Source organism: Erinaceus europaeus (assembly GCF_950295315.1).
Source record: "Erinaceus europaeus chromosome 6 unlocalized genomic scaffold, mEriEur2.1 SUPER_6_unloc_1, whole genome shotgun sequence".
In the NCBI taxonomy this organism is placed as follows: Eukaryota; Metazoa; Chordata; class Mammalia; order Eulipotyphla; family Erinaceidae; genus Erinaceus; species Erinaceus europaeus.
This window is the reverse complement of record NW_026647114.1, coordinates 2,282,386-2,354,474: the sequence shown is the minus strand read 5'-3', so window position 1 is coordinate 2,354,474 and position 72,089 is coordinate 2,282,386.

Sequence of the window (72,089 nt, the reverse complement as noted above, 5' to 3'; positions counted from 1 at the left end):
TCACAAACTCTCTATCCCTCCCTTCCCTCTCAATTCCTGTCTATTTATTCCAATAAATAATCAAGAAAACTGAAAGTAAAAAAAAGAAAAAGGAAAAGGAAATATTCCACTACTTCAATGGGGCTACTCAGGATAATGCTTTCCTTGTTAAGATACTCACAGCATACCATATGCAGAAAGGCAAAGACACCATGTATTTTTTAACCCAGTTTTTATATTTATTTATTTATTTATTTAGGTGCTTATTCATTATTGGTATTGATGAATTAATGTTTTACATGTCACATAGTCTCTGGCTCTGACACCAGCGGTCTCAAGTACCCCTAGATGGTACTCTGCCTCTACAAAACCAATCCATTGACCTGTCCATGCATCCATCCATCCATCCATCCATCCATCTACCACTCAACCAAGTACAAACGGAGATCTCTCCTTGAATGGTGAAGACAAACCAGGATGCATAGGTAGGTTGCAAAGGGGCGATTTCGGCTGAATAGGGCTGAGGGGCTGAACCAGGGAATGTGTTGGGGGGTGTGGGTGTGGGTGGGGTGAGCTGGAGACCTGTGAGTTGGGTCACCTCAGGGTCAGGGAGGGTGTGGAAGGGGTTGTGAACAGCTGTCACTGGAGAACCATCACAAGTGCTGGAGCTGTTGAGCAGGGCACACGCAAGAGAATACAAAGGAGAGAAGCAAAGTGCAGAGGAGAGGAGAGGGGAGAGGATGGTGAGGGCAGGAGAGGACAGGAGAGGACAGGAGTGGAGGGGACCTGAGAAACCTACCTGGACAAAGGCAGCATACAGACATCCAGGAAGGCAGGCAGGCATGCAGGCAGCTCTGGCCTGGGCTCCCTGGATCCCGGGCACACCTCCACCTGTCTTCTCTTGGCTGCCAGCCCTGAGGTCCCTTGTCGGTCAGCACTGGCTTCCCATTCTTCAGTTCCCTCTGTGCCAGGGCCCAGGCGTCTGGGCGCTGCTGGCTGACCTAGTGGCAGGGCAGTTGGGCTGCCCAGTGCCAGTGTGGCCAGCACAGAATGCCAGGGGCTAGGACATCACAGAGGGCTCCTGTGGTTGCTAGGCCACGGGGACCCCGCCCATCCAGTTGACCAGCAGCCATGACCACCACCCTGAACTTGACCTTGAGGGGTGGTGGCCAGCCACCAGAGCCAGAGACCCAGGCCAAAGCAGGTGCAGGTCGGCCGGGCCAAGGGGCTAGGGGCAGATTGGTGTGTGTCTGGACATGGGGCTGGCAACTGACAGCCCAGGGCTGGGGACCAAGTTCCGCCAGGCCCCTGTCCCACCATTTGCACTGACATACAGTCTTGCTGACTGACTGACAGTCCCTGCCCCAGAGATACCCACACCAGGTCCCTGGGAGTCCTGAGCTGCCCCTGAGGATTGGTGGGTGCCTGCCTGGACACATGCCTCCATAATGGAGGCCTCTATTAATCCCATTGCCTACTGATAGCTGCCCTCCTGCCCCTCCTCCTCCTCCTCCTCCTTCTCCTCCTTTTCTATCTCCTCCTCTTCTTCCTCCTCCTCCTCCTCCTCCTCCTCCTCCTCCACCTCCTCCTCCTTCTCTTCCTCATCCTCAGAGGGACTTACTCAGTGCCCTTGGCCTAGGCAAGCCAGGGCTGGTGCTCTGGCTGCTGCAGCCTCTATCCAGTGGGTGGGTGCAGGATTCTGTTTCTGTCAATCCCTGGTTCCTGGGACCTTCCATGCCTCCAGCTCCCCCCACTCTCTACTCCAGACCCCTCCTCAAGGATGCCCCCTTTCCCCTTGCCCTCTGTCCCCCAGCTCCCCAACTAACATCTACTGTGTGCCTCCATGCACTACTTTACTGCCACCCTGCTTCTGCGCTTCAGCCCTGGGGGCCCAGTGCCAGCCCAGCTGCCATTTCACCATCCAGCAGGGGGACCTTCCCTAACCCCCAGCCACCACACGCACACACACTGCCCTGCACACACTCACGGGCTCCCCTGCCTGCAGCCTGCCTCTCAAACAGTCTCCTTCTGCCCCTTAGCCCCCTTACAGCCTCTGCCACGGCCCCCACCGACACCTGGGCATGAGCAGCACAGACATGCAACAAGCTCCACTCGCCCCTACTCCATTTGCTCTATGGTTGGTCAAGAACCTTTTTTCATGCTGTAGGGGAGGGAGTTGAGAAAGTCCAACGTCCTGGGGAGCAAGAACTGCAAACAGCAAACAGTTTTATTAATTTTATCATTTGTTTATTTATTATTTTAAAAAATTTTATTATTTTAAAAAATTTTTATTATTTTAAAAAATTCCCTCAGTCCTGGCACCCTTGGATAGGGCCCACTTTCCCGTATGCATCTCCCAATCCAAACCAAATAATATTGCATCCGCCGATCACAACCTAACCAAAGCAACAATTGCCATCTCAACATGCTTCACCTCAGACTGTATCCAGAGACTTCACGTGTGGAATGACAACCCTTCAGCTTCATTACTCGGGTGAGACCTTTCCTTTAATAGTACACTCTAATTTCATCTCAGGTAGTTCACTTTCTAACAAAGTCCCATAACCTAGACATACAACAGTTTCTGTGAGAGAGAGCTTATGTTCACACGTATCCATAAACTACTGCAAAATATATACCTGAAAGCAGGATTACACTAGAGTTTGCAGTGAGTACCTCCCTAACACTTCCTCTCCACTATTCCAAACTTGGGATCCATGATTGCTCAACAAATTGTTTGGCTTTGTATGTTAACTCTCTTTTCAATCACCAGGTTCCAGATGCCACCAGGATGCTGACTAGGCTTCCCTGGATTGAAGACCCCACCAATGTGTCCTGGAGCTCAGATTCCCCAGAGACACACCTTACTAGGGAAAGAGAGAGGCAGACTGGGAGTATGGACCGACCAGTCAACGCCCATGTTCAGCGGGGAAGCAATTACAGAAGCCAGACCCTCTACCTTCTGCAACCCTCAACGACCCTGGGTCCATGCTCCCAGAGGGCTAGAGAATGGGAAGGCTATCATGGGAGAGGGTGGGTTATGGGGATTGGGTGGTGGGAATTGTGTGGAGTTGTACCCCTCCTACCTTATGCCTTTGTTCACTAATCCTTTCTTAAATAAAAAATTAAAAAAAAAAAAAAAAAGAACTGCAAACAGTCCATCTACAATGTAACATTTGTGTCTCAGGCCGCCCAATCCCAAGTGCGCTGTGCAGACTTTTGACTGGCAAAAATACCCCATCTGAGTGTGAGATCTGGCTGGGCTAGTGGCTCTTTCTGTGGACTAGGACACAGACAGACAGAGTTTTCAGGTTCAAAACCTGTACTTCCCAGAAGATGGTCATTCGCCACGGTTAAAAAAAAAAAAAAAAAAAAAAAAGGCTTTTTATTTATTTTTTTTTCCCCCTGCCTGGGTAACCTGTCTGCTACTTGTTTCTCAGTGAAAAAAGGGAAAGATCTTTTTTGGAGGGAAAAGGACCAAAATGCAGGCAGGTGGACTCCGTGGATGGTGGATGGGGAGTTGCTCCTGCCCTGGCACTAGAGCCCCAGCTGCTGTTCCAAGTGCTCTCTGATACCAGAGATCTCCGTGTGTCGTGTCATGACACTGTCTCCAGGACTGACCCTCAGGATAATGAGGTTCAAAACGAGGCAGGTCATATTGCCTTCAAAAGTAAATGCAGGGAGGTTTGGCGGTATGTCAGAGGGTTAAGGCCTTGTGGCGCTCACGAAAAGAGGGGACAGGTGGAAGGGTCTGGGGTCTGGCGCCCAGAAACCCACCTGCAGGGGAGTCGCTTTACAGGGGGTGAAGCAGGTCTTTAGGGGCTCTATCTTTCTCTTCCACTCTGTATTTCCCCTGCTCTCTCCTTTTCTCTCTGTCTGATGCAAGGTCAAAACAACAACAACAACCACAACAATAACCACCACAGTGACCAAGCAACAAGGGCAGCGAAAGGGGAACAAAAGGAGTGCAGGGGCTGTGGATTATTCGTGGCGCAGGCACTGAGCTGAGGCAATAACACCTTGAGGCAATCAATCAATCAATCAATCAATCAATCAACGAATAAGTAATACAGGTAACAGAGATGTATATGTCCCTGTGTGTTTCCAGAGTTCATGTAAATGCACTTTTGTTTATTTCATCATTTATTTATTACCTTGCCACGAGAATTTCTTTTCATTGCTAAAAAAAAGTGTCCCATCAAGGGTACCAGGGGGTGCCACACCCAGTTAAGCACTCATGTTACAATGCAGGGGGACTGGGCTTCAAGACCCTGGTCCCCACCTGCCAGGGGAAATGTTTACAAGTGGTGCAGAAGTGCTGCAGGTGACTGTCTCTGCGTCACAAACTCTCTATCCCTCCCTTCCCTCTCAATTCCTGTCTATTTATTCCAATAAATAATCAAGAAAACTGAAAGTAAAAAAAAGAAAAAGGAAAAGGAAATATTCCACTACTTCAATGGGGCTACTCAGGATAATGCTTTCCTTGTTAAGATACTCACAGCATACCATATGCAGAAAGGCAAAGACACCATGTATTTTTTAACCCAGTTTTTATATTTATTTATTTATTTATTTATTTATTTATTTAGGTGCTTATTCATTATTGGTATTGATGAATTAATGTTTTACATGTCACATAGTCTCTGGCTCTGACACCAGCGGTCTCAAGTACCCCTAGATGGTACTCTGCCTCTACAAAACCAATCCATTGACCTGTCCATGCATCCATCCATCCATCCATCCATCCATCCATCCATCCATCTACCACTCAACCAAGTACAAAAGGAGATCTCTCCTTGAATGGTGAAGACAAACCAGGATGCATAGGTAGGTTGCAAAGGGGCGATTTCGGCTGAATAGGGCTGAGGGGCTGAACCAGGGAATGTGTTGGGGGGTGTGGGTGTGGGTGGGGTGAGCTGGAGACCTGTGAGTTGGGTCACCTCAGGGTCAGGGAGGGTGTGGAAGGGGTTGTGAACAGCTGTCACTGGAGAACCATCACAAGTGCTGGAGCTGTTGAGCAGGGCACACGCAAGAGAATACAAAGGAGAGAAGCAAAGTGCAGAGGAGAGGAGAGGGGAGAGGATGGTGAGGGCAGGAGAGGACAGGAGAGGACAGGAGTGGAGGGGACCTGAGAAACCTACCTGGACAAAGGCAGCATACAGACATCCAGGAAGGCAGGCAGGCATGCAGGCAGCTCTGGCCTGGGCTCCCTGGATCCCGGGCACACCTCCACCTGTCTTCTCTTGGCTGCCAGCCCTGAGGTCCCTTGTCGGTCAGCACTGGCTTCCCATTCTTCAGTTCCCTCTGTGCCAGGGCCCAGGCGTCTGGGCGCTGCTGGCTGACCTAGTGGCAGGGCAGTTGGGCTGCCCAGTGCCAGTGTGGCCAGCACAGAATGCCAGGGCCTAGGACATCACAGAGGGCTCCTGTGGTTGCTAGGCCACGGGGACCCCGCCCATCCAGTTGACCAGCAGCCATGACCACCACCCTGAACTTGACCTTGAGGGGTGGTGGCCAGCCACCAGAGCCAGAGACCCAGGCCAAAGCAGGTGCAGGTCGGCCGGGCCAAGGGGCTAGGGGCAGATTGGTGTGTGTCTGGACATGGGGCTGGCAACTGACAGCCCAGGGCTGGGGACCAAGTTCCGCCAGGCCCCTGTCCCACCATTTGCACTGACATACAGTCTTGCTGACTGACTGACAGTCCCTGCCCCAGAGATACCCACACCAGGTCCCTGGGAGTCCTGAGCTGCCCCTGAGGATTGGTGGGTGCCTGCCTGGACACATGCCTCCATAATGGAGGCCTCTATTAATCCCATTGCCTACTGATAGCTGCCCTCCTGCCCCTCCTCCTCCTCCTCCTCCTTCTCCTCCTTTTCTATCTCCTCCTCTTCTTCCTCCTCCTCCTCCTCCTCCTCCTCCTCCTCCACCTCCTCCTCCTTCTCTTCCTCATCCTCAGAGGGACTCACTCAGTGCCCTTGGCCTAGGCAAGCCAGGGCTGGTGCTCTGGCTGCTGCAGCCTCTATCCAGTGGGTGGGTGCAGGATTCTGTTTCTGTCAATCCCTGGTTCCTGGGACCTTCCATGCCTCCAGCTCCCCCCACTCTCTACTCCAGACCCCTCCTCAAGGATGCCCCCTTTCCCCTTGCCCTCTGTCCCCCAGCTCCCCAACTAACATCTACTGTGTGCCTCCATGCACTACTTTACTGCCACCCTGCTTCTGCGCTTCAGCCCTGGGGGCCCAGTGCCAGCCCAGCTGCCATTTCACCATCCAGCAGGGGGACCTGCCCTAACCCCCAGCCACCACACGCACACACACTGCCCTGCACACACTCACGGGCTCCCCTGCCTGCAGCCTGCCTCTCAAACAGTCTCCTTCTGCCCCTTAGCCCCCTTACAGCCTCTGCCACGGCCCCCACCGACACCTGGGCATGAGCAGCACAGACATGCAACAAGCTCCACTCGCCCCTACTCCATTTGCTCTATGGTTGGTCAAGAACCTTTTTTCATGCTGTAGGGGAGGGAGTTGAGAAAGTCCAACGTCCTGGGGAGCAAGAACTGCAAACAGCAAACAGTTTTATTAATTTTATCATTTGTTTATTTATTATTTTAAAAAATTTTATTATTTTAAAAAATTTTTATTATTTTAAAAAATTCCCTCAGTCCTGGCACCCTTGGATAGGGCCCACTTTCCCGTATGCATCTCCCAATCCAAACCAAATAATATTGCATCCGCCGATCACAACCTAACCAAAGCAACGATTGCCATCTCAACATGCTTCACCTCAGACTGTATCCAGAGACTTCACGTGTGGAATGACAACCCTTCAGCTTCATTACTCGGGTGAGACCTTTCCTTTAATAGTACACTCTAATTTCATCTCAGGTAGTTCACTTTCTAACAAAGTCCCATAACCTAGACATACAACAGTTTCTGTGAGAGAGAGCTTATGTTCACACGTATCCATAAACTACTGCAAAATATATACCTGAAAGCAGGATTACACTAGAGTTTGCAGTGAGTACCTCCCTAACACTTCCTCTCCACTATTCCAAACTTGGGATCCATGATTGCTCAACAAATTGTTTGGCTTTGTATGTTAACTCTCTTTTCAATCACCAGGTTCCAGATGCCACCAGGATGCTGACTAGGCTTCCCTGGATTGAAGACCCCACCAATGTGTCCTGGAGCTCAGATTCCCCAGAGACACACCTTACTACGGAAAGAGAGAGGCAGACTGGGAGTATGGACCGACCAGTCAACGCCCATGTTCAGCGGGGAAGCAATTACAGAAGCCAGACCCTCTACCTTCTGCAACCCTCAACGACCCTGGGTCCATGCTCCCAGAGGGCTAGAGAATGGGAAGGCTATCATGGGAGAGGGTGGGTTATGGGGATTGGGTGGTGGGAATTGTGTGGAGTTGTACCCCTCCTACCTTATGCCTTTGTTCACTAATCCTTTCTTAAATAAAAAATTAAAAAAAAAAAAAAAAGAACTGCAAACAGTCCATCTACAATGTAACATTTGTGTCTCAGGCCGTCCAATCCCAAGTGCGCTGTGCAGACTTTTGACTGGCAAAAATACCCCATCTGAGTGTGAGATCTGGCTGGGCTAGTGGCTCTTTCTGTGGACTAGGACACAGACAGACAGAGTTTTCAGGTTCAAAACCTGTACTTCCCAGAAGATGGTCATTCGCCACGGTTAAAAAAAAAAAAAAAAAAAAAAAAGGCTTTTTATTTATTTTTTTTTCCCCCTGCCTGGGTAACCTGTCTGCTACTTGTTTCTCAGTGAAAAAAGGGAAAGATCTTTTTTGGAGGGAAAAGGACCAAAATGCAGGCAGGTGGACTCCGTGGATGGTGGATGGGGAGTTGCTCCTGCCCTGGCACTAGAGCCCCAGCTGCTGTTCCAAGTGCTCTCTGATACCAGAGATCTCCGTGTGTCGTGTCATGACACTGTCTCCAGGACTGACCCTCAGGATAATGAGGTTCAAAACGAGGCAGGTCATATTGCCTTCAAAAGTAAATGCAGGGAGGTTTGGCGGTATGTCAGAGGGTTAAGGCCTTGTGGCGCTCACGAAAAGAGGGGACAGGTGGAAGGGTCTGGGGTCTGGCGCCCAGAAACCCACCTGCAGGGGAGTCGCTTTACAGGGGGTGAAGCAGGTCTTTAGGGGCTCTATCTTTCTCTTCCACTCTGTATTTCCCCTGCTCTCTCCTTTTCTCTCTGTCTGATGCAAGGTCAAAACAACAACAACAACCACAACAATAACCACCACAGTGACCAAGCAACAAGGGCAGCGAAAGGGGAACAAAAGGAGTGCAGGGGCTGTGGATTATTCGTGGCGCAGGCACTGAGCTGAGGCAATAACACCTTGAGGCAATCAATCAATCAATCAATCAATCAATCAACGAATAAGTAATACAGGTAACAGAGATGTATATGTCCCTGTGTGTTTCCAGAGTTCATGTAAATGCACTTTTGTTTATTTCATCATTTATTTATTACCTTGCCACGAGAATTTCTTTTCATTGCTAAAAAAAAGTGTCCCATCAAGGGTACCAGGGGGTGCCACACCCAGTTAAGCACTCATGTTACAATGCAGGGGGACTGGGCTTCAAGACCCTGGTCCCCACCTGCCAGGGGAAATGTTTACAAGTGGTGCAGAAGTGCTGCAGGTGACTGTCTCTGCGTCACAAACTCTCTATCCCTCCCTTCCCTCTCAATTCCTGTCTATTTATTCCAATAAATAATCAAGAAAACTGAAAGTAAAAAAAAGAAAAAGGAAAAGGAAATATTCCACTACTTCAATGGGGCTACTCAGGATAATGCTTTCCTTGTTAAGATACTCACAGCATACCATATGCAGAAAGGCAAAGACACCATGTATTTTTTAACCCAGTTTTTATATTTATTTATTTATTTATTTAGGTGCTTATTCATTATTGGTATTGATGAATTAATGTTTTACATGTCACATAGTCTCTGGCTCTGACACCAGCGGTCTCAAGTACCCCTAGATGGTACTCTGCCTCTACAAAACCAATCCATTGACCTGTCCATGCATCCATCCATCCATCCATCCATCCATCTACCACTCAACCAAGTACAAACGGAGATCTCTCCTTGAATGGTGAAGACAAACCAGGATGCATAGGTAGGTTGCAAAGGGGCGATTTCGGCTGAATAGGGCTGAGGGGCTGAACCAGGGAATGTGTTGGGGGGTGTGGGTGTGGGTGGGGTGAGCTGGAGACCTGTGAGTTGGGTCACCTCAGGGTCAGGGAGGGTGTGGAAGGGGTTGTGAACAGCTGTCACTGGAGAACCATCACAAGTGCTGGAGCTGTTGAGCAGGGCACACGCAAGAGAATACAAAGGAGAGAAGCAAAGTGCAGAGGAGAGGAGAGGGGAGAGGATGGTGAGGGCAGGAGAGGACAGGAGAGGACAGGAGTGGAGGGGACCTGAGAAACCTACCTGGACAAAGGCAGCATACAGACATCCAGGAAGGCAGGCAGGCATGCAGGCAGCTCTGGCCTGGGCTCCCTGGATCCCGGGCACACCTCCACCTGTCTTCTCTTGGCTGCCAGCCCTGAGGTCCCTTGTCGGTCAGCACTGGCTTCCCATTCTTCAGTTCCCTCTGTGCCAGGGCCCAGGCGTCTGGGCGCTGCTGGCTGACCTAGTGGCAGGGCAGTTGGGCTGCCCAGTGCCAGTGTGGCCAGCACAGAATGCCAGGGGCTAGGACATCACAGAGGGCTCCTGTGGTTGCTAGGCCACGGGGACCCCGCCCATCCAGTTGACCAGCAGCCATGACCACCACCCTGAACTTGACCTTGAGGGGTGGTGGCCAGCCACCAGAGCCAGAGACCCAGGCCAAAGCAGGTGCAGGTCGGCCGGGCCAAGGGGCTAGGGGCAGATTGGTGTGTGTCTGGACATGGGGCTGGCAACTGACAGCCCAGGGCTGGGGACCAAGTTCCGCCAGGCCCCTGTCCCACCATTTGCACTGACATACAGTCTTGCTGACTGACTGACAGTCCCTGCCCCAGAGATACCCACACCAGGTCCCTGGGAGTCCTGAGCTGCCCCTGAGGATTGGTGGGTGCCTGCCTGGACACATGCCTCCATAATGGAGGCCTCTATTAATCCCATTGCCTACTGATAGCTGCCCTCCTGCCCCTCCTCCTCCTCCTCCTCCTTCTCCTCCTTTTCTATCTCCTCCTCTTCTTCCTCCTCCTCCTCCTCCTCCTCCTCCTCCACCTCCTCCTCCTTCTCTTCCTCATCCTCAGAGGGACTTACTCAGTGCCCTTGGCCTAGGCAAGCCAGGGCTGGTGCTCTGGCTGCTGCAGCCTCTATCCAGTGGGTGGGTGCAGGATTCTGTTTCTGTCAATCCCTGGTTCCTGGGACCTTCCATGCCTCCAGCTCCCCCCACTCTCTACTCCAGACCCCTCCTCAAGGATGCCCCCTTTCCCCTTGCCCTCTGTCCCCCAGCTCCCCAACTAACATCTACTGTGTGCCTCCATGCACTACTTTACTGCCACCCTGCTTCTGCGCTTCAGCCCTGGGGGCCCAGTGCCAGCCCAGCTGCCATTTCACCATCCAGCAGGGGGACCTTCCCTAACCCCCAGCCACCACACGCACACACACTGCCCTGCACACACTCACGGGCTCCCCTGCCTGCAGCCTGCCTCTCAAACAGTCTCCTTCTGCCCCTTAGCCCCCTTACAGCCTCTGCCACGGCCCCCACCGACACCTGGGCATGAGCAGCACAGACATGCAACAAGCTCCACTCGCCCCTACTCCATTTGCTCTATGGTTGGTCAAGAACCTTTTTTCATGCTGTAGGGGAGGGAGTTGAGAAAGTCCAACGTCCTGGGGAGCAAGAACTGCAAACAGCAAACAGTTTTATTAATTTTATCATTTGTTTATTTATTATTTTAAAAAATTTTATTATTTTAAAAAATTTTTATTATTTTAAAAAATTCCCTCAGTCCTGGCACCCTTGGATAGGGCCCACTTTCCCGTATGCATCTCCCAATCCAAACCAAATAATATTGCATCCGCCGATCACAACCTAACCAAAGCAACAATTGCCATCTCAACATGCTTCACCTCAGACTGTATCCAGAGACTTCACGTGTGGAATGACAACCCTTCAGCTTCATTACTCGGGTGAGACCTTTCCTTTAATAGTACACTCTAATTTCATCTCAGGTAGTTCACTTTCTAACAAAGTCCCATAACCTAGACATACAACAGTTTCTGTGAGAGAGAGCTTATGTTCACACGTATCCATAAACTACTGCAAAATATATACCTGAAAGCAGGATTACACTAGAGTTTGCAGTGAGTACCTCCCTAACACTTCCTCTCCACTATTCCAAACTTGGGATCCATGATTGCTCAACAAATTGTTTGGCTTTGTATGTTAACTCTCTTTTCAATCACCAGGTTCCAGATGCCACCAGGATGCTGACTAGGCTTCCCTGGATTGAAGACCCCACCAATGTGTCCTGGAGCTCAGATTCCCCAGAGACACACCTTACTAGGGAAAGAGAGAGGCAGACTGGGAGTATGGACCGACCAGTCAACGCCCATGTTCAGCGGGGAAGCAATTACAGAAGCCAGACCCTCTACCTTCTGCAACCCTCAACGACCCTGGGTCCATGCTCCCAGAGGGCTAGAGAATGGGAAGGCTATCATGGGAGAGGGTGGGTTATGGGGATTGGGTGGTGGGAATTGTGTGGAGTTGTACCCCTCCTACCTTATGCCTTTGTTCACTAATCCTTTCTTAAATAAAAAATTAAAAAAAAAAAAAAAAGAACTGCAAACAGTCCATCTACAATGTAACATTTGTGTCTCAGGCCGCCCAATCCCAAGTGCGCTGTGCAGACTTTTGACTGGCAAAAATACCCCATCTGAGTGTGAGATCTGGCTGGGCTAGTGGCTCTTTCTGTGGACTAGGACACAGACAGACAGAGTTTTCAGGTTCAAAACCTGTACTTCCCAGAAGATGGTCATTCGCCACGGTTAAAAAAAAAAAAAAAAAAAAAAAAAGGCTTTTTATTTATTTTTTTTTCCCCCTGCCTGGGTAACCTGTCTGCTACTTGTTTCTCAGTGAAAAAAGGGAAAGATCTTTTTTGGAGGGAAAAGGACCAAAATGCAGGCAGGTGGACTCCGTGGATGGTGGATGGGGAGTTGCTCCTGCCCTGGCACTAGAGCCCCAGCTGCTGTTCCAAGTGCTCTCTGATACCAGAGATCTCCGTGTGTCGTGTCATGACACTGTCTCCAGGACTGACCCTCAGGATAATGAGGTTCAAAACGAGGCAGGTCATATTGCCTTCAAAAGTAAATGCAGGGAGGTTTGGCGGTATGTCAGAGGGTTAAGGCCTTGTGGCGCTCACGAAAAGAGGGGACAGGTGGAAGGGTCTGGGGTCTGGCGCCCAGAAACCCACCTGCAGGGGAGTCGCTTTACAGGGGGTGAAGCAGGTCTTTAGGGGCTCTATCTTTCTCTTCCACTCTGTATTTCCCCTGCTCTCTCCTTTTCTCTCTGTCTGATGCAAGGTCAAAACAACAACAACAACCACAACAATAACCACCACAGTGACCAAGCAACAAGGGCAGCGAAAGGGGAACAAAAGGAGTGCAGGGGCTGTGGATTATTCGTGGCGCAGGCACTGAGCTGAGGCAATAACACCTTGAGGCAATCAATCAATCAATCAATCAATCAATCAACGAATAAGTAATACAGGTAACAGAGATGTATATGTCCCTGTGTGTTTCCAGAGTTCATGTAAATGCACTTTTGTTTATTTCATCATTTATTTATTACCTTGCCACGAGAATTTCTTTTCATTGCTAAAAAAAAGTGTCCCATCAAGGGTACCAGGGGGTGCCACACCCAGTTAAGCACTCATGTTACAATGCAGGGGGACTGGGCTTCAAGACCCTGGTCCCCACCTGCCAGGGGAAATGTTTACAAGTGGTGCAGAAGTGCTGCAGGTGACTGTCTCTGCGTCACAAACTCTCTATCCCTCCCTTCCCTCTCAATTCCTGTCTATTTATTCCAATAAATAATCAAGAAAACTGAAAGTAAAAAAAAGAAAAAGGAAAAGGAAATATTCCACTACTTCAATGGGGCTACTCAGGATAATGCTTTCCTTGTTAAGATACTCACAGCATACCATATGCAGAAAGGCAAAGACACCATGTATTTTTTAACCCAGTTTTTATATTTATTTATTTATTTATTTATTTATTTATTTAGGTGCTTATTCATTATTGGTATTGATGAATTAATGTTTTACATGTCACATAGTCTCTGGCTCTGACACCAGCGGTCTCAAGTACCCCTAGATGGTACTCTGCCTCTACAAAACCAATCCATTGACCTGTCCATGCATCCATCCATCCATCCATCCATCCATCCATCCATCCATCTACCACTCAACCAAGTACAAAAGGAGATCTCTCCTTGAATGGTGAAGACAAACCAGGATGCATAGGTAGGTTGCAAAGGGGCGATTTCGGCTGAATAGGGCTGAGGGGCTGAACCAGGGAATGTGTTGGGGGGTGTGGGTGTGGGTGGGGTGAGCTGGAGACCTGTGAGTTGGGTCACCTCAGGGTCAGGGAGGGTGTGGAAGGGGTTGTGAACAGCTGTCACTGGAGAACCATCACAAGTGCTGGAGCTGTTGAGCAGGGCACACGCAAGAGAATACAAAGGAGAGAAGCAAAGTGCAGAGGAGAGGAGAGGGGAGAGGATGGTGAGGGCAGGAGAGGACAGGAGAGGACAGGAGTGGAGGGGACCTGAGAAACCTACCTGGACAAAGGCAGCATACAGACATCCAGGAAGGCAGGCAGGCATGCAGGCAGCTCTGGCCTGGGCTCCCTGGATCCCGGGCACACCTCCACCTGTCTTCTCTTGGCTGCCAGCCCTGAGGTCCCTTGTCGGTCAGCACTGGCTTCCCATTCTTCAGTTCCCTCTGTGCCAGGGCCCAGGCGTCTGGGCGCTGCTGGCTGACCTAGTGGCAGGGCAGTTGGGCTGCCCAGTGCCAGTGTGGCCAGCACAGAATGCCAGGGCCTAGGACATCACAGAGGGCTCCTGTGGTTGCTAGGCCACGGGGACCCCGCCCATCCAGTTGACCAGCAGCCATGACCACCACCCTGAACTTGACCTTGAGGGGTGGTGGCCAGCCACCAGAGCCAGAGACCCAGGCCAAAGCAGGTGCAGGTCGGCCGGGCCAAGGGGCTAGGGGCAGATTGGTGTGTGTCTGGACATGGGGCTGGCAACTGACAGCCCAGGGCTGGGGACCAAGTTCCGCCAGGCCCCTGTCCCACCATTTGCACTGACATACAGTCTTGCTGACTGACTGACAGTCCCTGCCCCAGAGATACCCACACCAGGTCCATGGGAGTCCTGAGCTGCCCCTGAGGATTGGTGGGTGCCTGCCTGGACACATGCCTCCATAATGGAGGCCTTTATTAATCCCATTGCCTACTGATAGCTGCCCTCCTGCCCCTCCTCCTCCTCCTCCTCCTTCTCCTCCTTTTCTATCTCCTCCTCTTCTTCCTCCTCCTCCTCCTCCTCCTCCTCCTCCTCCACCTCCTCCTCCTTCTCTTCCTCATCCTCAGAGGGACTCACTCAGTGCCCTTGGCCTAGGCAAGCCAGGGCTGGTGCTCTGGCTGCTGCAGCCTCTATCCAGTGGGTGGGTGCAGGATTCTGTTTCTGTCAATCCCTGGTTCCTGGGACCTTCCATGCCTCCAGCTCCCCCCACTCTCTACTCCAGACCCCTCCTCAAGGATGCCCCCTTTCCCCTTGCCCTCTGTCCCCCAGCTCCCCAACTAACATCTACTGTGTGCCTCCATGCACTACTTTACTGCCACCCTGCTTCTGCGCTTCAGCCCTGGGGGCCCAGTGCCAGCCCAGCTGCCATTTCACCATCCAGCAGGGGGACCTGCCCTAACCCCCAGCCACCACACGCACACACACTGCCCTGCACACACTCACGGGCTCCCCTGCCTGCAGCCTGCCTCTCAAACAGTCTCCTTCTGCCCCTTAGCCCCCTTACAGCCTCTGCCACGGCCCCCACCGACACCTGGGCATGAGCAGCACAGACATGCAACAAGCTCCACTCGCCCCTACTCCATTTGCTCTATGGTTGGTCAAGAACCTTTTTTCATGCTGTAGGGGAGGGAGTTGAGAAAGTCCAACGTCCTGGGGAGCAAGAACTGCAAACAGCAAACAGTTTTATTAATTTTATCATTTGTTTATTTATTATTTTAAAAAATTTTATTATTTTAAAAAATTTTTATTATTTTAAAAAATTCCCTCAGTCCTGGCACCCTTGGATAGGGCCCACTTTCCCGTATGCATCTCCCAATCCAAACCAAATAATATTGCATCCGCCGATCACAACCTAACCAAAGCAACGATTGCCATCTCAACATGCTTCACCTCAGACTGTATCCAGAGACTTCACGTGTGGAATGACAACCCTTCAGCTTCATTACTCGGGTGAGACCTTTCCTTTAATAGTACACTCTAATTTCATCTCAGGTAGTTCACTTTCTAACAAAGTCCCATAACCTAGACATACAACAGTTTCTGTGAGAGAGAGCTTATGTTCACACGTATCCATAAACTACTGCAAAATATATACCTGAAAGCAGGATTACACTAGAGTTTGCAGTGAGTACCTCCCTAACACTTCCTCTCCACTATTCCAAACTTGGGATCCATGATTGCTCAACAAATTGTTTGGCTTTGTATGTTAACTCTCTTTTCAATCACCAGGTTCCAGATGCCACCAGGATGCTGACTAGGCTTCCCTGGATTGAAGACCCCACCAATGTGTCCTGGAGCTCAGATTCCCCAGAGACACACCTTACTACGGAAAGAGAGAGGCAGACTGGGAGTATGGACCGACCAGTCAACGCCCATGTTCAGCGGGGAAGCAATTACAGAAGCCAGACCCTCTACCTTCTGCAACCCTCAACGACCCTGGGTCCATGCTCCCAGAGGGCTAGAGAATGGGAAGGCTATCATGGGAGAGGGTGGGTTATGGGGATTGGGTGGTGGGAATTGTGTGGAGTTGTACCCCTCCTACCTTATGCCTTTGTTCACTAATCCTTTCTTAAATAAAAAATTAAAAAAAAAAAAAAAAGAACTGCAAACAGTCCATCTACAATGTAACATTTGTGTCTCAGGCCGTCCAATCCCAAGTGCGCTGTGCAGACTTTTGACTGGCAAAAATACCCCATCTGAGTGTGAGATCTGGCTGGGCTAGTGGCTCTTTCTGTGGACTAGGACACAGACAGACAGAGTTTTCAGGTTCAAAACCTGTACTTCCCAGAAGATGGTCATTCGCCACGGTTAAAAAAAAAAAAAAAAAAAAAAAAAAAAAAAGGCTTTTTATTTATTTTTTTTTCCCCCTGCCTGGGTAACCTGTCTGCTACTTGTTTCTCAGTGAAAAAAGGGAAAGATCTTTTTTGGAGGGAAAAGGACCAAAATGCAGGCAGGTGGACTCCGTGGACGGTGGATGGGGAGTTGCTCCTGCCCTGGCACTAGAGCCCCAGCTGCTGTTCCAAGTGCTCTCTGATACCAGAGATCTCCGTGTGTCGTGTCATGACACTGTCTCCAGGACTGACCCTCAGGATAATGAGGTTCAAAACGAGGCAGGTCATATTGCCTTCAAAAGTAAATGCAGGGAGGTTTGGCGGTATGTCAGAGGGTTAAGGCCTTGTGGCGCTCACGAAAAGAGGGGACAGGTGGAAGGGTCTGGGGTCTGGCGCCCAGAAACCCACCTGCAGGGGAGTCGCTTTACAGGGGGTGAAGCAGGTCTTTAGGGGCTCTATCTTTCTCTTCCACTCTGTATTTCCCCTGCTCTCTCCTTTTCTCTCTGTCTGATGCAAGGTCAAAACAACAACAACAACCACAACAATAACCACCACAGTGACCAAGCAACAAGGGCAGCGAAAGGGGAACAAAAGGAGTGCAGGGGCTGTGGATTATTCGTGGCGCAGGCACTGAGCTGAGGCAATAACACCTTGAGGCAATCAATCAATCAATCAATCAATCAATCAACGAATAAGTAATACAGGTAACAGAGATGTATATGTCCCTGTGTGTTTCCAGAGTTCATGTAAATGCACTTTTGTTTATTTCATCATTTATTTATTACCTTGCCACGAGAATTTCTTTTCATTGCTAAAAAAAAGTGTCCCATCAAGGGTACCAGGGGGTGCCACACCCAGTTAAGCACTCATGTTACAATGCAGGGGGACTGGGCTTCAAGACCCTGGTCCCCACCTGCCAGGGGAAATGTTTACAAGTGGTGCAGAAGTGCTGCAGGTGACTGTCTCTGCGTCACAAACTCTCTATCCCTCCCTTCCCTCTCAATTCCTGTCTATTTATTCCAATAAATAATCAAGAAAACTGAAAGTAAAAAAAAGAAAAAGGAAAAGGAAATATTCCACTACTTCAATGGGGCTACTCAGGATAATGCTTTCCTTGTTAAGATACTCACAGCATACCATATGCAGAAAGGCAAAGACACCATGTATTTTTTAACCCAGTTTTTATATTTATTTATTTATTTATTTATTTATTTAGGTGCTTATTCATTATTGGTATTGATGAATTAATGTTTTACATGTCACATAGTCTCTGGCTCTGACACCAGCGGTCTCAAGTACCCCTAGATGGTACTCTGCCTCTACAAAACCAATCCATTGACCTGTCCATGCATCCATCCATCCATCCATCCATCCATCCATCCATCCATCCATCTAGCACTCAACCAAGTACAAAAGGAGATCTCTCCTTGAATGGTGAAGACAAACCAGGATGCATAGGTAGGTTGCAAAGGGGCGATTCCGGCTGAATAGGGCTGAGGGGCTGAACCAGGGAATGTGTTGGGGGGTGTGGGTGTGGGTGGGGTGAGCTGGAGACCTGTGAGTTGGGTCACCTCAGGGTCAGGGAGGGTGTGGAAGGGGTTGTGAACAGCTGTCACTGGAGAACCATCACAAGTGCTGGAGCTGTTGAGCAGGGCACACGCAAGAGAATACAAAGGAGAGAAGCAAAGTGCAGAGGAGAGGAGAGGGGAGAGGATGGTGAGGGCAGGAGAGGACAGGAGAGGACAGGAGTGGAGGGGACCTGAGAAACCTACCTGGACAAAGGCAGCATACAGACATCCAGGAAGGCAGGCAGGCATGCAGGCAGCTCTGGCCTGGGCTCCCTGGATCCCGGGCACACCTCCACCTGTCTTCTCTTGGCTGCCAGCCCTGAGGTCCCTTGTCGGTCAGCACTGGCTTCCCATTCTTCAGTTCCCTATGTGCCAGGGCCCAGGCGTCTGGGCGCTGCTGGCTGACCTAGTGGCAGGGCAGTTGGGCTGCCCAGTGCCAGTGTGGCCAGCACAGAATGCCAGGGCCTAGGACATCTAAGAGGGCTCCTGTGGTTGCTAGGCCACGGGGACCCCGCCCATCCAGTTGACCAGCAGCCATGACCACCACCCTGAACTTGACCTTGAGGGGTGGTGGCCAGCCACCAGAGCCAGAGACCCAGGCCAAAGCAGGTGCAGGTCGGCCGGGCCAAGGGGCTAGGGGCAGATTGGTGTGTGTCTGGACATGGGGCTGGCAACTGACAGCCCAGGGCTGGGGACCAAGTTCCGCCAGGCCCCTGTCCCACCATTTGCACTGACATACAGTCTTGCTGACTGACTGACAGTCCCTGCCCCAGAGATACCCACACCAGGTCCATGGGAGTCCTGAGCTGCCCCTGAGGATTGGTGGGTGCCTGCCTGGACACATGCCTCCATAATGGAGGCCTCTATTAATCCCATTGCCTACTGATAGCTGCCCTCCTGCCCCTCCTCCTCCTCCTCCTCCTTCTCCTCCTTTTCTATCTCCTCCTCTTCTTCCTCCTCCTCCTCATCCTCCTCCTCCTCCTCCACCTCCTCCTCCTTCTCTTCCTCATCCTCAGAGGGACTCACTCAGTGCCCTTGGCCTAGGCAAGCCAGGGCTGGTGCTCTGGCTGCTGCAGCCTCTATCCAGTGGGTGGGTGCAGGATTCTGTTTCTGTCAATCCCTGGTTCCTGGGACCTTCCATGCCTCCAGCTCCCCCCACTCTCTACTCCAGACCCCTCCTCAAGGATGCCCCCTTTCCCCTTGCCCTCTGTCCCCCAGCTCCCCAACTAACATCTACTGTGTGCCTCCATGCACTACTTTACTGCCACCCTGCTTCTGCGCTTCAGCCCTGGGGGCCCAGTGCCAGCCCAGCTGCCATTTCACCATCCAGCAGGGGGACCTGCCCTAACCCCCAGCCACCACACGCACACACACTGCCCTGCACACACTCACGGGCTCCCCTGCCTGCAGCCTGCCTCTCAAACAGTCTCCTTCTGCCCCTTAGCCCCCTTACAGCCTCTGCCACGGCCCCCACCGACACCTGGGCATGAGCAGCACAGACATGCAACAAGCTCCACTCGCCCCTACTCCATTTGCTCTATGGTTGGTCAAGAACCTTTTTTCATGCTGTAGGGGAGGGAGTTGAGAAAGTCCAACGTCCTGGGGAGCAAGAACTGCAAACAGCAAACAGTTTTATTAATTTTATCATTTGTTTATTTATTATTTTAAAAAATTTTATTATTTTAAAAAATTTTTATTATTTTAAAAAATTCCCTCAGTCCTGGCACCCTTGGATAGGGCCCACTTTCCCGTATGCATCTCCCAATCCAAACCAAATAATATTGCATCCGCCGATCACAACCTAACCAAAGCAACGATTGCCATCTCAACATGCTTCACCTCAGACTGTATCCAGAGACTTCACGTGTGGAATGACAACCCTTCAGCTTCATTACTCGGGTGAGACCTTTCCTTTAATAGTACACTCTAATTTCATCTCAGGTAGTTCACTTTCTAACAAAGTCCCATAACCTAGACATACAACAGTTTCTGTGAGAGAGAGCTTATGTTCACACGTATCCATAAACTACTGCAAAATATATACCTGAAAGCAGGATTACACTAGAGTTTGCAGTGAGTACCTCCCTAACACTTCCTCTCCACTATTCCAAACTTGGGATCCATGATTGCTCAACAAATTGTTTGGCTTTGTATGTTAACTCTCTTTTCAATCACCAGGTTCCAGATGCCACCAGGATGCTGACTAGGCTTCCCTGGATTGAAGACCCCACCAATGTGTCCTGGAGCTCAGATTCCCCAGAGACACACCTTACTACGGAAAGAGAGAGGCAGACTGGGAGTATGGACCGACCAGTCAACGCCCATGTTCAGCGGGGAAGCAATTACAGAAGCCAGACCCTCTACCTTCTGCAACCCTCAACGACCCTGGGTCCATGCTCCCAGAGGGCTAGAGAATGGGAAGGCTATCATGGGAGAGGGTGGGTTATGGGGATTGGGTGGTGGGAATTGTGTGGAGTTGTACCCCTCCTACCTTATGCCTTTGTTCACTAATCCTTTCTTAAATAAAAAATTTAAAAAAAAAAAAAAAAAGAACTGCAAACAGTCCATCTACAATGTAACATTTGTGTCTCAGGCCGCCCAATCCCAAGTGCGCTGTGCAGACTTTTGACTGGCAAAAATACCCCATCTGAGTGTGAGATCTGGCTGGGCTAGTGGCTCTTTCTGTGGACTAGGACACAGACAGACAGAGTTTTCAGGTTCAAAACCTGTACTTCCCAGAAGATGGTCATTCGCCACGGTTAAAAAAAAAAAAAAAAAAAAAAAAAGGCTTTTTATTTATTTTTTTTTCCCCCTGCCTGGGTAACCTGTCTGCTACTTGTTTCTCAGTGAAAAAAGGGAAAGATCTTTTTTGGAGGGAAAAGGAACAAAATGCAGGCAGGTGGACTCTGTTGACGGTGGATGGGGAGTTGCTCCTGCCCTGGCACTAGAGCCCCAGCTGCTGTTCCAAGTGCTCTCTGATACCAGAGATCTCCGTGTGTCGTGTCATGACACTGTCTCCAGGACTGACCCTCAGGATAATGAGGTTCAAAACGAGGCAGGTCATATTGCCTTCAAAAGTAAATGCAGGGAGGTTTGGCGGTATGTCAGAGGGTTAAGGCCTTGTGGCGCTCACGAAAAGAGGGGACAGGTGGAAGGGTCTGGGGTCTGGCGCCCAGAAACCCACCTGCAGGGGAGTCGCTTTACAGGGGGTGAAGCAGGTCTTTAGGGGCTCTATCTTTCTCTTCCACTCTGTATTTCCCCTGCTCTCTCCTTTTCTCTCTGTCTGATGCAAGGTCAAAACAACAACAACAACCACAACAATAACCACCACAGTGACCAAGCAACAAGGGCAGCGAAAGGGGAACAAAAGGAGTGCAGGGGCTGTGGATTATTCGTGGCGCAGGCACTGAGCTGAGGCAATAACACCTTGAGGCAATCAATCAATCAATCACTCAATCAATCAATCAATCAACGAATAAGTAATACAGGTAACAGAGATGTATATGTCCCTGTGTGTTTCCAGAGTTCATGTAAATGCACTTTTGTTTATTTCATCATTTATTTATTACCTTGCCACGAGAATTTCTTTTCATTGCTAAAAAAAAGTGTCCCATCAAGGGTACCAGGTGGTGACACACCCAGTTAAGCACTCATGTTACAATGCAGGGGGACTGGGCTTCAAGACCCTGGTCCCCACCTGCCAGGGGAAATGTTTACAAGTGGTGCAGAAGTGCTGCAGGTGACTCTCTCTGCGTCACAAACTCTCTATCCCTCCCTTCCCTCTCAATTCCTGTCTATTTATTCCAATAAATAATCAAGAAAATTGAAAGTAAAAAAAAGAAAAAGGAAAAGGAAATATTCCACTACTTCAATGGGGCTACTCAGGATAATGCTTTCCTTGTTAAGATACTCACAGCATACCATATGCAGAAAGGCAAAGACACCATGAATTTTTTAACCTAGTTTTTATATTTATTTATTTATTTATTTATTTATTTATTTAGGTGCTTATTCATTATTGGTATTGATGAATTAATGTTTTACATGTCACATAGTCTCTGGCTCTGACACCAGCGGTCTCAAGTACCCCTAGATGGTACTCTGCCTCTACAAAACCAATCCATTGACCTGTCCATGCATCCATCCATCCATCCATCCATCCATCCATCCATCCATCTACCACTCAACCAAGTACAAAAGGAGATCTCTCCTTGAATGGTGAAGACAAACCAGGATGCATAGGTAGGTTGCAAAGGGGCGATTTCGGCTGAATAGGGCTGAGGGGCTGAACCAGGGAATGTGTTGGGGGGTGTGGGTGTGGGTGGGGTGAGCTGGAGACCTGTGAGTTGGGTCACCTCAGGGTCAGGGAGGGTGTGGAAGGGGTTGTGAACAGCTGTCACTGGAGAACCATCACAAGTGCTGGAGCTGTTGAGCAGGGCACACGCAAGAGAATACAAAGGAGAGAAGCAAAGTGCAGAGGAGAGGAGAGGGGAGAGGATGGTGAGGGCAGGAGAGGACAGGAGAGGACAGGAGTGGAGGGGACCTGAGAAACCTACCTGGACAAAGGCAGCATACAGACATCCAGGAAGGCAGTCAGGCATGCAGGCAGCTCTGGCCTGGGCTCCCTGGATCCCGGGCACACCTCCACCTGTCTTCTCTTGGCTGCCAGCCCTGAGGTCCCTTGTCGGTCAGCACTGGCTTCCCATTCTTCAGTTCCCTCTGTGCCAGGGCCCAGGCGTCTTGGCGCTGCTGGCTGACCTAGTGGCAGGGCAGTTGGGCTGCCCAGTGCCAGTGTGGCCAGCACAGAATGCCAGGGGCTAGGACATCACAGAGGGCTCCTGTGGTTTCTAGGCCACGGGGACCCCGCCCATCCAGTTGACCAGCAGCCATGACCACCACCCTGAACTTGACCTTGAGGGGTGGTGGCCAGCCACCAGAGCCAGAGACCCAGGCCAAAGCAGGTGCAGGTCGGCCGGGCCAAGGGGCTAGGGGCAGATTGGTGTGTGTCTGGACATGGGGCTGGCAACTGACAGCCCAGGGCTGGGGACCAAGTTCCGCCAGGCCCCTGTCCCACCATTTGCACTGACATACAGTCTTGCTGACTGACTGACAGTCCCTGCCCCAGAGATACCCACACCAGGTCCCTGGGAGTCCTGAGCTGCCCCTGAGGATTGGTGGGTGCCTGCCTGGACACATGCCTCCATAATGGAGGCCTCTATTAATCCCATTGCCTACTGATAGCTGCCCTCCTGCCCCTCCTCCTCCTCCTCCTCCTTCTCCTCCTTTTCTATCTCCTCCTCTTCCTCCTCCTCCTCCTCCTCCTCCTCCTCCTCCTCCACCTCCTCCTCCTTCTCTTCCTCATCCTCAGAGGGACTCACTCAGTGCCCTTGGCCTAGGCAAGCCAGGGCTGGTGCTCTGGCTGCTGCAGCTTCTATCCAGTGGGTGGGTGCAGGGTTCTGTTTCTGTCAATCCCTGGTTCCTGGGACCTTCCATGCCTCCAGCTCCCCCCACTCTCTACTCCAGACCCCTCCTCAAGGATGCCCCCTTTCCCCTTGCCCTCTGTCCCCCAGTTCCCCAACTAACATCTACTGTGTGCCTCCATGCACGACTTTACTGCCACCCTGCTTCTGCGCTTCAGCCCTGGGGGCCCAGTGCCAGCCCAGCTGCCATTTCACCATCCAGCAGGGGGACCTGCCCTAACCCCCAGCCACCACACGCACACACACTGCCCTGCACACACTCACGGGCTCCCCTGCCTGCAGCCTGCCTCTCAAACAGTCTCCTTCTGCCCCTTAGCCCCCTTACAGCCTCTGCCACGGCCCCCACCGACACCTGGGCATGAGCAGCACAGACATGCAACAAGCTCCACTCGCCCCTACTCCATTTGCTCTATGGTTGGTCAAGAACCTTTTTTCATGCTGTAGGGGAGGGAGTTGAGAAAGTCCAACGTCCTGGGGAGCAAGAACTGCAAACAGCAAACAGTTTTATTAATTTTATCATTTGTTTATTTATTATTTTAAAAAATTTTATTATTTTAAAAAATTTTTATTATTTTAAAAAATTCCCTCAGTCCTGGCACCCTTGGATAGGGCCCACTTTCCCGTATGCATCTCCCAATCCAAACCAAATAATATTGCATCCGCCGATCACAACCTAACCAAAGCAACGATTGCCATCTCAACATGCTTCACCTCAGACTGTATCCAGAGACTTCACGTGTGGAATGACAACCCTTCAGCTTCATTACTCGGGTGAGACCTTTCCTTTAATAGTACACTCTAATTTCATCTCAGGTAGTTCACTTTCTAACAAAGTCCCATAACCTAGACATACAACAGTTTCTGTGAGAGAGAGTTTATGTTCACACGTATACATAAACTACTGCAAAATATATACCTGAAAGCAGGATTACACTAGAGTTTGCAGTGAGTACCTCCCTAACACTTCCTCTCCACTATTCCAAACTTGGGATCCATGATTGCTCAACAAATTGTTTGGCTTTGTATGTTAACTCTCTTTTCAATCACCAGGTTCCAGATGCCACCAGGATGCTGACTAGGCTTCCCTGGATTGAAGACCCAACCAATGTGTCCTGGAGCTCAGATTCCCCAGAGACACACCTTACTAGGGAAAGAGAGAGGCAGACTGGGAGTATGGACCGACCAGTCAACGCCCATGTTCAGCGGGGAAGCAATTTCAGAAGCCAGACCCTCTACCTTCTGCAACCCTCAACGACCCTGGGTCCATGCTCCCAGAGGGCTAGAGAATTGGAAGGCTATCATGGGAGAGGGTGGGTTATGGGGATTGGGTGGTGGGAATTGTGTGGAGTTGTACCCCTCCTACCTTATGCCTTTGTTCACTAATCCTTTCTTAAATAAAAAATTAAAAAAAAAAAAAAAGAACTGCAAACAGTCCATCTACAATGTAACATTTGTGTCTCAGGCCGCCCAATCCCAAGTGCGCTGTGCAGACTTTTGACTGGCAAAAATACCCCATCTGACTGTGAGATCTGGCTGGGCTAGTGGCTCTTTCTGTGGACTAGGACACAGACAGACAGAGTTTTCAGGTTCAAAACCTGTACTTCCCAGAAGATGGTCATTTGCCACGGTTAAAAAAAAAAAAAAAAAAAGGCTTTTTATTTATTTTTTTTTCCCCCTGCCTGGGTAACCTGTCTGCTACTTGTTTCTCAGTGAAAAAAGGGAAAGATCTTTTTTGGAGGGAAAAGGACCAAAATGCAGGCAGGTGGACTCCGTGGACGGTGGATGGGGAGTTGCTCCTGCCCTGGCACTAGAGCCCCAGCTGCTGTTCCAAGTGCTCTCTGATACCAGAGATCTCCGTGTGTCGTGTCATGACACTGTCTCCAGGACTGACCCTCAGGATAATGAGGTTCAAAACGAGGCAGGTCATATTGCCTTCAAAAGTAAATGCAGGGAGGTTTGGCGGTATGTCAGAGGGTTAAGGCCTTGTGGCGCTCACGAAAAGAGGGGACAGGTGGAAGGGTCTGGGGTCTGGCGCCCAGAAACCCACCTGCAGGGGAGTCGCTTTACAGGGGGTGAAGCAGGTCTTTAGGGGCTCTATCTTTCTCTTCCACTCTGTATTTCCCCTGCTCTCTCCTTTTCTCTCTGTCTGATGCAAGGTCAAAACAACAACAACAACCACAACAATAACCACCACAGTGACCAAGCAACAAGGGCAGCGAAAGGGGAACAAAAGGAGTGCAGGGGCTGTGGATTATTCGTGGCGCAGGCACTGAGCTGAGGCAATAACACCTTGAGGCAATCAATCAATCAATCAATCAACGAATAAGTAATACAGGTAACAGAGATGTATATGTCCCTGTGTGTTTCCAGAGTTCATGTAAATGCACTTTTGTTTATTTCATCATTTATTTATTACCTTGCCACGAGAATTTCTTTTCATTGCTAAAAAAAAGTGTCCCATCAAGGGTACCAGGGGGTGCCACACCCAGTTAAGCACTCATGTTACAATGCAGGGGGACTGGGCTTCAAGACCCTGGTCCCCACCTGCCAGGGGAAATGTTTACAAGTGGTGCAGAAGTGCTGCAGGTGACTCTCTCTGCGTCACAAACTCTCTATCCCTCCCTTCCCTCTCAATTCCTGTCTATTTATTCCAATAAATAATCAAGAAAACTGAAAGTAAAAAAAAGAAAAAGGAAAAGGAAATATTCCACTACTTCAATGGGGCTACTCAGGATAATGCTTTCCTTGTTAAGATACTCACAGCATACCATATGCAGAAAGGCAAAGACACCATGTATTTTTTAACCCAGTTTTTATATTTATTTATTTATTTATTTATTTAGGTGCTTATTCATTATTGGTATTGATGAATTAATGTTTTACATGTCACATAGTCTCTGGCTCTGACACCAGCGGTCTCAAGTACCCCTAGATGGTACTCTGCCTCTACAAAACCAATCCATTGACCTGTCCATGCATCCATCCATCCATCCATCCATCCATCCATCCATCCATCCATCTACCACTCAACCAAGTACAAAAGGAGATCTCTCCTTGAATGGTGAAGACAAACCAGGATGCATAGGTAGGTTGCAAAGGGGCGATTTCGGCTGAATAGGGCTGAGGGGCTGAACCAGGGAATGTGTTGGGGGGTGTGGGTGTGGGTGGGGTGAGCTGGAGACCTGTGAGTTGGGTCACCTCAGGGTCAGGGAGGGTGTGGAAGGGGTTGTGAACAGCTGTCACTGGAGAACCATCACAAGTGCTGGAGCTGTTGAGCAGGGCACACGCAAGAGAATACAAAGGAGAGAAGCAAAGTGCAGAGGAGAGGAGAGGGGAGAGGATGGTGAGGGCAGGAGAGGACAGGAGAGGACAGGAGTGGAGGGGACCTGAGAAACCTACCTGGACAAAGGCAGCATACAGACATCCAGGAAGGCAGGCAGGCATGCAGGCAGCTCTGGCCTGGGCTCCCTGGATCCCGGGCACACCTCCACCTGTCTTCTCTTGGCTGCCAGCCCTGAGGTCCCTTGTCGGTCAGCACTGGCTTCCCATTCTTCAGTTCCCTCTGTGCCAGGGCCCAGGCGTCTGGGCGCTGCTGGCTGACCTAGTGGCAGGGCAGTTGGGCTGCCCAGTGCCAGTGTGGCCAGCACAGAATGCCAGGGGCTAGGACATCACAGAGGGCTCCTGTGGTTGCTAGGCCACGGGGACCCCGCCCATCCAGTTGACCAGCAGCCATGACCACCACCCCGAACTTGACCTTGAGGGGTGGTGGCCAGCCACCAGAGCCAGAGACCCAGGCCAAAGCAGGTGCAGGTCGGCCGGGCCAAGGGGCTAGGGGCAGATTGGTGTGTGTCTGGACATGGGGCTGGCAACTGACAGCCCAGGGCTGGGGACCAAGTTCTGCCAGGCCCCTGTCCCACCATTTGCACTGACATAGAGTCTTGCTGACTGACTGACAGTCCCTGCCCCAGAGATACCCACACCAGGTCCCTGGGAGTCCTGAGCTGCCCCTGAGGATTGGTGGGTGCCTGCCTGGACACATGCCTCCATAATGGAGGCCTCTATTAATCCCATTGCCTACTGATAGCTGCCCTCCTGCCCCTCCTCCTCCTCCTCCTCCTTCTCCTCCTTTTCTATCTCCTCCTCTTCCTCCTCCTCCTCCTCCTCCTCCTCCTCCTCCACCTCCTCCTCCTTCTCTTCCTCATCCTCAGAGGGACTCACTCAGTGCCCTTGGCCTAGGCAAGCCAGGGCTGGTGCTCTGGCTGCTGCAGCTTCTATCCAGTGGGTGGGTGCAGGGTTCTGTTTCTGTCAATCCCTGGTTCCTGGGACCTTCCATGCCTCCAGCTCCCCCCACTCTCTACTCCAGACCCCTCCTCAAGGATGCCCCCTTTCCCCTTGCCCTCTGTCCCCCAGCTCCCCAACTAACATCTACTGTGTGCCTCCATGCACGACTTTACTGCCACCCTGCTTCTGCGCTTCAGCCCTGGGGGCCCAGTGCCAGCCCAGCTGCCATTTCACCATCCAGCAGGGGGACCTGCCCTAACCCCCAGCCACCACACGCACACACACTGCCCTGCACACACTCACGGGCTCCCCTGCCTGCAGCCTGCCTCTCAAACAGTCTCCTTCTGCCCCTTAGCCCCCTTACAGCCTCTGCCACGGCCCCCACCGACACCTGGGCATGAGCAGCACAGACATGCAACAAGCTCCACTCGCCCCTACTCCATTTGCTCTATGGTTGGTCAAGAACCTTTTTTCATGCTGTAGGGGAGGGAGTTGAGAAAGTCCAACGTCCTGGGGAGCAAGAACTGCAAACAGCAAACAGTTTTATTAATTTTATCATTTGTTTATTTATTATTTTAAAAAATTTTATTATTTTAAAAAATTTTTATTATTTTAAAAAATTCCCTCAGTCCTGGCACCCTTGGATAGGGCCCACTTTCCCGTATGCATCTCCCAATCCAAACCAAATAATATTGCATCCGCCGATCACAACCTAACCAAAGCAACGATTGCCATCTCAACATGCTTCACCTCAGACTGTATCCAGAGACTTCACGTGTGGAATGACAACCCTTCAGCTTCATTACTCGGGTGAGACCTTTCCTTTAATAGTACACTCTAATTTCATCTCAGGTAGTTCACTTTCTAACAAAGTCCCATAACCTAGACATACAACAGTTTCTGTGAGAGAGAGTTTATGTTCACACGTATACATAAACTACTGCAAAATATATACCTGAAAGCAGGATTACACTAGAGTTTGCAGTGAGTACCTCCCTAACACTTCCTCTCCACTATTCCAAACTTGGGATCCATGATTGCTCAACAAATTGTTTGGCTTTGTATGTTAACTCTCTTTTCAATCACCAGGTTCCAGATGCCACCAGGATGCTGACTAGGCTTCCCTGGATTGAAGACCCAACCAATGTGTCCTGGAGCTCAGATTCCCCAGAGACACACCTTACTAGGGAAAGAGAGAGGCAGACTGGGAGTATGGACCGACCAGTCAACGCCCATGTTCAGCGGGGAAGCAATTTCAGAAGCCAGACCCTCTACCTTCTGCAACCCTCAACGACCCTGGGTCCATGCTCCCAGAGGGCTAGAGAATGGGAAGGCTATCATGGGAGAGGGTGGGTTATGGGGATTGGGTGGTGGGAATTGTGTGGAGTTGTACCCCTCCTACCTTATGCCTTTGTTCACTAATCCTTTCTTAAATAAAAAATTAAAAAAAAAAAAAAAGAACTGCAAACAGTCCATCTACAATGTAACATTTGTGTCTCAGGCCGCCCAATCCCAAGTGCGCTGTGCAGACTTTTGACTGGCAAAAATACCCCATCTGACTGTGAGATCTGGCTGGGCTAGTGGCTCTTTCTGTGGACTAGGACACAGACAGACAGAGTTTTCAGGTTCAAAACCTGTACTTCCCAGAAGATGGTCATTTGCCACGGTTAAAAAAAAAAAAAAAAAAAGGCTTTTTATTTATTTTTTTTTCCCCCTGCCTGGGTAACCTGTCTGCTACTTGTTTCTCAGTGAAAAAAGGGAAAGATCTTTTTTGGAGGGAAAAGGACCAAAATGCAGGCAGGTGGACTCCGTGGACGGTGGATGGGGAGTTGCTCCTGCCCTGGCACTAGAGCCCCAGCTGCTGTTCCAAGTGCTCTCTGATACCAGAGATCTCCGTGTGTCGTGTCATGACACTGTCTCCAGGACTGACCCTCAGGATAATGAGGTTCAAAACGAGGCAGGTCATATTGCCTTCAAAAGTAAATGCAGGGAGGTTTGGCGGTATGTCAGAGGGTTAAGGCCTTGTGGCGCTCACGAAAAGAGGGGACAGGTGGAAGGGTCTGGGGTCTGGCGCCCAGAAACCCACCTGCAGGGGAGTCGCTTTACAGGGGGTGAAGCAGGTCTTTAGGGGCTCTATCTTTCTCTTCCACTCTGTATTTCCCCTGCTCTCTCCTTTTCTCTCTGTCTGATGCAAGGTCAAAACAACAACAACAACCACAACAATAACCACCACAGTGACCAAGCAACAAGGGCAGCGAAAGGGGAACAAAAGGAGTGCAGGGGCTGTGGATTATTCGTGGCGCAGGCACTGAGCTGAGGCAATAACACCTTGAGGCAATCAATCAATCAATCAATCAACGAATAAGTAATACAGGTAACAGAGATGTATATGTCCCTGTGTGTTTCCAGAGTTCATGTAAATGCACTTTTGTTTATTTCATCATTTATTTATTACCTTGCCACGAGAATTTCTTTTCATTGCTAAAAAAAAGTGTCCCATCAAGGGTACCAGGGGGTGCCACACCCAGTTAAGCACTCATGTTACAATGCAGGGGGACTGGGCTTCAAGACCCTGGTCCCCACCTGCCAGGGGAAATGTTTACAAGTGGTGCAGAAGTGCTGCAGGTGACTCTCTCTGCGTCACAAACTCTCTATCCCTCCCTTCCCTCTCAATTCCTGTCTATTTATTCCAATAAATAATCAAGAAAACTGAAAGTAAAAAAAAGAAAAAGGAAAAGGAAATATTCCACTACTTCAATGGGGCTACTCAGGATAATGCTTTCCTTGTTAAGATACTCACAGCATACCATATGCAGAAAGGCAAAGACACCATGTATTTTTTAACCCAGTTTTTATATTTATTTATTTATTTATTTATTTAGGTGCTTATTCATTATTGGTATTGATGAATTAATGTTTTACATGTCACATAGTCTCTGGCTCTGACACCAGCGGTCTCAAGTACCCCTAGATGGTACTCTGCCTCTACAAAACCAATCCATTGACCTGTCCATGCATCCATCCATCCATCCATCCATCCATCCATCCATCCATCTACCACTCAACCAAGTACAAAAGGAGATCTCTCCTTGAATGGTGAAGACAAACCAGGATGCATAGGTAGGTTGCAAAGGGGCGATTTCGGCTGAATAGGGCTGAGGGGCTGAACCAGGGAATGTGTTGGGGGGTGTGGGTGTGGGTGGGGTGAGCTGGAGACCTGTGAGTTGGGTCACCTCAGGGTCAGGGAGGGTGTGGAAGGGGTTGTGAACAGCTGTCACTGGAGAACCATCACAAGTGCTGGAGCTGTTGAGCAGGGCACACGCAAGAGAATACAAAGGAGAGAAGCAAAGTGCAGAGGAGAGGAGAGGGGAGAGGATGGTGAGGGCAGGAGAGGACAGGAGAGGACAGGAGTGGAGGGGACCTGAGAAACCTACCTGGACAAAGGCAGCATACAGACATCCAGGAAGGCAGGCAGGCATGCAGGCAGCTCTGGCCTGGGCTCCCTGGATCCCGGGCACACCTCCACCTGTCTTCTCTTGGCTGCCAGCCCTGAGGTCCCTTGTCGGTCAGCACTGGCTTCCCATTCTTCAGTTCCCTCTGTGCCAGGGCCCAGGCGTCTGGGCGCTGCTGGCTGACCTAGTGGCAGGGCAGTTGGGCTGCCCAGTGCCAGTGTGGCCAGCACAGAATGCCAGGGGCTAGGACATCACAGAGGGCTCCTGTGGTTGCTAGGCCACGGGGACCCCGCCCATCCAGTTGACCAGCAGCCATGACCACCACCCCGAACTTGACCTTGAGGGGTGGTGGCCAGCCACCAGAGCCAGAGACCCAGGCCAAAGCAGGTGCAGGTCGGCCGGGCCAAGGGGCTAGGGGCAGATTGGTGTGTGTCTGGACATGGGGCTGGCAACTGACAGCCCAGGGCTGGGGACCAAGTTCTGCCAGGCCCCTGTCCCACCATTTGCACTGACATAGAGTCTTGCTGACTGACTGACAGTCCCTGCCCCAGAGATACCCACACCAGGTCCCTGGGAGTCCTGAGCTGCCCCTGAGGATTGGTGGGTGCCTGCCTGGACACATGCCTCCATAATGGAGGCCTCTATTAATCCCATTGCCTACTGATAGCTGCCCTCCTGCCCCTCCTCCTCATCCTCCTCCTTCTCCTCCTTTTCTATCTCCTCCTCTTCCTCCTCCTCCTCCTCCTCCTCCTCCTCCTCCACCTCCTCCTCCTTCTCTTCCTCATCCTCAGAGGGACTCACTCAGTGCCCTTGGCCTAGGCAAGCCAGGGCTGGTGCTCTGGCTGCTGCAGCTTCTATCCAGTGGGTGGGTGCAGGGTTCTGTTTCTGTCAATCCCTGGTTCCTGGGACCTTCCATGCCTCCAGCTCCCCCCACTCTCTACTCCAGACCCCTCCTCAAGGATGCCCCCTTTCCCCTTGCCCTCTGTCCCCCAGCTCCCCAACTAACATCTACTGTGTGCCTCCATGCACTACTTTACTGCCACCCTGCTTCTGCGCTTCAGCCCTGGGGGCCCAGTGCCAGCCCAGCTGCCATTTCACCATCCAGCAGGGGGACCTGCCCTAACCCCCAGCCACCACACGCACACACACTGCCCTGCACACACTCACGGGCTCCCCTGCCTGCAGCCTGCCTCTCAAACAGTCTCCTTCTGCCCCTTAGCCCCCTTACAGCCTCTGCCACGGCCCCCACCGACACCTGGGCATGAGCAGCACAGACATGCAACAAGCTCCACTCGCCCCTACTCCATTTGCTCTATGGTTGGTCAAGAACCTTTTTTCATGCTGTAGGGGAGGGAGTTGAGAAAGTCCAACGTCCTGGGGAGCAAGAACTGCAAACAGCAAACAGTTTTATTAATTTTATCATTTGTTTATTTATTATTTTAAAAAATTTTATTATTTTAAAAAATTTTTATTATTTTAAAAAATTCCCTCAGTCCTGGCACCCTTGGATAGGGCCCACTTTCCCGTATGCATCTCCCAATCCAAACCAAATAATATTGCATCCGCCGATCACAACCTAACCAAAGCAACGATTGCCATCTCAACATGCTTCACCTCAGACTGTATCCAGAGACTTCACGTGTGGAATGACAACCCTTCAGCTTCATTACTCGGGTGAGACCTTTCCTTTAATAGTACACTCTAATTTCATCTCAGGTAGTTCACTTTCTAACAAAGTCCCATAACCTAGACATACAACAGTTTCTGTGAGAGAGAGCTTATGTTCACACGTATCCATAAACTACTGCAAAATATATACCTGAAAGCAGGATTACACTAGAGTTTGCAGTGAGTACCTCCCTAACACTTCCTCTCCACTATTCCAAACTTGGGATCCATGATTGCTCAACAAATTGTTTGGCTTTGTATGTTAACTCTCTTTTCAATCACCAGGTTCCAGATGCCACCAGGATGCTGACTAGGCTTCCCTGGATTGAAGACCCCACCAATGTGTCCTGGAGCTCAGATTCCCCAGAGACACACCTTACTAGGGAAAGAGAGAGGCAGACTGGGAGTATGGACCGACCAGTCAACGCCCATGTTCAGCGGGGAAGCAATTACAGAAGCCAGACCCTCTACCTTCTGCAACCCTCAAGGACCCTGGGTCCATGCTTCCAGAGGGCTAGAGAATGGGAAGGCTATCATGGGAGAGGGTGGGTTATGGGGATTGGGTGGTGGGAATTGTGTGGAGTTGTACCCCTCCTACCTTATGCCTTTGTTCACTAATCCTTTCTTAAATAAAAAATTAAAAAAAAAAAAAAAAACTGCAAACAGTCCATCTACAATGTAACATTTGTGTCTCAGGCCGCCCAATCCCAAGTGCGCTGTGCAGACTTTTGACTGGCAAAAATACCCCATCTGAGTGTGAGATCTGGCTGGGCTAGTGGCTCTTTCTGTGGACTAGGACACAGACAGACAGAGTTTTCAGGTTCAAAACCTGTGCTTCCCAGAAGATGGTCATTCACCACGGTTAAAAAAAAAAAAGGCTTTTTATTTATTTTTTATTCCCCCTGCCTTGGTAACCTGTCTGCTACTTGTTTCTCAGTGAAAAAAGGAAAAGATCTTTTTTGGAGGGAAAAGGACCAAAATGCAGGCAGGTGGACTCCGTGGACGGTGGATGGGGAGTTGCTCCTGCCCTGGCACTAGAGCCCCAGCTGCTGTTCCAAGTGCTCTCTGATACCAGAGATCTCCGTGTGTCGTGTCATGACACTGTCTCCAGGACTGACCCTCAGGATAATGAGGTTCAAAACGAGGCAGGTCATATTGCCTTCAAAAGTAAATGCAGGGAGGTTTGGCGGTATGTCAGAGGGTTAAGGCCTTGTGGCGCTCACAAAAAGAGGGGACAGGTGGAAGGGTCTGGGGTCTGGCGCCCAGAAACCCACCTGCAGGGGAGTCGCTTTACAGGGGGTGAAGCAGGTCTTTAGGGGCTCTATCTTTCTCTTCCACTCTGTATTTCCCCTGCTCTCTCCTTTTCTCTCTGTCTGATGCAAGGTCAAAACAACAACAACAACCACAACAATAACCAACACAGTGACCAAGCAACAAGGGCAGCGAAAGGGGAACAAAAGGAGTGCAGGGGCTGTGGATTATTCGTGGCGCAGGCACTGAGCTGAGGCAATAACACCTTGAGGCAATCAATCAATCAATCAATCAATCAACGAATAAGTAATACAGGTAACAGAGATGTATATGTCCCTGTGTGTTTCCAGAGTTCATGTAAATGCACTTTTGTTTATTTCATCATTTATTTATTACCTTGCCACGAGAATTTCTTTTCATTGCTAAAAAAAAGTGTCCCATCAAGGGTACCAGGGGGTGCCACACCCAGTTAAGCACTCATGTTACAATGCAGGGGGACTGGGCTTCAAGACCCTGGTCCCCACCTGCCAGGGGAAATGTTTACAAGTGGTGCAGAAGTGCTGCAGGTGACTCTCTCTGCGTCACAAACTCTCTATCCCTCCCTTCCCTCTCAATTCCTGTCTATTTATTCCAATAAATAATCAAGAAAACTGAAAGTAAAAAAAAGAAAAAGGAAAAGGAAATATTCCACTACTTCAATGGGGCTACTCAGGATAATGCTTTCCTTGTTAAGATACTCACAGCATACCATATGCAGAAAGGCAAAGACACCATGTATTTTTTAACCCAGTTTTTATATTTATTTATTTATTTATTTATTTAGGTGCTTATTCATTATTGGTATTGATGAATTAATGTTTTACATGTCACATAGTCTCTGGCTCTGACACCAGCGGTCTCAAGTACCCCTAGATGGTACTCTGCCTCTACAAAACCAATCCATTGACCTGTCCATGCATCCATCCATCCATCCATCCATCCATCCATCCATCCATCTACCACTCAACCAAGTACAAAAGGAGATCTCTCCTTGAATGGTGAAGACAAACCAGGATGCATAGGTAGGTTGCAAAGGGGCGATTTCGGCTGAATAGGGCTGAGGGGCTGAACCAGGGAATGTGTTGGGGGGTGTGGGTGTGGGTGGGGTGAGCTGGAGACCTGTGAGTTGGGTCACCTCAGGGTCAGGGAGGGTGTGGAAGGGGTTGTGAACAGCTGTCACTGGAGAACCATCACAAGTGCTGGAGCTGTTGAGCAGGGCACACGCAAGAGAATACAAAGGAGAGAAGCAAAGTGCAGAGGAGAGGAGAGGGGAGAGGATGGTGAGGGCAGGAGAGGACAGGAGAGGACAGGAGTGGAGGGGACCTGAGAAACCTACCCGGACAAAGGCAGCATACAGACATCCAGGAAGGCAGGCAGGCATGCAGGCAGCTCTGGCCTGGGCTCCCTGGATCCCGGGCACACCTCCACCTGTCTTCTCTTGGCTGCCAGCCCTGAGGTCCCTTGTCGGTCAGCACTGGCTTCCCATTCTTCAGTTCCCTCTGTGCCAGGGCCCAGGCGTCTGGGCGCTGCTGGCTGACCTAGTGGCAGGGCAGTTGGGCTGCCCAGTGCCAGTGTGGCCAGCACAGAATGCCAGGGGCTAGGACATCACAGAGGGCTCCTGTGGTTGCTAGGCCACGGGGACCCCGCCCATCCAGTTGACCAGCAGCCATGACCACCACCCCGAACTTGACCTTGAGGGGTGGTGGCCAGCCACCAGAGCCAGAGACCCAGGCCAAAGCAGGTGCAGGTCGGCCGGGCCAAGGGGCTAGGGGCAGATTGGTGTGTGTCTGGACATGGGGCTGGCAACTGACAGCCCAGGGCTGGGGACCAAGTTCCGCCAGGCCCCTGTCCCACCATTTGCACTGACATACAGTCTTGCTGACTGACTGACAGTCCCTGCCCCAGAGATACCCACACCAGGTCCCTGGGAGTCCTGAGCTGCCCCTGAGGATTGGTGGGTGCCTGCCTGGACACATGCCTCCATAATGGAGGCCTCTATTAATACCATTGCCTACTGATAGCTGCCCTCCTGCCCCTCCTCCTCCTCCTCCTCCTTCTCCTCCTTTTCTATCTCCTCCTCTTCCTCCTCCTCCTCCTCCTCCTCCTCCTCCACCTCCTCCTCCTTCTCTTCCTCATCCTCAGAGGGACTCACTCAGTGCCCTTGGCCTAGGCAAGCCAGGGCTGGTGCTCTGGCTGCTGCAGCTTCTATCCAGTGGGTGGGTGCAGGGTTCTGTTTCTGTCAATCCCTGGTTCCTGGGACCTTCCATGCCTCCAGCTCCCCCCACTCTCTACTCCAGACCCCTCCTCAAGGATGCCCCCTTTCCCCTTGCCCTCTGTCCCCCAGCTCCCCAACTAACATCTACTGTGTGCCTCCATGCACTACTTTACTGCCACCCTGCTTCTGCGCTTCAGCCCTGGGGGCCCAGTGCCAGCCCAGCTGCCATTTCACCATCCAGCAGGGGGACCTGCCCTAACCCCCAGCCACCACACGCACACACACTGCCCTGCACACACTCACGGGCTCCCCTGCCTGCAGCCTGCCTCTCAAACAGTCTCCTTCTGCCCCTTAGCCCCCTTACAGCCTCTGCCACGGCCCCCACCGACACCTGGGCATGAGCAGCACAGACATGCAACAAGCTCCACTCGCCCCTACTCCATTTGCTCTATGGTTGGTCAAGAACCTTTTTTCATGCTGTAGGGGAGGGAGTTGAGAAAGTCCAACGTCCTGGGGAGCAAGAACTGCAAACAGCAAACAGTTTTATTAATTTTATCATTTGTTTATTTGTTATTTTAAAAAATTTTATTATTTAAAAATATTTTTATTATTTTAAAAAATTCCCTCAGTCCTGGCACCCTTGGATAGGGCCCACTTTCCCGTATGCATCTCCCAATCCAAACCAAATAATATTGCATCCGCCGATCACAACCTAACCAAAGCAACGATTGCCATCTCAACATGCTTCACCTCAGACTGTATCCATAGACTTCACGTGTGGAATGACAACCCTTCAGCTTCATTACTCGGGTGAGACCTTTCCTTTAATAGTACACTCTAATTTCATCTCAGGTAGTTCACTTTCTAACAAAGTCCCATAACCTAGACATACAACAGTTTCTGTGAGAGAGAGCTTATGTTCACACGTATCCATAAACTACTGCAAAATATATACCTGAAAGCAGGATTACACTAGAGTTTGCAGTGAGTACCTCCCTAACACTTCCTCTCCACTATTCCAAACTGGGGATCCATGATTGCTCAACAAATTGTTTGGCTTTGTATGTTAACTCTCTTTTCAATCACCAGGTTCCAGATGCCACCAGGATGCTGACTAGGCTTCCCTGGATTGAAGACCCCACCAATGTGTCCTGGAGCTCAGATTCCCCAGAGACACACCTTACTAGGGAAAGAGAGAGGCAGACTGGGAGTATGGACCGACCAGTCAACGCCAATGTTCAGCAGGGAAGCAATTACAGAAGCCAGACCCTCTACCTTCTGCAACCCTCAACGACCCTGGGTCCATGCTCCCAGAGGGCTAGAGAATGGGAAGGCTATCATGGGAGAGGGTGGGTTATGGGGATTGGGTGGTGGGAATTGTGTGGAGTTGTACCCCTCCTACCTTATGCCTTTGTTCACTAATCCTTTCTTAAATAAAAAATTAAAAAAAAAAAAAAAAGAACTGCAAACAGTCCATCTACAATGTAACATTTGTGTCTCAGGCCGCCCAATCCCAAGTGCGCTGTGCAGACTTTTGACTGGCAAAAATACCCCATCTGAGTGTGAGATCTGGCTGGGCTAGTGGCTCTTTCTGTGGACTAGGACACAGACAGACAGAGTTTTCAGGTTCAAAACCTGTACTTCCCAGAAGATGGTCATTCGCCACGGTTAAAAAAAAAAAAAAAAAAAAAAAAAAAAGGTTTTTATTTATTTTTTTTTCCCCCCTGCCTGGGTAACCTGTCTGCTACTTGTTTCTCAGTGAAAAAAGGGAAAGATCTTTTTTGGAGGGAAAAGGACCAAAATGCAGGCAGGTGGACTCCGTGGACGGTGGATGGGGAGTTGCTCCTGCACTGGCACTAGAGCCCCAGCTGCTGTTCCAAGTGCTCTCTGATACCAGAGATCTCCGTGTGTCGTGTCATGACACTGTCTCCAGGACTGACCCTCAGGATAATGAGGTTCAAAACGAGGCAGGTCATATTGCCTTCAAAAGTAAATGCAGGGAGGTTTGGCGGTATGTCAGAGGGTTAAGGCCTTGTGGCGCTCACGAAAAGAGGGGACAGGTGGAAGGGTCTGGGGTCTGGCGCCCAGAAACCCACCTGCAGGGGAGTCGCTTTACAGGGGGTGAAGCAGGTCTTTAGGGGCTCTATCTTTCTCTTCCACTCTGTATTTCCCCTGCTCTCTCCTTTTCTCTCTGTCTGATGCAAGGTCAAAACAACAACAACAACCACAACAATAACCACCACAGTGACCAAGCAACAAGGGCAGCGAAAGGGTAACAAAAGGAGTGCAGGGGCTGTGGATTATTCGTGGCGCAGGCACTGAGCTGAGGCAATAACACCTTGAGGCAATCAATCAATCAATCAATCAATCAACGAATAAGTAATACAGGTAACAGAGATGTATATGTCCCTGTGTGTTTCCAGAGTTCATGTAAATGCACTTTTGTTTATTTCATCATTTATTTATTACCTTGCCACGAGAATTTCTTTTCATTGCTAAAAAAAAAGTGTCCCATCAAGGGTACCAGGGGGTGCCACACCCAGTTAAGCACTCATGTTACAATGCAGGGGGACTGGGCTTCAAGACCCTGGTCCCCACCTGCCAGGGGAAATGTTTACAAGTGGTGCAGAAGTGCTGCAGGTGACTCTCTCTGCGTCACAAACTCTCTATCCCTCCCTTCCCTCTCAATTCCTGTCTATTTATTCCAATAAATAATCAAGAAAACTGAAAGTAAAAAAAAGAAAAAGGAAAAGGAAATATTCCACTACTTCAATGGGGCTACTCAGGATAATGCTTTCCTTGTTAAGATACTCACAGCATACCATATGCAGAAAGGCAAAGACACCATGTATTTTTTAACCCAGTTTTTATATTTATTTATTTATTTATTTAGGTGCTTATTCATTATTGGTATTGATGAATTAATGTTTTACATGTCACATAGTCTCTGGCTCTGACACCAGCGGTCTCAAGTACCCCTAGATGGTACTCTGCCTCTACAAAACCAATCCATTGACCTGTCCATGCATCCATCCATCCATCCATCCATCCATCCATCCATCTACCACTCAACCAAGTACAAAAGGAGATCTCTCCTTGAATGGTGAAGACAAACCAGGATGCATAGGTAGGTTGCAAAGGGGCGATTTCGGCTGAATAGGGCTGAGGGGCTGAACCAGGGAATGTGTTGGGGGGTGTGGGTGTGGGTGGGGTGAGCTGGAGACCTGTGAGTTGGGTCACCTCAGGGTCAGGGAGGGTGTGGAAGGGGTTGTGAACAGCTGTCACTGGAGAACCATCACAAGTGCTGGAGCTGTTGAGCAGGGCACACGCAAGAGAATACAAAGGAGAGAAGCAAAGTGCAGAGGAGAGGAGAGGGGAGAGGATGGTGAGGGCAGGAGAGGACAGGAGAGGACAGGAGTGGAGGGGACCTGAGAAACCTACCTGGACAAAGGCAGCATACAGACATCCAGGAAGGCAGGCAGGCATGCAGGCAGCTCTGGCCTGGGCTCCCTGGATCCCGGGCACACCTCCACCTGTCTTCTCTTGGCTGCCAGCCCTGAGGTCCCTTGTCGGTCAGCACTGGCTTCCCATTCTTCAGTTCCCTCTGTGCCAGGGCCCAGGCGTCTGGGCGCTGCTGGCTGACCTAGTGGCAGGGCAGTTGGGCTGCCCAGTGCCAGTGTGGCCAGCACAGAATGCCAGGGGCTAGGACATCACAGAGGGCTCCTGTGGTTGCTAGGCCACGGGGACCCCGCCCATCCAGTTGACCAGCAGCCATGACCACCACCCTGAACTTGACCTTGAGGGGTGGTGGCCAGCCACCAGAGCCAGAGACCCAGGCCAAAGCAGGTGCAGGTCGGCCGGGCCAAGGGGCTAGGGGCAGATTGGTGTGTGTCTGGACATGGGGCTGGCAACTGACAGTCCAGGGCTGGGGACCAAGTTCCGCCAGGCCCCTGTCCCACCATTTGCACTGACATACAGTCTTGCTGACTGACTGACAGTCCCTGCCCCAGAGATACCCACACCAGGTCCCTGGGAGTCCTGAGCTGCCCCTGAGGATTGGTGGGTGCCTGCCTGGACACATGCCTCCATAATGGAGGCCTCTATTAATCCCATTGCCTACTGATAGCTGCCCTCCTGCCCCTCCTCCTCCTCCTCCTCCTTCTCCTCCTTTTCTATCTCCTCCTCTTCCTCCTCCTCCTCCTCCTCCTCCTCCTCCACCTCCTCCTCCTTCTCTTCCTCATCCTCAGAGGGACTCACTCAGTGCCCTTGGCCTAGGCAAGCCAGGGCTGGTGCTCTGGCTGCTGCAGCTTCTATCCAGTGGGTGGGTGCAGGGTTCTGTTTCTGTCAATCCCTGGTTCCTGGGACCTTCCATGCCTCCAGCTCCCCCCACTCTCTACTCCAGACCCCTCCTCAAGGATGCCCCCTTTCCCCTTGCCCTCTGTCCCCCAGCTCCCCAACTAACATCTACTGTGTGCCTCCATGCACTACTTTACTGCCACCCTGCTTCTGCGCTTCAGCCCTGGGGGCCCAGTGCCAGCCCAGCTGCCATTTCACCATCCAGCAGGGGGACCTGCCCTAACCCCCAGCCACCACACGCACACACACTGCGCTGCACACACTCACGGGCTCCCCTGCCTGCAGCCTGCCTCTCAAACAGTCTCCTTCTGCCCCTTAGCCCCCTTACAGCCTCTGCCACGGCCCCCACCGACACCTGGGCATGAGCAGCACAGACATGCAACAAGCTCCACTCGCCCCTACTCCATTTGCTCTATGGTTGGTCAAGAACCTTTTTTCATGCTGTAGGGGAGGGAGTTGAGAAAGTCCAACGTCCTGGGGAGCAAGAACTGCAAACAGCAAACAGTTTTATTAATTTTATCATTTGTTTATTTATTATTTTAAAAAATTTTATTATTTTAAAAAATTTTTATTATTTTAAAAAATTCCCTCAGTCCTGGCACCCTTGGATAGGGCCCACTTTCCCGTATGCATCTCCCAATCCAAACCAAATAATATTGCATCCGCCGATCACAACCTAACCAAAGCAACGATTGCCATCTCAACATGCTTCACCTCAGACTGTATCCAGAGACTTCACGTGTGGAATGACAATCCTTCAGCTTCATTACTCAGGTGAGACCTTTCCTTTAATAGTACACTCTAATTTCATCTCAGGTAGTTCACTTTCTAACAAAGTCCCATAACCTAGACATACAACAGTTTCTGTGAGAGAGAGCTTATGTTCACACGTATCCATAAACTACTGCAAAATATATACCTGAAAGCAGGATTACACTAGAGTTTGCAGTGAGTACCTCCCTAACACTTCCTCTCCACTATTCCAAACTTGGGATCCATGATTGCTCAACAAATTGTTTGGCTTTGTATGTTAACTCTCTTTTCAATCACCAGGTTCCAGATGCCACCAGGATGCTGACTAGGCTTCCCTGGATTGAAGACCCCACCAATGTGTCCTGGAGCTCAGATTCCCCAGAGACACACCTTACTAGGGAAAGAGAGAGGCAGACTGGGAGTATGGACCGACCAGTCAACGCCCATGTTCAGCGGGGAAGCAATTACAGAAGCCAGACCCTCTACCTTCTGCAACCCTCAACGACCCTGGGTCCATGCTCCCAGAGGGCTAGAGAATGGGAAGGCTATCATGGGAGAGGGTGGGTTATGGGGATTGGGTGGTGGGAATTGTGTGGAGTTGTACCCCTCCTACCTTATGCCTTTGTTCACTAATCCTTTCTTAAATAAAAAATTTAAAAAAAAAAAAAAGAACTGCAAACAGTCCATCTACAATGTAACATTTGTGTCTCAGGCCACCCAATCCCAAGTGCGCTGTGCAGACTTTTGACTGGCAAAAATACCCCATCTGAGTGTGAGATCTGGCTGGGCTAGTGGCTCTTTCTGTGGACTAGGACACAGACAGACAGAGTTTTCAGGTTCAAAACCTGTACTTCCCAGAAGATGGTCATTCGCCACGGTTAAAAAAAAAAAAAAAAAAAAAAAAAAAGGCTTTTTATTTATTTTTTTTTCCCCCTGCCTGGGTAACCTGTCTGCTACTTGTTTCTCAGTGAAAAAAGGGAAAGATCTTTTTTGGAGGGAAAAGGACCAAAATGCAGGCAGGTGGACTCCGTGGACGGTGGATGGGGAGTTGCTCCTGCCCTGGCACTAGAGCCCCAGCTGCTGTTCCAAGTGCTCTCTGATACCAGAGATCTCCGTGTGTCGTGTCATGACACTGTCTCCAGGACTGACCCTCAGGATAATGAGGTTCAAAACGAGGCAGGTCATATTGCCTTCAAAAGTAAATGCAGGGAGGTTTGGCGGTATGTCAGAGGGTTAAGGCCTTGTGGCGCTCACGAAAAGAGGGGACAGGTGGAAGGGTCTGGGGTCTGGCGCCCAGAAACCCACCTGCAGGGGAGTCGCTTTACAGGGGGTGAAGCAGGTCTTTAGGGGCTCTATCTTTCTCTTCCACTCTGTATTTCCCCTGCTCTCTCCTTTTCTCTCTGTCTGATGCAAGGTCAAAACAACAACAACAACCACAACAATAACCACCACAGTGACCAAGCAACAAGGGCAGCGAAAGGGGAACAAAAGGAGTGCAGGGGCTGTGGATTATTCGTGGCGCAGGCACTGAGCTGAGGCAATAACACCTTGAGGCAATCAATCAATCAATCAATCAATCAACGAATAAGTAATACAGGTAACAGAGATGTATATGTCCCTGTGTGTTTCCAGAGTTCATGTAAATGCACTTTTGTTTATTTCATCATTTATTTATTACCTTGCCACGAGAATTTCTTTTCATTGCTAAAAAAAAGTGTCCCATCAAGGGTACCAGGGGGTGCCACACCCAGTTAAGCACTCATGTTACAATGCAGGGGGACTGGGCTTCAAGACCCTGGTCCCCACCTGCCAGGGGAAATGTTTACAAGTGGTGCAGAAGTGCTGCAGGTGACTCTCTCTGCGTCACAAACTCTCTATCCCTCCCTTCCCTCTCAATTCCTGTCTATTTATTCCAATAAATAATCAAGAAAACTGAAAGTAAAAAAAAGAAAAAGGAAAAGGAAATATTCCACTACTTCAATGGGGCTACTCAGGATAATGCTTTCCTTGTTAAGATACTCACAGCATACCATATGCAGAAAGGCAAAGACACCATGTATTTTTTAACCCAGTTTTTATATTTATTTATTTATTTATTTATTTAGGTGCTTATTCATTATTGGTATTGATGAATTAATGTTTTACATGTCACATAGTCTCTGGCTCTGACACCAGCGGTCTCAAGTACCCCTAGATGGTACTCTGCCTCTACAAAACCAATCCATTGACCTGTCCATGCATCCATCCATCCATCCATCCATCCATCCATCCATCCATCTACCGCTCAACCAAGTACAAAAGGAGATCTCTCCTTGAATGGTGAAGACAAACCAGGATGCATAGGTAGGTTGCAAAGGGGCGATTTCGGCTGAATAGGGCTGAGGGGCTGAACCAGGGAATGTGTTGTGGGGTTTGGGTGTGGGTGGGGTGAGCTGGAGACCTGTGAGTTGGGTCACCTCAGGGTCAGGGAGGGTGTGGAAGGGGTTGTGAACAGCTGTCACTGGAGAACCATCACAAGTGCTGGAGCTGTTGAGCAGGGCACACGCAAGAGAATACAAAGGAGAGAAGCAAAGTGCAGAGGAGAGGAGAGGGGAGAGGATGGTGAGGGCAGGAGAGGACAGGAGAGGACAGGAGTGGAGGGGACCTGAGAAACCTACCTGGACAAAGGCAGCATACAGACATCCAGGAAGGCAGGCAGGCATGCAGGCAGCTCTGGCCTGGGCTCCCTGGATCCCGGGCACACCTCCACCTGTCTTCTCTTGGCTGCCAGCCCTGAGGTCCCTTGTCGGTCAGCACTGGCTTCCCATTCTTCAGTTCCCTATGTGCCAGGGCCCAGGCGTCTGGGCGCTGCTGGCTGACCTAGTGGCAGGGCAGTTGGGCTGCCCAGTGCCAGTGTGGCCAGCACAGAATGCCAGGGCCTAGGACATCACAGAGGGCTCCTGTGGTTGCTAGGCCACGGGGACCCCGCCCATCCAGTTGACCAGCAGCCATGACCACCACCCTGAACTTGACCTTGAGGGGTGGTGGCCAGCCACCAGAGCCAGAGACCCAGGCCAAAGCAGGTGCAGGTCGGCCGGGCCAAGGGGCTAGGGGCAGATTGGTGTGTGTCTGGACATGGGGCTGGCAACTGACAGCCCAGGGCTGGGGACCAAGTTCCGCCAGGCCCCTGTCCCACCATTTGCACTGACATACAGTCTTGCTGACTGACTGACAGTCCCTGCCCCAGAGATACCCACACCAGGTCCCTGGGAGTCCTGAGCTGCCCCTGAGGATTGGTGGGTGCCTGCCTGGACACATGCCTCCATAATGGAGGCCTCTATTAATCCCATTGCCTACTGATAGCTGCCCTCCTGCCCCTCCTCCTCCTCCTCCTCCTTCTCCTCCTTTTCTATCTCCTCCTCTTCCTCCTCCTCCTCCTCCTCCTCCTCCTCCTCCTCCTCCACCTCCTCCTCCTTCTCTTCCTCATCCTCAGAGGGACTCACTCAGTGCCCTTGGCCTAGGCAAGCCAGGGCTGGTGCTCTGGCTGCTGCAGCTTCTATCCAGTGGGTGGGTGCAGGGTTCTGTTTCTGTCAATCCCTGGTTCCTGGGACCTTCCATGCCTCCAGCTCCCCCCACTCTCTACTCCAGACCCCTCCTCAAGGATGCCCCCTTTCCCCTTGCCCTCTGTCCCCCAGCTCCCCAACTAACATCTACTGTGTGCCTCCATGCACTACTTTACTGCCACCCTGCTTCTGCGCTTCAGCCCTGGGGGCCCAGTGCCAGCCCAGCTGCCATTTCACCATCCAGCAGGGGGACCTGCCCTAACCCCCAGCCACCACACGCACACACACTGCGCTGCACACACTCACGGGCTCCCCTGCCTGCAGCCTGCCTCTCAAACAGTCTCCTTCTGCCCCTTAGCCCCCTTACAGCCTCTGCCACGGCCCCCACCGACACCTGGGCATGAGCAGCACAGACATGCAACAAGCTCCACTCGCCCCTACTCCATTTGCTCTATGGTTGGTCAAGAACCTTTTTTCATGCTGTAGGGGAGGGAGTTGAGAAAGTCCAACGTCCTGGGGAGCAAGAACTGCAAACAGCAAACAGTTTTATTAATTTTATCATTTGTTTATTTATTATTTTAAAAAATTTTATTATTTTAAAAAATTTTTATTATTTTAAAAAATTCCCTCAGTCCTGGCACCCTTGGATAGGGCCCACTTTCCCGTATGCATCTCCCAATCCAAACCAAATAATATTGCATCCGCCGATCACAACCTAACCAAAGCAACGATTGCCATCTCAACATGCTTCACCTCAGACTGTATCCAGAGACTTCACGTGTGGAATGACAATCCTTCAGCTTCATTACTCAGGTGAGACCTTTCCTTTAATAGTACACTCTAATTTCATCTCAGGTAGTTCACTTTCTAACAAAGTCCCATAACCTAGACATACAACAGTTTCTGTGAGAGAGAGCTTATGTTCACACGTATCCATAAACTACTGCAAAATATATACCTGAAAGCAGGATTACACTAGAGTTTGCAGTGAGTACCTCCCTAACACTTCCTCTCCACTATTCCAAACTTGGGATCCATGATTGCTCAACAAATTGTTTGGCTTTGTATGTTAACTCTCTTTTCAATCACCAGGTTCCAGATGCCACCAGGATGCTGACTAGGCTTCCCTGGATTGAAGACCCCACCAATGTGTCCTGGAGCTCAGATTCCCCAGAGACACACCTTACTAGGGAAAGAGAGAGGCAGACTGGGAGTATGGACCGACCAGTCAACGCCCATGTTCAGCGGGGAAGCAATTACAGAAGCCAGACCCTCTACCTTCTACAACCCTCAACGACCCTGGGTCCATGCTCCCAGAGGGCTAGAGAATGGGAAGGCTATCATGGGAGAGGGTGGGTTATGGGGATTGGGTGGTGGGAATTGTGTGGAGTTGTACCCCTCCTACCTTATGCCTTTGTTCACTAATCCTTTCTTAAATAAAAAATTTAAAAAAAAAAAAAAGAACTGCAAACAGTCCATCTACAATGTAACATTTGTGTCTCAGGCCACCCAATCCCAAGTGCGCTGTGCAGACTTTTGACTGGCAAAAATACCCCATCTGAGTGTGAGATCTGGCTGGGCTAGTGGCTCTTTCTGTGGACTAGGACACAGACAGACAGAGTTTTCAGGTTCAAAACCTGTACTTCCCAGAAGATGGTCATTCGCCACGGTTAAAAAAAAAAAAAAAAAAAGGCTTTTTATTTATTTTTTTTTCCCCCTGCCTGGGTAACCTGTCTGCTACTTGTTTCTCAGTGAAAAAAGGGAAAGATCTTTTTTGGAGGGAAAAGGACCAAAATGCAGGCAGGTGGACTCCGTGGACGGTGGATGGGGAGTTGCTCCTGCCCTGGCACTAGAGCCCCAGCTGCTGTTCCAAGTGCTCTCTGATACCAGAGATCTCCGTGTGTCGTGTCATGACACTGTCTCCAGGACTGACCCTCAGGATAATGAGGTTCAAAACGAGGCAGGTCATATTGCCTTCAAAAGTAAATGCAGGGAGGTTTGGCGGTATGTCAGAGGGTTAAGGCCTTGTGGCGCTCACGAAAAGAGGGGACAGGTGGAAGGGTCTGGGGTCTGGCGCCCAGAAACCCACCTGCAGGGGAGTCGCTTTACAGGGGGTGAAGCAGGTCTTTAGGGGCTCTATCTTTCTCTTCCACTCTGTATTTCCCCTGCTCTCTCCTTTTCTCTCTGTCTGATGCAAGGTCAAAACAACAACAACAACCACAACAATAACCACCACAGTGACCAAGCAACAAGGGCAGCGAAAGGGGAACAAAAGGAGTGCAGGGGCTGTGGATTATTCGTGGCGCAGGCACTGAGCTGAGGCAATAACACCTTGAGGCAATCAATCAATCAATCAATCAATCAACGAATAAGTAATACAGGTAACAGAGATGTATATGTCCCTGTGTGTTTCCAGAGTTCATGTAAATGCACTTTTGTTTATTTCATCATTTATTTATTACCTTGCCACGAGAATTTCTTTTCATTGCTAAAAAAAAAGTGTCCCATCAAGGGTACCAGGGGGTGCCACACCCAGTTAAGCACTCATGTTACAATGCAGGGGGACTGGGCTTCAAGACCCTGGTCCCCACCTGCCAGGGGAAATGTTTACAAGTGGTGCAGAAGTGCTGCAGGTGACTCTCTCTGCGTCACAAACTCTCTATCCCTCCCTTCCCTCTCAATTCCTGTCTATTTATTCCAATAAATAATCAAGAAAATTGAAAGTAAAAAAAAGAAAAAGGAAAAGGAAATATTCCACTACTTCAATGGGGCTACTCAGGATAATGCTTTCCTTGTTAAGATACTCACAGCATACCATATGCAGAAAGGCAAAGACACCATGTATTTTTTAACCTAGTTTTTATATTTATTTATTTATTTATTTATTTAGGTGCTTATTCATTATTGGTATTGATGAATTAATGTTTTACATGTCACATAGTCTCTGGCTCTGACACCAGCGGTCTCAAGTACCCCTAGATGGTACTCTGCCTCTACAAAACCAATCCATTGACCTGTCCATGCATCCATCCATCCATCCATCCATCCATCCATCCATCCATCTACCACTCAACCAAGTACAAAAGGAGATCTCTCCTTGAATGGTGAAGACAAACCAGGATGCATAGGTAGGTTGCAAAGGGGCGATTTCGGCTGAATAGGGCTGAGGGGCTGAACCAGGGAATGTGTTGGGGGGTGTGGGTGTGGGTGGGGTGAGCTGGAGACCTGTGAGTTGGGTCACCTCAGGGTCAGGGAGGGTGTGGAAGGGGTTGTGAACAGCTGTCACTGGAGAACCATCACAAGTGCTGGAGCTGTTGAGCAGGGCACACGCAAGAGAATACAAAGGAGAGAAGCAAAGTGCAGAGGAGAGGAGAGGGGAGAGGATGGTGAGGGCAGGAGAGGACAGGAGAGGACAGGAGTGGAGGGGACCTGAGAAACCTACCTGGACAAAGGCAGCATACAGACATCCAGGAAGGCAGGCAGGCATGCAGGCAGCTCTGGCCTGGGCTCCCTGGATCCCGGGCACACCTCCACCTGTCTTCTCTTGGCTGCCAGCCCTGAGGTCCCTTGTCGGTCAGCACTGGCTTCCCATTCTTCAGTTCCCTCTGTGCCAGGGCCCAGGCGTCTGGGCGCTGCTGGCTGACCTAGTGGCAGGGCAGTTGGGCTGCCCAGTGCCAGTGTGGCCAGCACAGAATGCCAGGGGCTAGGACATCACAGAGGGCTCCTGTGGTTGCTAGGCCACGGGGACCCCGCCCATCCAGTTGACCAGCAGCCATGACCACCACCCTGAACTTGACCTTGAGGGGTGGTGGCCAGCCACCAGAGCCAGAGACCCAGGCCAAAGCAGGTGCAGGTCGGCCGGGCCAAGGGGCTAGGGGCAGATTGGTGTGTGTCTGGACATGGGGCTGGCAACTGACAGCCCAGGGCTGGGGACCAAGTTCCGCCAGGCCCCTGTCCCACCATTTGCACTGACATACAGTCTTGCTGACTGACTGACAGTCCCTGCCCCAGAGATACCCACACCAGGTCCCTGGGAGTCCTGAGCTGCCCCTGAGGATTGGTGGGTGCCTGCCTGGACACATGCCTCCATAATGGAGGCCTCTATTAATACCATTGCCTACTGATAGCTGCCCTCCTGCCCCTCCTCCTCCTCCTCCTTCTCCTCCTTTTCTATCTCCTCCTCTTCCTCCTCCTCCTCCTCCTCCTCCTCCAACTCCTCCTCCTCCTTCACCTCCTCCTCCTTCTCTTCCTCATCCTCAGAGGGACTCACTCAGTGCCCTTGGCCTAGGCAAGCCAGGGCTGGTGCTCTGGCTGCTGCAGCTTCTATCCAGTGGGTGGGTGCAGGGTTCTGTTTCTGTCAATCCCTGGTTCCTGGGACCTTCCATGCCTCCAGCTCCCCCCACTCTCTACTCCAGACCCCTCCTCAAGGATGCCCCCTTTCCCCTTGCCCTCTGTCCCCCAGCTCCCCAACTAACATCTACTGTGTGCCTCCATGCACTACTTTACTGCCACCCTGCTTCTGCGCTTCAGCCCTGGGGGCCCAGTGCCAGCCCAGCTGCCATTTCACCATCCAGCAGGGGGACCTGCCCTAACCCCCAGCCACCACACGCACACACACTGCCCTGCACACACTCACGGGCTCCCCTGCCTGCAGCCTGCCTCTCAAACAGTCTCCTTCTGCCCCTTAGCCCCCTTACAGCCTCTGCCACGGCCCCCACCGACACCTGGGCATGAGCAGCACAGACATGCAACAAGCTCCACTCGCCCCTACTCCATTTGCTCTATGGTTGGTCAAGAACCTTTTTTCATGCTGTAGGGGAGGGAGTTGAGAAAGTCCAACGTCCTGGGGAGCAAGAACTGCAAACAGCAAACAGTTTTATTAATTTTATCATTTGTTTATTTATTATTTTAAAAAATTTTATTATTTTAAAAAATTTTTATTATTTTAAAAAATTCCCTCAGTCCTGGCACCCTTGGATAGGGCCCACTTTCCCGTATGCATCTCCCAATCCAAACCAAATAATATTGCATCCGCTGATCACAACCTAACCAAAGCAACGATTGCCATCTCAACATGCTTCACCTCAGACTGTATCCAGAGACTTCACGTGTGGAATGACAACCCTTCAGCTTCATTACTCGGGTGAGACCTTTCCTTTAATAGTACACTCTAATTTCATCTCAGGTAGTTCACTTTCTAACAAAGTCCCATAACCTAGACATACAACAGTTTCTGTGAGAGAGAGCTTATGTTCACACGTATCCATAAACTACTGCAAAATATATACCTGAAAGCAGGATTACACTAGAGTTTGCAGTGAGTACCTCCCTAACACTTCCTCTCCACTATTCCAAACTTGGGATCCATGATTGCTCAACAAATTGTTTGGCTTTGTATGTTAACTCTCTTTTCAATCACCAGGTTCCAGATGCCACCAGGATGCTGACTAGGCTTCCCTGGATTGAAGACCCCACCAATGTGTCCTGGAGCTCAGATTCCCCAGAGACACACCTTACTAGGGAAAGAGAGAGGCAGACTGGGAGTATGGACCGACCAGTCAACGCCCATGTTCAGCGGGGAAGCAATTACAGAAGCCAGACCCTCTACCTTCTACAACCCTCAACGACCCTGGGTCCATGCTTCCAGAGGGCTAGAGAATGGGAAGGCTATCATGGGAGAGGGTGGGTTATGGGGATTCGGTGGTGGGAATTGTGTGGAGTTGTACCCCTCCTACCTTATGCCTTTGTTCACTAATCCTTTCTTAAATAAAAAATTAAAAAAAAAAAAGAACTGCAGTCCATCTACAATGTAACATTTGTGTCTCAGGCCGCCCAATCCCAAGTGCGCTGTGCAGACTTTTGACTGGCAAAAATACCCCATCTGAGTGTGAGATCTGGCTGGGCTAGTGGCTCTTTCTGTGGACTAGGACACAGACAGACAGAGTTTTCAGGTTCAAAACCTGTACTTCCCAGAAGATGGTCATTCGCCACGGTTAAAAAAAAAAAAAAAAAAAAAAAGGCTTTTTATTTATTTTTTTTTCCCCCTGCCTGGGTAACCTGTCTGCTACTTGTTTCTCAGTGAAAAAAGGGAAAGATCTTTTTTGGAGGGAAAAGGACCAAAATGCAGGCAGGTGGACTCCGTGGACGGTGGATGGGGAGTTGCTCCTGCCCTGGCACTAGAGCCCCAGCTGCTGTTCCAAGTGCTCTCTGATACCAGAGATCTCCGTGTGTCGTGTCATGACACTGTCTCCAGGACTGACCCTCAGGATAATGAGGTTCAAAACGAGGCAGGTCATATTGCCTTCAAAAGTAAATGCAGGGAGGTTTGGCGGTATGTCAGAGGGTTAAGGCCTTGTGGCGCTCACGAAAAGAGGGGACAGGTGGAAGGGTCTGGGGTCTGGCGCCCAGAAACCCACCTGCAGGGGAGTCGCTTTACAGGGGGTGAAGCAGGTCTTTAGGGGCTCTATCTTTCTCTTCCACTCTGTATTTCCCCTGCTCTCTCCTTTTCTCTCTGTCTGATGCAAGGTCAAAACAACAACAACAACCACAACAATAACCACCACAGTGACCAAGCAACAAGGGCAGCGAAAGGGGAACAAAAGGAGTGCAGGGGCTGTGGATTATTCGTGGCGCAGGCACTGAGCTGAGGCAATAACACCTTGAGGCAATCAATCAGTCAATCAATCAATCAATCAATCAACGAATAAGTAATACAGGTAACAGAGATGTATATGTCCCTGTGTGTTTCCAGAGTTCATGTAAATGCACTTTTGTTTATTTCATCATTTATTTATTACCTTGCCACGAGAATTTCTTTTCATTGCTAAAAAAAAAGTGTCCCATCAAGGGTACCAGGGGGTGCCACACCCAGTTAAGCACTCATGTTACAATGCAGGGGGACTGGGCTTCAAGACCCTGGTCCCCACCTGCCAGGGGAAATGTTTACAAGTGGTGCAGAAGTGCTGCAGGTGACTCTCTCTGCGTCACAAACTCTCTATCCCTCCCTTCCCTCTCAATTCCTGTCTATTTATTCCAATAAATAATCAAGAAAATTGAAAGTAAAAAAAAGAAAAAGGAAAAGGAAATATTCCACTACTTCAATGGGGCTACTCAGGATAATGCTTTCCTTGTTAAGATACTCACAGCATACCATATGCAGAAAGGCAAAGACACCATGTATTTTTTAACCTAGTTTTTATATTTATTTATTTATTTAGGTGCTTATTCATTATTGGTATTGATGAATTAATGTTTTACATGTCACATAGTCTCTGGCTCTGACACCAGCGGTCTCAAGTACCCCTAGATGGTACTCTGCCTCTACAAAACCAATCCATTGACCTGTCCATGCATCCATCCATCCATCCATCCATCCATCCATCCATCTACCACTCAACCAAGTACAAAAGGAGATCTCTCCTTGAATGGTGAAGACAAACCAGGATGCATAGGTAGGTTGCAAAGGGGCGATTTCGGCTGAATAGGGCTGAGGGGCTGAACCAGGGAATGTGTTGGGGGGTGTGGGTGTGGGTGGGGTGAGCTGGAGACCTGTGAGTTGGGTCACCTCAGGGTCAGGGAGGGTGTGGAAGGGGTTGTGAACAGCTGTCACTGGAGAACCATCACAAGTGCTGGAGCTGTTGAGCAGGGCACACGCAAGAGAATACAAAGGAGAGAAGCAAAGTGCAGAGGAGAGGAGAGGGGAGAGGATGGTGAGGGCAGGAGAGGACAGGAGAGGACAGGAGTGGAGGGGACCTGAGAAACCTACCTGGACAAAGGCAGCATACAGACATCCAGGAAGGCAGGCAGGCATGCAGGCAGCTCTGGCCTGGGCTCCCTGGATCCCGGGCACACCTCCATCTGTCTTCTCTTGGCTGCCAGCCCTGAGGTCCCTTGTCAGTCAGCACTGGCTTCCCATTCTTCAGTTCCCTCTGTGCCAGGGCCCAGGCGTCTGGGCGCTGCTGGCTGACCTAGTGGCAGGGCAGTTGGGCTGCCCAGTGCCAGTGTGGCCAGCACAGAATGCCAGGGGCTAGGACATCACAGAGGGCTCCTGTGGTTGCTAGGCCACGGGGACCCCGCCCATCCAGTTGACCAGCAGCCATGACCACCACCCTGAACTTGACCTTGAGGGGTGGTGGCCAGCCACCAGAGCCAGAGACCCAGGCCAAAGCAGGTGCAGGTCGGCCGGGCCAAGGGGCTAGGGGCAGATTGGTGTGTGTCTGGACATGGGGCTGGCAACTGACAGCCCAGGGCTGGGGACCAAGTTCCGCCAGGCCCCTGTCCCACCATTTGCACTGACATACAGTCTTGCTGACTGACTGACAGTCCCTGCCCCAGAGATACCCACACCAGGTCCCTGGGAGTCCTGAGCTGCCCCTGAGGATTGGTGGGTGCCTGCCTGGACACATGCCTCCATAATGGAGGCCTCTATTAATACCATTGCCTACTGATAGCTGCCCTCCTGCCCCTCCTCCTCCTCCTCCTTCTCCTCCTTTTCTATCTCCTCCTCTTCCTCCTCCTCCTCCTCCTCCTCCTCCTCCTCCTCCTTCACCTCCTCCTCCTTCTCTTCCTCATCCTCAGAGGGACTCACTCAGTGCCCTTGGCCTAGGCAAGCCAGGGCTGGTGCTCTGGCTGCTGCAGCTTCTATCCAGTGGGTGGGTGCAGGGTTCTGTTTCTGTCAATCCCTGGTTCCTGGGACCTTCCATGCCTCCAGCTCCCCCCACTCTCTACTCCAGACCCCTCCTCAAGGATGCCCCCTTTCCCCTTGCCCTCTGTCCCCCAGCTCCCCAACTAACATCTACTGTGTGCCTCCATGCACTACTTTACTGCCACCCTGCTTCTGCGCTTCAGCCCTGGGGGCCCAGTGCCAGCCCAGCTGCCATTTCACCATCCAGCAGGGGGACCTGCCCTAACCCCCAGCCACCACACGCACACACACTGCCCTGCACACACTCACGGGCTCCCCTGCCTGCAGCCTGCCTCTCAAACAGTCTCCTTCTGCCCCTTAGCCCCCTTACAGCCTCTGCCACGGCCCCCACCGACACCTGGGCATGAGCAGCACAGACATGCAACAAGCTCCACTCGCCCCTACTCCATTTGCTCTATGGTTGGTCAAGAACCTTTTTTCATGCTGTAGGGGAGGGAGTTGAGAAAGTCCAACGTCCTGGGGAGCAAGAACTGCAAACAGCAAACAGTTTTATTAATTTTATCATTTGTTTATTTATTATTTTAAAAAATTTTATTATTTTAAAAAATTTTTATTATTTTAAAAAATTCCCTCAGTCCTGGCACCCTTGGATAGGGCCCACTTTCCCGTATGCATTTCCCAATCCAAACCAAATAATATTGCATCCGCTGATCACAACCTAACCAAAGCAACGATTGCCATCTCAACATGCTTCACCTCAGACTGTATCCAGAGACTTCACGTGTGGAATGACAACCCTTCAGCTTCATTACTCGGGTGAGACCTTTCCTTTAATAGTACACTCTAATTTCATCTCAGGTAGTTCACTTTCTAACAAAGTCCCATAACCTAGACATACAACAGTTTCTGTGAGAGAGAGCTTATGTTCACACGTATCCATAAACTACTGCAAAATATATACCTGAAAGCAGGATTACACTAGAGTTTGCAGTGAGTACCTCCCTAACACTTCCTCTCCACTATTCCAAACTTGGGATCCATGATTGCTCAACAAATTGTTTGGCTTTGTATGTTAACTCTCTTTTCAATCACCAGGTTCCAGATGCCACCAGGATGCTGACTAGGCTTCCCTGGATTGAAGACCCCACCAATGTGTCCTGGAGCTCAGATTCCCCAGAGACACACCTTACTAGGGAAAGAGAGAGGCAGACTGGGAGTATGGACCGACCAGTCAACGCCCATGTTCAGCGGGGAAGCAATTACAGAAGCCAGACCCTCTACCTTCTACAACCCTCAACGACCCTGGGTCCATGCTTCCAGAGGGCTAGAGAATGGGAAGGCTATCATGGGAGAGGGTGGGTTATGGGGATTCGGTGGTGGGAATTGTGTGGAGTTGTACCCCTCCTACCTTATGCCTTTGTTCACTAATCCTTTCTTAAATAAAAAATTAAAAAAAAAAAAGAACTGCAGTCCATCTACAATGTAACATTTGTGTCTCAGGCCGCCCAATCCCAAGTGCGCTGTGCAGACTTTTGACTGGCAAAAATACCCCATCTGAGTGTGAGATCTGGCTGGGCTAGTGGCTCTTTCTGTGGACTAGGACACAGACAGACAGAGTTTTCAGGTTCAAAACCTGTACTTCCCAGAAGATGGTCATTCGCCACGGTTAAAAAAAAAAAAAAAAAAAAGGCTTTTTATTTATTTTTTTTTCCCCCTGCCTGGGTAACCTGTCTGCTACTTGTTTCTCAGTGAAAAAAGGGAAAGATCTTTTTTGGAGGGAAAAGGACCAAAATGCAGGCAGGTGGACTCCGTGGACGGTGGATGGGGAGTTGCTCCTGCCCTGGCACTAGAGCCCCAGCTGCTGTTCCAAGTGCTCTCTGATACCAGAGATCTCCGTGTGTCGTGTCATGACACTGTCTCCAGGACTGACCCTCAGGATAATGAGGTTCAAAACGAGGCAGGTCATATTGCCTTCAAAAGTAAATGCAGGGAGGTTTGGCGGTATGTCAGAGGGTTAAGGCCTTGTGGCGCTCACGAAAAGAGGGGACAGGTGGAAGGGTCTGGGGTCTGGCGCCCAGAAACCCACCTGCAGGGGAGTCGCTTTACAGGGGGTGAAGCAGGTCTTTAGGGGCTCTATCTTTCTCTTCCACTCTGTATTTCCCCTGCTCTCTCCTTTTCTCTCTGTCTGATGCAAGGTCAAAACAACAACAACAACCACAACAATAACCACCACAGTGACCAAGCAACAAGGGCAGCGAAAGGGGAACAAAAGGAGTGCAGGGGCTGTGGATTATTCGTGGCGCAGGCACTGAGCTGAGGCAATAACACCTTGAGGCAATCAATCAGTCAATCAATCAATCAATCAATCAACGAATAAGTAATACAGGTAACAGAGATGTATATGTCCCTGTGTGTTTCCAGAGTTCATGTAAATGCACTTTTGTTTATTTCATCATTTATTTATTACCTTGCCACGAGAATTTCTTTTCATTGCTAAAAAAAAAGTGTCCCATCAAGGGTACCAGGGGGTGCCACACCCAGTTAAGCACTCATGTTACAATGCAGGGGGACTGGGCTTCAAGACCCTGGTCCCCACCTGCCAGGGGAAATGTTTACAAGTGGTGCAGAAGTGCTGCAGGTGACTCTCTCTGCGTCACAAACTCTCTATCCCTCCCTTCCCTCTCAATTCCTGTCTATTTATTCCAATAAATAATCAAGAAAATTGAAAGTAAAAAAAAGAAAAAGGAAAAGGAAATATTCCACTACTTCAATGGGGCTACTCAGGATAATGCTTTCCTTGTTAAGATACTCACAGCATACCATATGCAGAAAGGCAAAGACACCATGTATTTTTTAACCTAGTTTTTATATTTATTTATTTATTTATTTATTTAGGTGCTTATTCATTATTGGTATTGATGAATTAATGTTTTACATGTCACATAGTCTCTGGCTCTGACACCAGCGGTCTCAAGTACCCCTAGATGGTACTCTGCCTCTACAAAACCAATCCATTGACCTGTCCATGCATCCATCCATCCATCCATCCATCCATCCATCCATCTACCACTCAAACAAGTACAAAAGGAGATCTCTCCTTGAATGGTGAAGACAAACCAGGATGCATAGGTAGGTTGCAAAGGGGCGATTTCGGCTGAATAGGGCTGAGGGGCTGAACCAGGGAATGTGTTGGGGGGTGTGGGTGTGGGTGGGTTGAGCTGGAGACCTGTGAGTTGGGTCACCTCAGGGTCAGGGAGGGTGTGGAAGGGGTTGTGAACAGCTGTCACTGGAGAACCATCACAAGTGCTGGAGCTGTTGAGCAGGGCACACGCAAGAGAATACAAAGGAGAGAAGCAAAGTGCAGAGGAGAGGAGAGGGGAGAGGATGGTGAGGGCAGGAGAGGACAGGAGAGGACAGGAGTGGAGGGGACCTGAGAAACCTACCTGGACAAAGGCAGCATACAGACATCCAGGAAGGCAGGCAGGCATGCAGGCAGCTCTGGCCTGGGCTCCCTGGATCCCGGGCACACCTCCACCTGTCTTCTCTTGGCTGCCAGCCCTGAGGTCCCTTGTCGGTCAGCACTGGCTTCCCATTCTTCAGTTCCCTCTGTGCCAGGGCCCAGGCGTCTGGGCGCTGCTGGCTGACCTAGTGGCAGGGCAGTTGGGCTGCCCAGTGCCAGTGTGGCCAGCACAGAATGCCAGGGCCTAGGACATCACAGAGGGCTCCTGTGGTTGCTAGGCCACGGGGACCCCGCCCATCCAGTTGACCAGCAGCCATGACCACCACCCTGAACTTGACCTTGAGGGGTGGTGGCCAGCCACCAGAGCCAGAGACCCAGGCCAAAGCAGGTGCAGGTCGGCCGGGCCAAGGGGCTAGGGGCAGATTGGTGTGTGTCTGGACATGGGGCTGGCAACTGACAGCCCAGGGCTGGGGACCAAGTTCCGCCAGGCCCCTGTCCCACCATTTGCACTGACATACAGTCTTGCTGACTGACTGACAGTCCCTGCCCCAGAGATACCCACACCAGGTCCCTGGGAGTCCTGAGCTGCCCCTGAGGATTGGTGGGTGCCTGCCTGGACACATGCCTCCATAATGGAGGCCTCTATTAATACCATTGCCTACTGATAGCTGCCCTCCTGCCCCTCCTCCTCCTCCTCCTTCTCCTCCTTTTCTATCTCCTCCTCTTCCTCCTCCTCCTCCTCCTCCTCCTCCTCCTCCTCCTTCACCTCCTCCTCCTTCTCTTCCTCATCCTCAGAGGGACTCACTCAGTGCCCTTGGCCTAGGCAAGCCAGGGCTGGTGCTCTGGCTGCTGCAGCTTCTATCCAGTGGGTGGGTGCAGGGTTCTGTTTCTGTCAATCCCTGGTTCCTGGGACCTTCCATGCCTCCAGCTCCCCCCACTCTCTACTCCAGACCCCTCCTCAAGGATGCCCCCTTTCCCCTTGCCCTCTGTCCCCCAGCTCCCCAACTAACATCTACTGTGTGCCTCCATGCACTACTTTACTGCCACCCTGCTTCTGCGCTTCAGCCCTGGGGGCCCAGTGCCAGCCCAGCTGCCATTTCACCATCCAGCAGGGGGACCTGCCCTAACCCCCAGCCACCACACGCACACACACTGCCCTGCACACACTCACGGGCTCCCCTGCCTGCAGCCTGCCTCTCAAACAGTCTCCTTCTGCCCCTTAGCCCCCTTACAGCCTCTGCCACGGCCCCCACCGACACCTGGGCATGAGCAGCACAGACATGCAACAAGCTCCACTCGCCCCTACTCCATTTGCTCTATGGTTGGTCAAGAACCTTTTTTCATGCTGTAGGGGAGGGAGTTGAGAAAGTCCAACGTCCTGGGGAGCAAGAACTGCAAACAGCAAACAGTTTTATTAATTTTATCATTTGTTTATTTATTATTTTAAAAAATTTTATTATTTTAAAAAATTTTTATTATTTTAAAAAATTCCCTCAGTCCTGGCACCCTTGGATAGGGCCCACTTTCCCGTATGCATCTCCCAATCCAAACCAAATAATATTGCATCCGCTGATCACAACCTAACCAAAGCAACGATTGCCATCTCAACATGCTTCACCTCAGACTGTATCCAGAGACTTCACGTGTGGAATGACAACCCTTCAGCTTCATTACTCGGGTGAGACCTTTCCTTTAATAGTACACTCTAATTTCATCTCAGGTAGTTCACTTTCTAACAAAGTCCCATAACCTAGACATACAACAGTTTCTGTGAGAGAGAGCTTATGTTCACACGTATCCATAAACTACTGCAAAATATATACCTGAAAGCAGGATTACACTAGAGTTTGCAGTGAGTACCTCCCTAACACTTCCTCTCCACTATTCCAAACTTGGGATCCATGATTGCTCAACAAATTGTTTGGCTTTGTATGTTAACTCTTTTTTCAATCACCAGGTTCCAGATGCCACCAGGATGCTGACTAGGCTTCCCTGGATTGAAGACCCCACCAATGTGTCCTGGAGCTCAGATTCCCCAGAGACACACCTTACTAGGGAAAGAGAGAGGCAGACTGGGAGTATGGACCGACCAGTCAACGCCAATGTTCAGCAGGGAAGCAATTACAGAAGCCAGACCCTCTACCTTCTGCAACCCTCAACGACCCTGGGTCCATGCTCCCAGAGGGCTAGAGAATGGGAAGGCTATCATGGGAGAGGGTGGGTTATGGGGATTGGGTGGTGGGAATTGTGTGGAGTTGTACCCCTCCTACCTTATGCCTTTGTTCACTAATCCTTTCTTAAATAAAAAATTAAAAAAAAAAAAAAAAAAGAACTGCAAACAGACCATCTACAATGTAACATTTGTGTCTCAGGCCGCCCAATCCCAAGTGCGCTGTGCAGACTTTTGACTGGCAAAAATACCCCATCTGAGTGTGAGATCTGGCTGGGCTAGTGGCTCTTTCTGTGGACTAGGACACAGACAGACAGAGTTTTCAGGTTCAAAACCTGTACTTCCCAGAAGATGGTCATTCGCCACGGTTAAAAAAAAAAAAAAAAAGGCTTTTTATTTATTTTTTTTTCCCCCTGCCTGGGTAACCTGTCTGCTACTTGTTTCTCAGTGAAAAAAGGGAAAGATCTTTTTTGGAGGGAAAAGGACCAAAATGCAGGCAGGTGGACTCCGTGGACGGTGGATGGGGAGTTGCTCCTGCCCTGGCACTAGAGCCCCAGCTGCTGTTCCAAGTGCTCTCTGATACCAGAGATCTCCGTGTGTCGTGTCATGACACTGTCTCCAGGACTGACCCTCAGGATAATGAGGTTCAAAACGAGGCAGGTCATATTGCCTTCAAAAGTAAATGCAGGGAGGTTTGGCGGTATGTCAGAGGGTTAAGGCCTTGTGGCGCTCACGAAAAGAGGGGACAGGTGGAAGGGTCTGGGGTCTGGCGCCCAGAAACCCACCTGCAGGGGAGTCGCTTTACAGGGGGTGAAGCAGGTCTTTAGGGGCTCTATCTTTCTCTTCCACTCTGTATTTCCCCTGCTCTCTCCTTTTCTCTCTGTCTGATGCAAGGTCAAAACAACAACAACAACCACAACAATAACCACCACAGTGACCAAGCAACAAGGGCAGCGAAAGGGGAACAAAAGGAGTGCAGGGGCTGTGGATTATTCATGGCGCAGGCACTGAGCTGAGGCAATAACACCTTGAGGCAATCAATCAATCAATCAATCAATCAATCAACGAATAAGTAATACAGGTAACAGAGATGTATATGTCCCTGTGTGTTTCCAGAGTTCATGTAAATGCACTTTTGTTTATTTCATCATTTATTTATTACCTTGCCACGAGAATTTCTTTTCATTGCTAAAAAAAAAGTGTCCCATCAAGGGTACCAGGTGGTGCCACACCCAGTTAAGCACTCATGTTACAATGCAGGGGGACTGGGCTTCAAGACCCTGGTCCCCACCTGCCAGGGGAAATGTTTACAAGTGGTGCAGAAGTGCTGCAGGTGACTCTCTCTGCGTCACAAACTCTCTATCCCTCCCTTCCCTCTCAATTCCTGTCTATTTATTCCAATAAATAATCAAGAAAATTGAAAGTAAAAAAAAGAAAAAGGAAAAGGAAATATTCCACTACTTCAATGGGGCAACTCAGGATAATGCTTTCCTTGTTAAGATACTCACAGCATACCATATGCAGAAAGGCAAAGACACCATGTATTTTTTAACCCAGTTTTTATATTTATTTATTTATTTATTTATTTAGGTGCTTATTCATTATTGGTATTGATGAATTAATGTTTTACATGTCACATAGTCTCTGGCTCTGACACCAGCGGTCTCAAGTACCCCTAGATGGTACTCTGCCTCTACAAAACCAATCCATTGACCTGTCCATGCATCCATCCATCCATCCATCCATCCATCCATCCATCCATCCATCTACCACTCAACCAAGTACAAAAGGAGATCTCTCCTTGAATGGTGAAGACAAACCAGGATGCATAGGTAGGTTGCAAAGGGGCGATTTCGGCTGAATAGGGCTGAGGGGCTGAACCAGGGAATGTGTTGGGGGGTGTGGGTGTGGGTGGGGTGAGCTGGAGACCTTTGAGTTGGGTCACCTCAGGGTCAGGGAGGGTGTGGAAGGGGTTGTGAACAGCTGTCACTGGAGAACCATCACAAGTGCTGGAGCTGTTGAGCAGGGCACACGCAAGAGAATACAAAGGAGAGAAGCAAAGTGCAGAGGAGAGGAGAGGGGAGAGGATGGTGAGGGCAGGAGAGGACAGGAGAGGACAGGAGTGGAGGGGACCTGAGAAACCTACCTGGACAAAGGCAGCATACAGACATCCAGGAAGGCAGGCAGGCATGCAGGCAGCTCTGGCCTGGGCTCCCTGGATCCCGGGCACACCTCCACCTGTCTTCTCTTGGCTGCCAGCCCTGAGGTCCCTTGTCGGTCAGCACTGGCTTCCCATTCTTCAGTTCCCTCTGTGCCAGGGCCCAGGCGTCTGGGCGCTGCTGGCTGACCTAGTGGCAGGGCAGTTGGGCTGCCCAGTGCCAGTGTGGCCAGCACAGAATGCCAGGGGCTAGGACATCACAGAGGGCTCCTGTGGTTGCTAGGCCACGGGGACCCCGCCCATCCAGTTGACCAGCAGCCATGACCACCACCCTGAACTTGACCTTGAGGGGTGGTGGCCAGCCACCAGAGCCAGAGACCCAGGCCAAAGCAGGTGCAGGTCGGCCGGGCCAAGGGGCTAGGGGCAGATTGGTGTGTGTCTGGACATGGGGCTGGCAACTGACAGCCCAGGGCTGGGGACCAAGTTCCGCCAGGCCCCTGTCCCACCATTTGCACTGACATACAGTCTTGCTGACTGACTGACAGTCCCTGCCCCAGAGATACCCACACCAGGTCCCTGGGAGTCCTGAGCTGCCCCTGAGGATTGGTGGGTGCCTGCCTGGACACATGCCTCCATAATGGAGGCCTCTATTAATCCCATTGCCTACTGATAGCTGCCCTCCTGCCCCTCCTCCTCCTCCTCCTCCTCCTTCTCCTCCTTTTCTATCTCCTCCTCTTCCTCCTCCTCCTCCTCCTCCTCCTCCTCCTCCACCTCCTCCTCCTTCTCTTCCTCATCCTCAGAGGGACTCACTCAGTGCCCTTGGCCTAGGCAAGCCAGGGCTGGTGCTCTGGCTGCTGCAGCTTCTATCCAGTGGGTGGGTGCAGGGTTCTGTTTCTGTCAATCCCTGGTTCCTGGGACCTTCCATGCCTCCAGCTCCCCCACTCTCTACTCCAGACCCCTCCTCAAGGATGCCCCCTTTCCCCTTGCCCTCTGTCCCCCAGCTCCCCAACTAACATCTACTGTGTGTCTCCATGCACTACTTTACTGCCACCCTGCTTCTGCGCTTCAGCCCTGGGGGCCCAGTGCCAGCCCAGCTGCCATTTCACCATCCAGCAGGGGGACCTGCCCTAACCCCCAGCCACCACACGCACACACACTGCCCTGCACACACTCACGGGCTCCCCTGCCTGCAGCCTGCCTCTCAAACAGTCTCCTTCTGCCCCTTAGCCCCCTTACAGCCTCTGCCACGGCCCCCACCGACACCTGGGCATGAGCAGCACAGACATGCAACAAGCTCCACTCGCCCCTACTCCATTTGCTCTATGGTTGGTCAAGAACCTTTTTTCATGCTGTACGGGAGGGAGTTGAGAAAGTCCAACGTCCTGGGGAGCAAGAACTGCAAACAGCAAACAGTTTTATTAATTTTATCATTTGTTTATTTATTATTTTAAAAAATTTTTATTATTTTAAAAAATTCCCTCAGTCCTGGCACCCTTGGATAGGGCCCACTTTCCCGTATGCATCTCCCAATCCAAACCAAATAATATTGCATCCGCCGATCACAACCTAACCAAAGCAACGATTGCCATCTCAACATGCTTCACCTCAGACTGTATCCAGAGACTTCACGTGTGGAATGACAACCCTTCAGCTTCATTACTCGGGTGAGACCTTTCCTTTAATAGTACACTCTAATTTCATCTCAGGTAGTTCACTTTCTAACAAAGTCCCATAACCTAGACATACAACAGTTTCTGTGAGAGAGAGCTTATGTTCACACGTATCCATAAACTACTGCAAAATATATACCTGAAAGCAGGATTACACTAGAGTTTGCAGTGAGTACCTCCCTAACACTTCCTCTCCACTATTCCAAACTTGGGATCCATGATTGCTCAACAAATTGTTTGGCTTTGTATGTTAACTCTCTTTTCAATCACCAGGTTCCAGATGCCACCAGGATGCTGACTAGGCTTCCCTGGATTGAAGACCCCACCAATGTGTCCTGGAGCTCAGATTCCCCAGAGACACACCTTACTAGGGAAAGAGAGAGGCAGACTGGGAGTATGGACCGACCAGTCAACGCCCATGTTCAGTGGGGAAGCAATTACAGAAGCCAGACCCTCTACCTTCTGCAACCCTCAACGACCCTGGGTCCATGCTTCCAGAGGGCTAGAGAATGGGAAGGCTATCATGGGAGAGGGTGGGTTATGGGGATTGGGTGGTGGGAATTGTGTGGAGTTGTACCCCTCCTACCTTATGCCTTTGTTCACTAATCCTTTCTTAAATAAAAAATTAAAAAAAAAAAAAAAGAACTGCAGTCCATCTACAATGTAACATTTGTGTCTCAGGCCGCCCAATCCCAAGTGCGCTGTGCAGACTTTTGACTGGCAAAAATACCCCATCTGAGTGTGAGATCTGGCTTGGCTAGTGGCCCTTTCTGTGGACTAGGACACAGACAGACAGAGTTTTCAGGTTCAAAACCTGTACTTCCCAGAAGATGGTCATTCGCCACGGTTAAAAAAAAAAAAAAAAAGGCTTTTTATTTATTTTTTTTTCCCCCTGCCTGGGTAACCTGTCTGCTACTTGTTTCTCAGTGAAAAAAGGGAAAGATCTTTTTTGGAGGGAAAAGGACCAAAATGCAGGCAGGTGGACTCCGTGGACGGTGGATGGGGAGTTGCTCCTGCCCTGGCACTAGAGCCCCAGCTGCTGTTCCAAGTGCTCTCTGATACCAGAGATCTCCGTGTGTCGTGTCATGACACTGTCTCCAGGACTGACCCTCAGGATAATGAGGTTCAAAACGAGGCAGGTCATATTGCCTTCAAAAGTAAATGCAGGGAGGTTTGGCGGTATGTCAGAGGGTTAAGGCCTTGTGGCGCTCACGAAAAGAGGGGACAGGTGGAAGGGTCTGGGGTCTGGCGCCCAGAAACCCACCTGCAGGGGAGTCGCTTTACAGGGGGTGAAGCAAGTCTTTAGGGGCTCTATCTTTCTCTTCCACTCTGTATTTCCCCTGCTCTCTCCTTTTCTCTCTGTCTGATGCAAGGTCAAAACAACAACAACAACCACAACAATAACCACCACAGTGACCAAGCAACAAGGGCAGGGAAAGGGGAACAAAAGGAGTGCAGGGGCTGTGGATTATTCGTGGCGCAGGCACTGAGCTGAGGCAATAACACCTTGAGGCAATCAATCAATCAATCAATCAATCAATCAACGAATAAGTAATACAGGTAACAGAGATGTATATGTCCCTGTGTGTTTCCAGAGTTCATGTAAATGCACTTTTGTTTATTTCATCATTTATTTATTACCTTGCCACGAGAATTTCTTTTCATTGCTAAAAAAAAGTGTCCCATCAAGGGTACCAGGTGGTGCCACACCCAGTTAAGCACTCATGTTACAATGCAGGGGGACTGGGCTTCAAGACCCTGGTCCCCACCTGCCAGGGGAAATGTTTACAAGTGGTGCAGAAGTGCTGCAGGTGACTCTCTCTGCGTCACAAACTCTCTATCCCTCCCTTCCCTCTCAATTCCTGTCTATTTATTCCAATAAATAATCAAGAAAATTGAAAGTAAAAAAAAGAAAAAGGAAAAGGAAATATTCCACTACTTCAATGGGGCTACTCAGGATAATGCTTTCCTTGTTAAGATACTCACAGCATACCATATGCAGAAAGGCAAAGACACCATGTATTTTTTAACCCAGTTTTTATATTTATTTATTTATTTATTTATTTATTTAGGTGCTTATTCATTATTGGTATTGATGAATTAATGTTTTACATGTCACATAGTCTCTGGCTCTGACACCAGCGGTCTCAAGTACCCCTAGATGGTACTCTGCCTCTACAAAACCAATCCATTGACCTGTCCATGCATCCATCCATCCATCCATCCATCCATCTACCACTCAACCAAGTACAAACGGAGATCTCTCCTTGAATGGTGAAGACAAACCAGGATGCATAGGTAGGTTGCAAAGGGGCGATTTCGGCTGAATAGGGCTGAGGGGCTGAACCAGGGAATGTGTTGGGTGGTGTGGGTGTGGGTGGGGTGAGCTGGAGACCTGTGAGTTGGGTCACCTCAGGGTCAGGGAGGGTGTGGAAGGGGTTGTGAACAGCTGTCACTGGAGAACCATCACAAGTGCTGGAGCTGTTGAGCAGGGCACACGCAAGAGAATACAAAGGAGAGAAGCAAAGTGCAGAGGAGAGGAGAGGGGAGAGGATGGTGAGGGCAGGAGAGGACAGGAGAGGACAGGAGTGGAGGGGACCTGAGAAACCTACCTGGACAAAGGCAGCATACAGACATCCAGGAAGGCAGGCAGGCATGCAGGCAGCTCTGGCCTGGGCTCCCTGGATCCCGGGCACACCTCCACCTGTCTTCTCTTGGCTGCCAGCCCTGAGGTCCCTTGTCGGTCAGCACTGGCTTCCCATTCTTCAGTTCCCTCTGTGCCAGGACCCAGGCGTCTGGGCGCTGCTGGCTGACCTAGTGGCAGGGCAGTTGGGCTGCCCAGTGCCAGTGTGGCCAGCACAGAATGCCAGGGCCTAGGACATCACAGAGGGCTCCTGTGGTTGCTAGGCCACGGGGACCCCGCCCATCCAGTTGACCAGCAGCCATGACCACCACCCTGAACTTGACCTTGAGGGGTGGTGGCCAGCCACCAGAGCCAGAGACCCAGGCCAAAGCAGGTGCAGGTCGGCCGGGCCAAGGGGCTAGGGGCAGATTGGTGTGTGTCTGGACATGGGGCTGGCAACTGACAGCCCAGGGCTGGGGACCAAGTTCCGCCAGGCCCCTGTCCCACCATTTGCACTGACATAGAGTCTTGCTGACTGACTGACAGTCCCTGCCCCAGAGATACCCACACCAGGTCCCTGGGAGTCCTGAGCTGCCCCTGAGGATTGGTGGGTGCCTGCCTGGACACATGCCTCCATAATGGAGGCCTCTATTAATCCCATTGCCTACTGATAGCTGCCCTCCTGCCCCTCCTCCTCCTCCTCCTTCTCCTCCTTTTCTATCTCCTCCTCTTCCTCCTCCTCCTCCTCCTCCTCCTCCTCCTCCTTCACCTCCTCCTCCTTCTCTTCCTCATCCTCAGAGGGACTCACTCAGTGCCCTTGGCCTAGGCAAGCCAGGGCTGGTGCTCTGGCTGCTGCAGCTTCTATCCAGTGGGTGGGTGCAGGGTTCTGTTTCTGTCAATCCCTGGTTCCTGGGACCTTCCATGCCTCCAGCTCCCCCCACTCTCTACTCCAGACCCCTCCTCAAGGATGCCCCCTTTCCCCTTGCCCTCTGTCCCCCAGCTCCCCAACTAACATCTACTGTGTGCCTCCATGCACTACTTTACTGCCACCCTGCTTCTGCGCTTCAGCCCTGGGGGCCCAGTGCCAGCCCAGCTGCCATTTCACCATCCAGCAGGGGGACCTGCCCTAACCCCCAGCCACCACACGCACACACACTGCCCTGCACACACTCACGGGCTCCCCTGCCTGCAGCCTGCCTCTCAAACAGTCTCCTTCTGCCCCTTAGCCCCCTTACAGCCTCTGCCACGGCCCCCACCGACACCTGGGCATGAGCAGCACAGACATGCAACAAGCTCCACTCGCCCCTACTCCATTTGCTCTATGGTTGGTCAAGAACCTTTTTTCATGCTGTAGGGGAGGGAGTTGAGAAAGTCCAACGTCCTGGGGAGCAAGAACTGCAAACAGCAAACAGTTTTATTAATTTTATCATTTGTTTATTTATTATTTTAAAAAATTTTATTATTTTAAAAAATTTTTATTATTTTAAAAAATTCCCTCAGTCCTGGCACCCTTGGATAGGGCCCACTTTCCCGTATGCATCTCCCAATCCAAACCAAATAATATTGCATCCGCCGATCACAACCTAACCAAAGCAACGATTGCCATCTCAACATGCTTCACCTCAGACTGTATCCAGAGACTTCACGTGTGGAATGACAACCCTTCAGCTTCATTACTCGGGTGAGACCTTTCCTTTAATAGTACACTCTAATTTCATCTCAGGTAGTTCACTTTCTAACAAAGTCCCATAACCTAGACATACAACAGTTTCTGTGAGAGAGAGCTTATGTTCACACGTATCCATAAACTACTGCAAAATATATACCTGAAAGCAGGATTACACTAGAGTTTGCAGTGAGTACCTCCCTAACACTTCCTCTCCACTATTCCAAACTTGGGATCCATGATTGCTCAACAAATTGTTTGGCTTTGTATGTTAACTCTCTTTTCAATCACCAGGTTCCAGATGCCACCAGGATGCTGACTAGGCTTCCCTGGATTGAAGACCCCACCAATGTGTCCTGGAGCTCAGATTCCCCAGAGACACACCTTACTAGGGAAAGAGAGAGGCATACTGGGAGTATGGACCGACCAGTCAACGCCCATGTTCAGCGGGGAAGCAATTACAGAAGCCAGACCCTCTACCTTCTGCAACCCTCAACGACCCTGGGTCCATGCTTCCAGAGGGCTAGAGAATGGGAAGGCTATCATGGGAGAGGGTGGGTTATGGGGATTGGGTGGTGGGAATTGTGTGGAGTTGTACCCCTCCTACCTTATGCCTTTGTTCACTAATCCTTTCTTAAATAAAAAATTAAAAAAAAAAAAAAAAAAAAACTGCAAACAGTCCATCTACAATGTAACATTTGTGTCTCAGGCCACCCAATCCCAAGTGCGCTGTGCAGACTTTTGACTGGCAAAAATACCCCATCTGAGTGTGAGATCTGGCTGGGCTAGTGGCTCTTTCTGTGGACTAGGACACAGACAGACAGAGTTTTCAGGTTCAAAACCTGTACTTCCCAGAAGATGGTCATTCGCCACGGTTAAAAAAAAAAAAAAAGCTTTTTATTTATTTTTTATTCCCCCTGCCTGGGTAACCTGTCTGCTACTTGTTTCTCAGTGAAAAAAGGGAAAGATCTTTTTTGGAGGGAAAAGGACCAAAATGCAGGCAGGTGGACTCCGTGGACGGTGGATGGGGAGTTGCTCCTGCCCTGGCACTAGAGCCCCAGCTGCTGTTCCAAGTGCTCTCTGATACCAGAGATCTCCGTGTGTCGTGTCATGACACTGTCTCCAGGACTGACCCTCAGGATAATGAGGTTCAAAACGAGGCAGGTCATATTGCCTTCAAAAGTAAATGCAGGGAGGTTTGGCGGTATGTCAGAGGGTTAAGGCCTTGTGGCGCTCACGAAAAGAGGGGACAGGTGGAAGGGTCTGGGGTCTGGCGCCCAGAAACCCACCTGCAGGGGAGTCGCTTTACAGGGGGTGAAGCAGGTCTTTAGGGGCTCTATCTTTCTCTTCCACTCTGTATTTCCCCTGCTCTCTCCTTTTCTCTCTGTCTGATGCAAGGTCAAAACAACAACAACAACCACAACAATAACCACCACAGTGACCAAGCAACAAGGGCAGCGAAAGGGGAACAAAAGGAGTGCAGGGGCTGTGGATTATTCGTGGCGCAGGCACTGAGCTGAGGCAATAACACCTTGAGGCAATCAATCAATCAATCAATCAATCAACGAATAAGTAATACAGGTAACAGAGATGTATATGTCCCTGTGTGTTTCCAGAGTTCATGTAAATGCACTTTTGTTTATTTCATCATTTATTTATTACCTTGCCACGAGAATTTCTTTTCATTGCTAAAAAAAAGTGTCCCATCAAGGGTACCAGGGGGTGCCACACCCAGTTAAGCACTCATGTTACAATGCAGGGGGACTGGGCTTCAAGACCCTGGTCCCCACCTGCCAGGGGAAATGTTTACAAGTGGTGCAGAAGTGCTGCAGGTGACTCTCTCTGCGTCACAAACTCTCTATCCCTCCCTTCCCTCTCAATTCCTGTCTATTTATTCCAATAAATAATCAAGAAAACTGAAAGTAAAAAAAAGAAAAAGGAAAAGGAAATATTCCACTACTTCAATGGGGCTACTCAGGATAATGCTTTCCTTGTTAAGATACTCACAGCATACCATATGCAGAAAGGCAAAGACACCATGTATTTTTTAACCCAGTTTTTATATTTATTTATTTATTTATTTATTTAGGTGCTTATTCATTATTGGTATTGATGAATTAATGTTTTACATGTCACATAGTCTCTGGCTCTGACACCAGCGGTCTCAAGTACCCCTAGATGGTACTCTGCCTCTACAAAACCAATCCATTGACCTGTCCATGCATCCATCCATCCATCCATCCATCCATCCATCCATCCATCTACCACTCAACCAAGTACAAAAGGAGATCTCTCCTTGAATGGTGAAGACAAACCAGGATGCATAGGTAGGTTGCAAAGGGGCGATTTCGGCTGAATAGGGCTGAGGGGCTGAACCAGGGAATGTGTTGGGGGGTGTGGGTGTGGGTGGGGTGAGCTGGAGACCTGTGAGTTGGGTCACCTCAGGGTCAGGGAGGGTGTGGAAGGGGTTGTGAACAGCTGTCACTGGAGAACCATCACAAGTGCTGGAGCTGTTGAGCAGGGCACACGCAAGAGAATACAAAGGAGAGAAGCAAAGTGCAGAGGAGAGGAGAGGGGAGAGGATGGTGAGGGCAGGAGAGGACAGGAGAGGACAGGAGTGGAGGGGACCTGAGAAACCTACCTGGACAAAGGCAGCATACAGACATCCAGGAAGGCAGGCAGGCATGCAGGCAGCTCTGGCCTGGGCTCCCTGGATCCCGGGCACACCTCCACCTGTCTTCTCTTGGCTGCCAGCCCTGAGGTCCCTTGTCGGTCAGCACTGGCTTCCCATTCTTCAGTTCCCTCTGTGCCAGGGCCCAGGCGTCTGGGCGCTGCTGGCTGACCTAGTGGCAGGGCAGTTGGGCTGCCCAGTGCCAGTGTGGCCAGCACAGAATGCCAGGGCCTAGGACATCACAGAGGGCTCCTGTGGTTGCTAGGCCACGGGGACCCCGCCCATCCAGTTGACCAGCAGCCATGACCACCACCCTGAACTTGACCTTGAGGGGTGGTGGCCAGCCACCAGAGCCAGAGACCCAGGCCAAAGCAGGTGCAGGTCGGCCGGGCCAAGGGGCTAGGGGCAGATTGGTGTGTGTCTGGACATGGGGCTGGCAACTGACAGCCCAGGGCTGGGGACCAAGTTCCGCCAGGCCCCTGTCCCACCATTTGCACTGACATACAGTCTTGCTGACTGACTGACAGTCCCTGCCCCAGAGATACCCACACCAGGTCCCTGGGAGTCCTGAGCTGCCCCTGAGGATTGGTGGGTGCCTGCCTGGACACATGCCTCCATAATGGAGGCCTCTATTAATACCATTGCCTACTGATAGCTGCCCTCCTGCCCCTCCTCCTCCTCCTCCTTCTCCTCCTTTTCTATCTCCTCCTCTTCCTCCTCCTCCTCCTCCTCCTCCTCCTCCTCCACCTCCTCCTCCTTCTCTTCCTCATCCTCAGAGGGACTCACTCAGTGCCCTTGGCCTAGGCAAGCCAGGGCTGGTGCTCTGGCTGCTGCAGCTTCTATCCAGTGGGTGGGTGCAGGGTTCTGTTTCTGTCAATCCCTGGTTCCTGGGACCTTCCATGCCTCCAGCTCCCCCCACTCTCTACTCCAGACCCCTCCTCAAGGATGCCCCCTTTCCCCTTGCCCTCTGTCCCCCAGCTCCCCAACTAACATCTACTGTGTGCCTCCATGCACTACTTTACTGCCACCCTGCTTCTGCGCTTCAGCCCTGGGGGCCCAGTGCCAGCCCAGCTGCCATTTCACCATCCAGCAGGGGGACCTGCCCTAACCCCCAGCCACCACACGCACACACACTGCCCTGCACACACTCACGGGCTCCCCTGCCTGCAGCCTGCCTCTCAAACAGTCTCCTTCTGCCCCTTAGCCCCCTTACAGCCTCTGCCACGGCCCCCACCGACACCTGGGCATGAGCAGCACAGACATGCAACAAGCTCCACTCGCCCCTACTCCATTTGCTCTATGGTTGGTCAAGAACCTTTTTTCATGCTGTAGGGGAGGGAGTTGAGAAAGTCCAACGTCCTGGGGAGCAAGAACTGGAAACAGCAAACAGTTTTATTAATTTTATCATTTGTTTATTTGTTATTTTAAAAAATTTTATTATTTAAAAAAATTTTTATTATTTTAAAAAATTCCCTCAGTCCTGGCACCCTTGGATAGGGCCCACTTTCCCGTATGCATCTCCCAATCCAAACCAAATAATATTGCATCCGCCGATCACAACCTAACCAAAGCAACGATTGCCATCTCAACATGCTTCACCTCAGACTGTATCCAGAGACTTCACGTGTGGAATGACAACCCTTCAGCTTCATTACTCGGGTGAGACCTTTCCTTTAATAGTACACTCTAATTTCATCTCAGGTAGTTCACTTTCTAACAAAGTCCCATAACCTAGACATACAACAGTTTCTGTGAGAGAGAGCGTATGTTCACACGTATCCATAAACTACTGCAAAATATATACCTGAAAGCAGGATTACACTAGAGTTTGCAGTGAGTACCTCCCTAACACTTCCTCTCCACTATTCCAAACTTGGGATCCATGATTGCTCAACAAATTGTTTGGCTTTGTATGTTAACTCTCTTTTCAATCACCAGGTTCCAGATGCCACCAGGATGCTGACTAGGCTTCCCTGGATTGAAGACCCCACCAATGTGTCCTGGAGCTCAGATTCCCCAGAGACACACCTTACTAGGGAAAGAGAGAGGCAGACTGGGAGTATGGACCGA